The following is a 67,330-nucleotide window of genomic DNA, read 5'->3' as shown; positions in this document are numbered from 1 at the left end:
GTGTCACAGCAAAGACTGCAAGCACTCTACGCGCCCGATGCACAGCTCTTTACAGACTAACCCGAGAACCCAATGAGGCAAGGGCAGGAGTCACCCCATTTTCCAGAGGTGCAAACTGAGGCTGGGTGAGGCTAAGTAACTGCTGGGACATGGCAGGGCCTGCTTCCGAGCCCAGACACCCTGGCCCCCCGTTGTGCTGCCTTCCCTGCCTCCTTCTAGCCCGGGCTGGGGGCTTCTTCCTGGGAAGAAAGAAAACCTCGGTGAGGAACGCCAGCCCCGGTGCCGTCTCTGTACCAGCGCTTTCCACAGGGCCTCGCACTTAACCGCACACAGCTTGTCCTCCTCCCCACTGTGCAGACAGGGAGATCGCAGCTCAGAGTGAGTGAGAGGCCTGTTTGGGGGCACACAGGGAGTGGATGGAGGGGCCAGGGCTCCGTCTAACCCCTGGGAACTTGCTACAAATGCACCCCAGACCTGAGGACCCGAAACTGCCAGGCCAGGGGCCTTCATGCGTTCTGTTCTACGATCAAGCCAGGGGACCGCCAGGAGCTGTTTCCCCGCCAGGGCCTCTGCCCTGGGCGCTGATGGGCACTCACCTCCCGCCTACACCCCTCAGGCCCCCAGAGCTGAGTGAGCAGGGGAGGGGGGAGCCCCGGTGGCCTCTGGAGGGACATCTAGTCTGGACATGGCCCAGCCAGTCCCCGCTTCACCTGACTGAGTCCGAGGGATGATCTCACCTGACAGCCAATCCCCCTCGGCCCGCAGCACGTCCCCGCCTCCCACAGTTGTGAGGAGTAAGGGGGGTAACGGGCGGAGCGCAAAGGGCTCCTCCTAATGGCTCTCCATCACCACTCTTGGTGCTGCTCCGTCGCTCAGGCATGTCCAGCTCTTCGTGAGCCCACGGCCTGCAGCACGCCAGGCCTCCCTGTCCATCACCATCTCCCAAAGCATGCTCAGACTCATGTCCATTGGGTTGATGACGCCATCCCACCACCTCATCCTCTGTTGTCCCCTTCTCCTCCCACCTTCAATCTTTCCCAGCATCAGGGTCTTTCCTAATGACTCAGTTCTCCGCATCAGGTGGCCAATTGGAGCTTCAGCTTCAGCATTAGTCCTTCCAAGGATTACTCAGAACTGATCTCCTTTAGGATTGACTGGTTTGAGCTCCGTGCAGTCCAAGGGACTCTCAAGAGTCTTCTCCAGCACCACAGTTCAAAAGCATCAGTTCTTCGGCGCTCAGCCTTCTTTACGGTCCATCTCACATCCATACAGCTTTCTCAGTTGGAAAAGAATCCGCCTGTGATGCAGGAGACCCCGGTTCGATTCCTGGGTCGGGAAGATCCACTGGAGAAGGGACAGGCTACCCACTCCAGTATTCTTGGGCTTCCCTTGTGTCTCAGCTGGTAAAGAATCTGCCTGCAATGCAGGAGACATGGGTTCAATCCCTGGGTTGGGAAGGTGCCCTGGAGAAGGGAACGGCTACCAGTTCAGTACTATGGCCTGGAGAATTCCGTGGACTGTATAGTCCATGGGGTCGTAAAAGTCGGACACTTCTGAGGGACTTTCACTTTCACACTCTCACATCCGTACATGACTACTGCAAAAACCAAAGCTTTGACTACACAGACCTTTGTCGGTAAAGTAACGTCTCTGCCTTTTAATACACTGTCTAGGTTGGTCATAGCTTTTCATCCAAGGAGCAAGTGTCTTTTAATTTCATGGCTGCAGTCACCATCTGCAGTGATTTTGGAGCTCAAGAGAATAGTCTGTCACTGTTTCCGCTGTTTCCCCATCTATTTGCCATGAAGTGATGGGACTGGGTGCCATGATCTTTGTTTTCTGAATGTTGAGTTTTAAGCCAGCTTTTTCGCTGTCCTCTTTCACCTTCATCAAGAGGTTCCTCAGTTCCTCGTTGCTTTCTGCCATTAGAGTGGTATCATCTATATTACCATTAAAATTGCTATTTTTACGGTGGAGTTAACACTCGCACCCCCACCTTCCGAGGCTGTTAGCAGGGCTCAGGGATAATCTCCCTACAATAGCCTTTAGGACCCAGGGGCGGGCCCCCTGCTGACTCCTCTGAGTCCAGTGGTCTCGGCTCACCGGGCCTGCTGCCTGGTCACCCTCCCAGCAGTTCTTCTGGCCCTTCCCCACCTTCCCACCCAACTAGGGAAGGGCCAGGAGCACGGGGCCCTGGGGCGCGGGGTTAGGGGGCCTCTGCTCTCACTGGAGAGGTACGCCCGGAGCAGCGGATGTCACCCTGGCACTTGGTGGATGGACGCGGGAGGAAACGGTGGTTCTGCAGCTGAAGGACCAGCCGGAGGTGGGAGTGGCGTTGGGAGCGGGGAGACCGGTGTCTGGGCCTGGGCTTGCAGCTCTGCCAGGTCTCCAGGGCCTTGAACCCTGCTCTGCCCCACCAGCAGGCAGGGCTGGGTCCCGGAAAAGAGTCCGGCTCAAGCCTGCTCTCCACCCGCCCGACCTGGGTTTCCCTCAGGACTTGCTCCTGCCGGCAATCAGTGCTTTGTCCCCGGGCGATTAGCGGGGGCGGTCACTCCGGGGCTACTTTTTTTTTTTAAATTTTTTGTCTGCGCACCTTGTGGGCTCTTAGCCCCCCATCAGGGATTGAACTCACATCCCCTGCAGCGGAAGCGGAGTCTTAACCACTGGCCTTCCAGGGACATCCCACTGTAGCCGCTTGGAGAGTCCAGCTCCGAAGAACCAGTAAACTGAGAAGGAGCCGGAAGTGGGCAGTTTCTGCGAGGTCAAGGACTTAAACATCCATCCTGTCTGCCCGCAGTGACTGGTCGCCCCTGGGGCAGGGATGGTGGGGGGAAGTGGGGGGACTCCAGGGCTCCCCTTGGAAGGCAGGAGGGGCTGGGAAGACTCAAGTCCCAGCTTGGGTTCTGTGCTGGGAGCCCTGGGGCAAGGCACTTCCCGCTCTGGTCTCTGGTCTCCGTGTCCGAGTCCCTTGATTCCAGGCTGCTGTGATGTGTGGAGGACCCACCGGACTGGCCGGCCCCAACTGGGCTGTGGCCTGACAGTGTTAAATGGATGTGTGGGGAGAGGTGTGCTGCCTTGCCTGCTCGAGCCCCGCACCCCAGGACAGCAGCCTAGCCCAGGGGTTTGCAGCAAGTCTCACGTGCCCACTCAAAGCAGAGCCCCGCCTCACAGCTCTGTGAGCCCGGGCAGGTTCCCCAGCCTCTCTGTGCCTGGTCTTTTCATGTGTAGAATGAGATAATAATATACCATCTCACAAGGTTTCCGAGATTACATGAGCTTGGCAAAGCACCAAACCGTGCCTTGTATCCAGGAAGAGCCACTCAGGCTCAGCTAGAATATCGCTGGACTTAGAGAACATTTCAATGCTGTACAAACATGTGCATGCATAAAAGGGCACACATTTTAAACTTTCTGTTTATTACACAAAGGGGCTCAGGCCCGCAGGAGAGGCATGTGCGATCCCGAGTCAGGAAGATCCCCCGGAGGAGGAAGTGGCCACCCACTCTTGCCTGAAGAATCCCGTGAGCAGAGGAGCCAGGTGGGCTACAGTCTGTGGGTCCGCAAAGCCAGACTCAGCCGAGGAACTAGGCTCACTCGGGGCTCGGGACAGTCATCGCTAATCCACCAACGCAGCTGGGCTTCCCAGGCGGGCTACAGTCTGTGGGGCCGCAAAGCCAGACTCAGCCGAGGAACTAGGCACACTCGGGGCTCGGGACAGTCATCGCTAATCCACCAACGCAGCTGGGCTTCCCAGGCGGCACTGGTGGAACCCGTCTGCCGTACAGAAGACGTAAGAGACGCAGGTTGGATCCCTGGGTCAGGAAGATCCCCTGGAGGAGGGCATGACAACCCATTCCATACTCGTGCCTGGAAAATCCCACGGACAAAGGAACCTGGTGGGCTACACAGAGTCGGACACAACTGAGCCAGGTAGAACACGCGCACCTGAAGAGCAGTCTGCCCCTGGACCTCTGAAGCAGAAACTGCAGCTGAGCTGGGGTGCCAGTGGGGTGGCCACGTAGGGCAAGACCTGGAGCCTCCAGGATGCAGGCCTGCTGGGTGCTGCCCTCTGTTCCTGGCCGTGGGCGAGCCCTCGGGAGGCTCTAGAGACTAAAACCCAGGACCAGGAGCCCTGCCCAACCCCACCCTCGTCCTGCGAGCAGCGTGAAGGGCTGCGGTGAGGCAGAAGGCAGGGCAGGCGCTAACACCGTCCCTTCTGCAGGCGGAGCACTGTGGCCAGGATGACCGGGTGGCCCCTGCGGCCGTGGCCTCGGTCAGCACCGCGATGCCCGGGCTCTGGACCCCCGCAGCGACCTTTCGCCCCCTGGCCCGCGCGCCCTCCCCTGCCTGCGCGGCCTCTCTCGCTTCCATCCCCACCCCGGCGCGAGTCACCTGTCCTCCAGGCGCGGCGGCTGGAGCCGGACGCCCATCGCCCCCTCTCCTCCCGAGTGGAGCTCCCTGCGCGGGTCGGGGGTGCGGGGTGGCGAGCGAGCACCCCAGGGCTCTGAAATGGGGCGCCAGCCCTTCCTCGGCCAGAGGGCGGGGTGTCGGGGCCCCGGGTCCTGGATCCCGTGCGGCTCCGCCTCGGGTTCCCAGGCGACCCGCGCTCCCCGAGCCTCGGTCGTTCCGGACGGGCCAGGGCGGCGGCGCTGAGCGAGGAAGGAAACGGGGGCCGGGGACCCGGAGACAGACGGGGAGGCAGACTTCGGGCCGCCGCGTCCAAGCCGAGAGCGCGTGTCCCGCGGCGCTGGGCGCGTCCGCCGCCGCCTGTCCCCACCGTCGGAGGGGACCCGCCGCCCGCAACCTGCCTGCCCCGAGTCCGGGCTCGCGGGCGCGAGCAGGGCTCCCGGTGGGAGCCGGCGCTGGAGCCCGCCCACACCCCAGAGCCTGGCGGCCGTCGGCCTGCCGGTCAGGCACCTGTCTCAGGACCCCAACCTGCCGGGTCCACTCTCAGGCTCAGGGCAGCCTCAGTGCAGGTCAAGGAGGGCAGCTCAGGTCTGGGGGCAGGCCCTGGTCCCCCCAACCCATCCCCACTGCAGCCTCACTTGGAGGACAGGTTCACCCAGCCCCCACTTGTCCCCGGGGAGATCTGTCCCCCACTTGTCCTGGTGCGGCTCTCAGCCTGGGTGGACATGTCGCAGGCCTCGAGGGGTGCTGTGATGGGACTGATGACCACGTCGGCAGCTCCTGGGGTCCTCAAGCCGCTGGGAAGGGCGCCGGTGCCTCCAGGGACTGCCAGTATTGGTGTGATTCCCTTATTATTTCATTTAAAAGGCTGAAATCGGATTGTTTACGTTAGAGAGAAACGTCCAGAAACATTGTGCGGTCAGCCGGTCTAATTTAGGGGCTGGGATTCAGTGTTGGCGCTAGACGGTTGGAAATCCCTCCTCAGGGCCCTTCCCTCCAGCTCCGGCCAGGACCTGTTTCTTGCCTCATTGTCAACCCATCCCCAGGGTCCGTCCATTCCTCCCTTGGGTTCACTACCTAGGACCCTCTGCCCAGCAGCCCACTAAGGGCAGAGGGACTCCGTCCTGGCCCTGCCTTTCACAACGGATCAGCACGCGAGGACAAAGTATAGGAACCAGGAAGCGAAAAGTGTTCATCACTCAGTGGTTTCTGACTCTTTGATCCCAGGGACTGTAGCCCGCCAGGCTTTTCCAAGCAAGAATACTGGAGTGGGTAGCCACTGCCCTACCCCCCAGGGGATCTTCCCAACCCGGGTATTGAACTTGGGTCTCCTGCATTGCAGGCAGATTCTTCACTGTCTGAACCACCAGGGAAGCCCTGGACGGCGGTACTCACATTAAATTGACACCAGAATTTCTCTTTGCTCTTGTTTTGTGGCCCTCGCAGGAGTCTGGGGTGGTCTACTCAAGAATCGCCACAAGAGGGCGCCAAGAGCAAGCCTCCCTGGCCCATGGCCAGGCCTCCACCCACTCTGAGTGCCCCCAGACGCGTGGTGCCATCACCTCCACTCAAGCTTTGGAGGGTGTGTGTAGGGGAGGGGGCCGGGAGGAGGACTGCAGCCTCGCCGAGGCCAGGGAGCCTCAGGGATGGTTGGTCCTTACTCTTCTTTTGGTGTGACATTCTCTTACTGCATTGGCAGGAACACCGCGGCCCAGAGCAGGCAGGGCCTCCCCAAGGGCACACAGCAAAGGCTGGGCGCCACCGGGACACACAGCTCCGGCCTCCAGATCTGTCTGTCCCCAGTGGAGAAGGGCCCACGGTGGAGGGCAGCAGAGAGGGGCAGAAGCAGAATCAGAGGCTGGAGGCAAAGACGGGCCCCAAAGATGGACGCTGTGGGCTCAGCTCTGGGCCTCCAGGTCTGTCCTTAGAGGCTCCCTGTCCCCAGTCTGCTGCTCCTCCACCAGGGCTTTGAGCCTCAGCAGCCCTGAGCACCTCCCGAGAGCCCTCTTAGGAGCCTTTTCGGCTAACAACTTGGGTGAAAGGCAGCACCTTGGGTGACAGCTGGCACCCTCGTTAACAAGGAGGGCGAGAAAATCCCGCCCAGGTAGAAAGGAAGTGGCATGGCCTTTTGGGGGATGGGGTGGGGGGGGGCATGCCAGCAGGCACTCTCCTGACACAGGGTGCTAGGGCGTTGGGATGGTGTAGTTGGGGCAGAGCCTGCCCCAGCATTGCTGCATGACCCTAAAACAGCACCCCACCATCCTTGAGGTTCAAGTTCTGCCCAGTGAGGAGGTGGATGTGTGTATGGGGGTCCGGTCTCAGCACGTGGCTGACTGGGGGACCTGCCTGCCTAAAACCCTCCCAGAGCTCCTTGCTATCCTCAGGGCCCAGTCCCTCGGCCGCTCCTCCCAGCATCGCATCGTATCTGCAGCCTCTTTTTGCACCCTCGTCATCAGGTGTCCGGTGCTGCAGCCGCCTTGCCCAGATCAGGCCTCTGCTGATCCTGCCCTGACGCCATCTCCCTGGGCCTCCTCCTTGGAAACTTGTGCAAAGAGCTACAGCCACTCCATGGCCAGAGGGTGGACACACCGAGATTCAGACACACTATACATTTTTACACTGATCATTTTCTGTCTGATCTGGTCCATTTAAAAAAAAAATTTATTTTATTGAAGTATAGTTGACTTACAATGTTGTGTTAATTTCCTCTGTAGAGCAAAGTGACCCAGATATCCAGATGAATATATATATATATATATATATATATAGCATGGTAGGGTATATATATATATAGCTCAGACGGTAAAGCATCTGCCTGCAATGCAGGAGACCCAGGTTCGATCTGTGGGTCAGGAGGCTCCCCTGGGGAAGGAAATGGCATATATATATTTTTGCACCATGGTCTGTCACAGAACATTGATTATAGGTCCCTGTGCTACAGGGTATGGCCTTTTGTTTCTCCATCCCAGATCTAATTTCTTCTGTTACTCCAAGTTCCCATCCCCTCCCTCCCCACCCCCACACACAAGGCTGTTCTCTGTATCTGTGAGTGTGTTTCTGTTTCATACATCTGTTGGTTTGTAGCGTATTTTAGATTCCACAAATAGGTGATATCATGACGTCCCCTTTCCCTGTCTGATTTACTTCACTTACTATATAATCTCTAGGTCTATCCATGTTGCTGCAAATTACATTATTTCATTATTTTTGATGGCTGAGTAGTACTCCACTATATATATTCTTCCCAGGTGGTGCTCATGGCAAAGAAACTGCCTGTCAAGTGCAAGAGATGTAAGAGACACGAGTTTAATCCCTGAGATGGGAAGAGCCCCTGAGGAGGGCTTGGCAACCCACTCTAGTACTCTTCCCTGGAGAAGCCCAGAGGAGCCTGGCGGGCTACTGTCCACAGGGTTGCACAGAGCTGGACGCGACTGAAGCAACTTAGCAGGCGCGCATGTGTGCGTGTGTGTGTGCGCACATGTGTGCGTGTGTGTGTGCGCGTGTGTGTGTGTATTTTCTTTATCTGTTCATCTGTTGATGGACATTCAGGTTGTTTCTATGTCTTGGCTATTGTAACGTTTCCCTTTTTTGAACCATCAGACTGGAAATAGATCCCATCTATATTCTAATCTTGATGATTCCAGAATCCCCCACTAGCACTGAGTAATCAGTGTTTAGTATTTATGTGGAATGTTAACAGTTATTAATAAGTAAATGCTTAGTTTGTGAATGCATGGACAGAAGGCTGGTGAGATGAGTGGGTGGGTGAAGGGTGGGGACGGGCGGTGGGAAAAGAGCAGTGAGACATTTCCTCGCATTTATGTGCGTGGATAACACATGTAATATAAGGATGACAGACGGATGCCTGGCAGAACCATGGATGCCCAAGTCACTCAGGGGATAGATTGCTGGTGGGGGTGGATGACTGGATGGGGAGGTGGACTACAGGGTGGATGGCGGATGCAGACTGTGTGTGGGTGGGAAGCCGGTGCCCAGATAACAGCTGGCTGGGCGCTGGAAGCACGGCAGGCACTGGTGCCGGTGGTCAGAAGCTGGTGGATGGTGGATGCGTCTGTAGTGGTAGTTAAGTAATGAGGCGTGGATAGACTGACAGATGGAGGGCAGGTGAACTTGGACACTAACTTGGGACTGACTGATACTGAAAAAATCTACAGATAGTGCATTATAAGCAATAAGTGGTGAGTGGTGGATGCTTTTCAGTACCTGAGTCGTGGGATTGTGGATGGATGGAGGATAAATAGGCGGTGCTTGTGAAGGATCTAGCCACAGAGAATGGATGGCTAGATGGTATCAATAGATACGTGTGAATGGAATCATGAGTGATGGATGGACCGTGAATGGTGGAGAAGTGAATGCTGGCTGAATGGTGCGTGGACGGCCGGTAAACGCATGGTTGCTGGTCAGCAGATCATGGGTGCGTGCCTTGGACACGTACATGGGAGGCGGAGAGTGGGTAGAGAGATGTCGAGTAGGTGAGAATGAACGGTGGCTGAATGACAGAGACATCTCGCAATACAGATGCGTGAAAGGCGAACGGTGGATGGGAAGACGGTGAGAGATCGCAGATGGATGGTCGGTGGCCAGCAGCGCATTATAAACCGAGGGTTTAATGTACGCAGGGAGGAAGCTTGGTGGATGCCAAACGGATGCTGAATGCATGATGAATGACGATGATCTTGGGTGAGTGGGGGCGAATGAATGGGGGCGCGCAGATAGTCACTGCGTGGTTTGTAGTGCTGGATGGATCTCAGTGCTGTCTCTCTGCTCTGTCCCCAGCATCTAAGATACTGCTTGGTGGATAGAGGGCACTCGATGAATTCTTCTAGGGTGGATGAATACGGAGAGATGGCAGATGATACACGTATGGGCTTTGAGTGAATAATGAGTTACGGCTGGATGGTGTATGGATGGATAGAGGATACTGTGAGAGGGGCAATGAAAGGCTACATGGCGGGTGAACAGGGATGAGAAGTGGGTGGATGGTAGATGCCGGCTCATAGACACATGAACGGGTTAGGGATGGGGCGTGACTGGTGACTGAACTGTGGATGATGAACTGTGACTCAGTGGTCAAGAATCCGCCCGCCAATGCCAGAGTTTGATCCCTGGGTCGGGACAATCCCCTCAAGAAGGAAATGGCAACCCACTCCAGTATTCTTGTCTGGGAAATCCCATGGACAGAGGGGCCTAGCAGACTATAGTTCAAAGGATCGAAAAAAGTCAGACAGGATTAGTGACTAAACAACAACAAACTGTGACTGACTGGCTGGAGGCTAACGGGTGAGTGGTGGATGAATTCAGATAAATGGCCAGTAGCGGTAGATTAGTGACTGAGAACCAGATATGTGGTGAACGAATAATTCATCCATGGATGGATAGACTGTTGTTGAATACTGATGGAAAGCTGTAGGACAGTCGATGCTGGTGGAGAGATGGATAGTGAATTAGCATAGGACTGAAGGGTACTTTCACAGTGTACCGACGCTTGGTAAACGGTGGGTGTGGTGGTGAATGGATGGAGGCATCCTGTTGTTGCTCAGTCACTCAGTCATGTCCGACTCTGCGACCCCACGGTCTGCAGCACGCCTGGCTCCCCTGTCCTTCACCATCTCCTGGAGCTTGCTCAAACTCATGGCCATCGAGTCACTGATGCCATCCAACCAGCTCATCCTCTGTCATCCCCTCCTCCTGCCTTCAACCTTCCCCAGCATCAGGGTCTTTTCACCTGAGTCAGTTCTTCCCATCAGGTGGCCAAAGTATTGGAGTTTCAGCTTTAGCATCAGTCCTTCCAGTGAATATTCAGGACTTATTTCCTTTAGGATTGACTGGTTGGATTTCCTTGCGGTCCAAGGGACTCTCAGGAGTCTTCTCCAAAAAAAAAAAAAAAAAGTCTTCTCCAACACTACAGTTCAAAAGCATCAATTCTTTGGCACTCAGCCTTTTTTATGGTCCAGCTCTTATATCCATATATCAGTTCAGTTCAGTCGCTCAGTCGTGTCCGACTCTCCGCGACCCCATGAATCACAGCACGCCAGGCCTCCCTGTCCATCACCAACTCCCGGAGTACACTCAAACTCATGTCCACAGAGTCGGTGATGCCATCCAGCCATCTCATTCTCCGTCGTCCCCTTCTCCTCCCGCCCCCAACCTTTCCCAGCATCAGAGTCTTTTCCAGTGAGTCAACTCGTCTCATGAGGTGGCCAAAGTATTGGAGTTTCAGCTTTAGCATCAGTCCCTCCAATGAACATCCAGGATTGATCTCCTTTAGAATGGACTGGTTGGATCTCCTTGCAGTATAAGGGACTCTCAAGAGTCTTCTCCAGCACCACAGTTCAAAAGCATTGATTCTTCGGTGATCAGCCCTCTTCACAGTCCAACTCTCACATCCATACATGACCATGGGAAAAACCATTGCCTTGACTAGACGGACCTTGGTCGGCAAAGTAATGTCTCTGCTTTTTAATATACTATCAAGGTTGGTCATAACTTTCCTTCCAAGGAGCAAGCGTCTTTTAATTTCATGGCTGCAATCAGCATCTGCAGTGATTTTGGAGCCCAAAAAAACAAAGTCTGACACTGTTTCCACTGTTTTTCCATCTATTTCCCATGAAGTGATGGGACCAGATGCCATGATCTTTGTTTTCTGAATGTTGAGCTTCAAGCCAACCTTTTCACTCTCCTCTTTCACTTTCATCAAGAGGCTTTTAAGTTCCTCTTCACTTTCTGCCATAAGGGTAGTGTCATCTGCATATCTGAGGTTATTGATATTTCTCCCAGCAATCTTGATTCCAGCTTGTGCTTCTTCCAGCCCAGCGTTCCTCATGATGTACTCTGCATATAAGTTAAATAAGCAAGGTGACAATATACAACCTTGACGCACTCCTTTTCCTATTTGGAACCAGTCTGTTGTTCCATGACCGGTTCTAACTGTTGCTTCCTGACCTGCATACAGGTTTCTCAAGAGGCAGGTCAGGTGGTCTGGGATTCCCATCTCTTTCAGAATGTTCCACAGTTTATTGTGATCCACACAGTCAAAGGCTTTGGCATAGTCAATGAAGCAGAAATAGATGTTTTTCTGAAACTCTCTTGCTTTCTCCATGATCCAGCGGATGTTGGTAATTTGATCTCTGGTGCCTCTGCCTTTTCTAAAACCTGCTTGAACATCTGGGAGTTCACGGTTTACATACTGCTGAAGCCTGGCTTGGAGAATTTTGAGCATGACTTTACTAGCGTGTGAGATGAGTGCAATTGTGCGGTAGTTTGAGCATTCTTTGGCATTGCCTTTCTTTGGGATTGGAATGAAGACTGACCTCTTCCAGTCCTGTGGCCACTGCTGAGTTTTCCAAATCTGCTGGCATATTGAGTGCAGCACTTTCACAGCATCATCTTTCAAGACTTGAAATAGCTCAACTGGAATTCCATCACCACCACTAGCTTTGTTCGTAGTGATGCTTTCTAAGGCCCACTTGACTTCACATTCCAAGATGTCTGGCTCTAGGTCAGTGATCACATTATCGTGACTATCTTGGTCGTGAAGATCTTTTTTGTACAGTTCTTCTGTGTATTCCTGCCACCTCTTCTTAATATCTTCTGCTTCTGTTAGGTCCATACCATTTCTGTCCTTTATCGAGCCCATCTTTGCATGAAAAGTTCCCTTGGAATCTCTAATTTTCTTGAAGAGGTCTCTTGTTTTTCCTATTCTGTTGTTTTCCTCTATTTCTTTGCATTGATCACTGAGGAAGGCTTTCTTATCTCTCCTTGCTATTCTTTGGAACTCTGCATTCAGATGCTTATATCTCTCCTTTTCTCCTTTGCTTTTCGCCTCTCTTCTTTTTACAGCTATTTGTAAGGCCTCCTCAGACAGCCATTTCGCTCTTTTGCATTTCTTTTCCATGGGGATGGTCTTGGTCCCTGTCTCCTGTACAATGTCACGAACCTCCGTCCAGAGTTCATCAGGCACTCTATCAATCAGATCTAGTCCCTTAAATCTATTTCTCACTTCCACTGCATAATCATAAGGGATTTGATTGAGGTCATATCTGAATGGTCTAGTGGTTTTCCCTACTTTCTCAATTTAAGTCTGAACTTCGCAATAAGGAGTTCATGATCTGAGCCACAGTCAGCTCCTGGTCTTGTTTTCGCTAACTGTATACAGCTTCTCCATCTTTGGTTGCAAAGAATATAATCAATCTGATTTCGGTGTTGACCATCTGGTGATGTCCATGTGTAGAGTCTTCTCTTGTGTTGTTGGAAGAGGGTGTTTGCTATGACCAGTGCATTCTCTTGACAAAACTCTATTAGCCTTTGCCCTGCTTCATTCCGTGCTCCAAGGCCAAATTTGCCAGTTACTCCAGGTGTTTCTTGACTTCCTACTTTTGCATTCCAGTCCCCTATAATGAAAAGGACATCTTTTTTGGGTGTTAGTTCTAAAAGGTCTTGTAGGTCTTCATAGAACCGATTAACTTCAGCTTCTTCAGCATTACTGGTTGGGGCATAGGCCTGGATTACTGTAATATTGAATGGTTTGCCTTGGAAACGAACAGAAATCATCCTGTCATTTTTAAGATTGCATCCAAGTACTGCATTTCGGACTCTTTTGTTTACCATGATGGCTACTCCATTTCTTCTAAGGGATTCTTGCCCACAGTAGTAGATATAATGGTCATCCGAGTTAAATTCACCCATTCCAGTCCATTTTAGTTCACTGATTCCTAGAATGTCGACATTCACTCTTGCCATCTCCTGTTTGACCACTTCCAATTTGCCTTGATTCATGGACCTAACATTCCAGGTTCCTATGCAATATTGCTCTTTACAGCACCGGACCTTGTTTCTATCATTGGTCACATCCACAACTGGGTATTGGTTTTGCTTTTGCTCCATCCCTTTATTCCTTCTATAGTTATTTCTCCACTGAGCTCCAGTAGCATACTGGGCACCTACCGACCTGGGGAATTCCTCATTCAGTATCCTATCATTTTGCCCTTTGTTACTGTTCACGGGGTTCTCAAGGCAAGTATACTGAAGTGGTTCGCCATTCCCTTCTCCAGGGGACCACATTCGGCTGTGGTCCATGTGATTAGATCAGCTAGTTTCCTGTGATTATGATTTCAGTTTGTCTGCCCTCTGATGCCCCCTCACAATACCTACCGTCTTATTTGGGTTTCTCTTACCTTGGTCGTGGAAAATCTCTTCACAGCCGCTCCAGCAAAGTGCAGCTGCTGTACCTTACCTTGGACGAGGGGTATCTCCTCAAGGCCCCCCCTCCTGACCTTGAACGCGGAGTAGCTCCTCTCGGCCCTCCTGCGCCCGCGCAGCCACCGCCTGTTGGACGTGGGGTAGCTCCTCTCGGCCGCCGGCCCTGGCCTCAGGCGTGGGGTAGCTCCTCACGGCCGCACCTCTTTGCGTGGCTCGTTGCGCCCGGGCCGGCGTCTCTCGCATATCCATATATAACTACTGGAAAAAACATAGCTTTGACTATATAGACCTTTGTCAGCAAGGTAATGTTTTTTAATATGGTGTCTAGGTTTGTCATAGTTTCTCTTCCAAGGAGCAAGCACCTTTTAATTTCACAGCTGCAGTTACCATCTGCAGTGATTTTGGAGCCCAAGAAAGTAAAGTCTGTCACTGTTTCCATTGTTTCCCCATCTATTTGCCATGAAGTGATGGGACTGGATCCATGATCTTAGTTTTTGGAATGCTGAGTTTTAAACCAGCTTTTTCACTCTTTCACCTTTATCAAGAGACTCTTTAGTTCCTCTTTGTTTTCTGCCATAACAGTGGTGTCATCTGCATATCTGAGGTTATTGATATTTCTCCCTGCAATCTTGATTCCAGCTTGTGCTTCAACCAGCCCAGCATTTCACGTGATGTACACTGCATATAAGTTAAATAAGCAGGGTGACAATATACAGCCTTAATGTACTCCTTACACAATTTTGAACCAGTCTGAACTAAAGTGGACTGGAATGGGCAAATTTAATTCAGATGACCATTATATCTACTACTGTGGGCAAGAATCCCTTAGAAGAAATGGAGTAGCTATCACAGTCAACAAAAGAGTCTGAAATGTGGTACTTGGGTGAAGTCTCAAGAAATAACAGAATGATCTTGTTTCGTTTCCAAGGCAAACCATTCAATACAAGTCTACGCACCAACCACTAATGCCGAAGAAGCTGAAGTTGAATGGTTCTGTGAAGACCTATAAGACCTTCTAGAACTAACAGCAAAAAAAGAGCTGTCCTCTTCATCATAGGGAACTGGAATGCAAAAGTAGGAAGTCAAGAGATACCTGGAGTAACAGGCAAGTTTGGTCTTGGAGTACAACATGAAGCAGGGGAAAGGCTAACAGAGCTTTGCCAAGAGAACGCACTGGTCATAGCAAACACCCTCTTCCAACTGCACAAGAGAAGACTCTACACATGGACATCACCAGATGGTCAGTGCTGAAATCAGATTGATTATATTCTTTGCAGCCAAACATGGAGAAGCTCTATACAGTCAGCAAAAACAAGACCAGGAGCTGACTGTGGCCCAGATCATGAGCTACTTATTGCAAAATTCAGACTTAAATTGAAGAAAGTAGGGAAAACCACTAGTTCGTTCAGGTATGACCTAAATCAAATCTCTTACAGTGAAAGTGACAAATAGATTCAAGGGATTAGATCTGATAGAGTGCCTGAAGAACTTTGGACGGAGGTTCATAACATTATACAGGAGGCAGTGATCAAAACTATTCCCAAGAAAAAGAAATGCAAATAGGCAAAATGGTTGTTTGAGAAGGCCTTGCAAATAGCTGTGAAAAGAAGAGAAGTGAAAGGCAAAGGAGAAACGGAAAGATATACCCATTTGAATGGAGAGTTCCAAAGAATAACAAGGAGAGATAAGAAAGCCTTCCGCAGTGACCAATGCAAAGAAACAGAGGAAACCAATAGAATGGGAAAGACTAGAGATCTCCTCAAGAAAATTAGATACCAAGGGAACATTTTATGCAAAGATGGGTACAATAAAGAACAGAAACGGTATGGACCTAACAGAAGAGGTGGCAACAATACACAGAAGAACTTTACAAAAAAGATCTTCATGACCCAGGTAATCACGATGGTGTGATCACTCACCTAGAGCCAGACATCTTGGAATGTGAAGTTAAGTGGGCCTTAGGAAGCATCACTAAACAAAGCTAGTGGAAGTGATGGAATTCCAGTTGAGCTATTTCAAATCCTAAAAGATGATGCTGTGAAAGTGCTGCACTCAATATGTCAGCAAATGTGGAAAACTCAGCAGTGGCCGCAGGACTGGAAAAGTTCAGTTTTCATTCCAATCCCAAAGAAAGGCAATGCCAAAGAATGCTCAAATTACCGCATGAATGCACTCATCTCACACGCTAGCAAAGTAATGGTCAAAATTCTCCAACCTAGAGTTAAACAGTACATGAACTGAGAACTTCCAGATGTTCAAGCTGGATTTAGAAAAGGCAGAGGAACCAGAGATCAAATTGCCAACATCTGTTGGATCATAGAAAAAGCAAGAGAATTCCAGAAAAGCATCCAGTTCTGTTTCACTGACTATGCTAAGGCCTTTGACTGTGTGGATCACAGCAGACTGTGGATGGACGCATGGTAGATGGGACTTGCATGGCGGAAGTTCGGTGGTGGGTTGTATGGGACAGTCGTTGGTTTATCGGTGGTGGGGGATGCATGGCAGATGGCTGAGTTTGGCTGGTGGCTGGATGATGATTGGATGGCAGAAGAGACATGAATAGATGGGCACAGTAGCTGACGGTGCCTGGGGAAGCGGATGCTGAATGGTGGATTGTGGGTGTGGGCTGGGTGCTGGATAGACGATGCTGCGTGTGAGGTGCGGATGGTGGAAGGCTGCGTGGACCAACAGGTGTGCATCCTGGCCTCAGGTGTCAGGTATACACGCCAGGCTGAATGAGACTGATTGTCCCTTTGGGGGCATGGAATCAGGGATGAAGAGGGGACTGGCGTGGTGACACGCTCCCTCCTCACACACACTGGCCCTCACACGGTGTGGCCCTTGGCCCTTCACTCCCCCTTCCAACTGGAGGCTGTCCTCGCTCTGATGTATCTAGTCGCCCTGAATTCCTGAACCTCAAACTTGAGGCTGTGTGCCTCCAGTGACCAGGATCAGGTTCTGGGGGGCTGCGGTTTTGGCAAGGGGGGAGATGGGGCGGGGGTGCTACCTGGGAGCTGGACCTGGGAGCGCGAGTGTGGACGAGGGGCCCGGCGAGGGAGCGCCTGTGGGCGGAGAGCGCGCGGGAGGAAGGCGGCGAGCCAGCCAGGGCGGGCGGCCCGGCGAGCGGCGAGCAGACTGTGCCGCCCCGCGCGAGCACCCGCCGGCGGTGAGTGTGCGCCAGCCACGGGGCGCGCCCCCTGCCCACCCTCGCCCCCGGTGAGCCCGCGGCGTCTGGGAGAGCAGGAAGGGGCGAGGGGTGGGTTTGAGTCGGCGCTCCCTGCAGAAGGGGAGGTGTGGGGACCGCAGCCAGCCCTGGGCTGCCGGACGCCGGGCTCCGGACTCACGCAGCGTCTCTGCGGGCTGGCCTGCCACACCTGGCCGCCGCTGCAGGTGTGGGTGGCCGGGCCTCCGCTGCGGGGATGCCCCTCGGGCAGGGGCCCCTGGTGCCAGGCTGCGGGGAGGCAGCCCTCCGGCGTCTGCCCGCCGCCCGCCGTCCCCTCTTCGGTGGTCTCTCTGAATCTCGCCCTCTGGTTCTGTCATCCCTGCGTCCTCTCCGTGGCCCGCGCGTTTCTTTCTGCGTCTCCCTCCCGTCTTTCTCGCATCTGTCTGGATCTCTGAGTCCACTTTCCTGGGCCTGGTCCTGGCTGCCCTGGGGTCCAGTTGAGCTTCTGGGATCCTGGGGTGGAGTCCCAGGAAGGGGTGACCCAGAGCCTCGGGCCTGGGGGAGGGCTCTCGCGTGCTCGGGTGGGTATGTTGGCTGCTCACTGCCCGGGAGGCCCGGTGCTGCACGTGGCCCACCCCCACCCCCAGAATCTCTGGGTCCCAGCGGGACCTGAGCTGACCGAGCTGGGTTTTGGTCAAAGGAGCTCATTTTCTGGGCTAGCTGTCCCCTACCTTTTGCTGGGTGTGCACAGCACCCTTCCCCCACGACCAGCAGGGCATCAGGAGCCTTGCAGCCAGCCCGTCAGTGCCCTCCCTCTGCCCGGTGTCCTCCCAGCACTCCTGCCCCTTGTCGGAGGCCTCCTGCGGCCTCCCAGCCGGTGCCCAAGTTAGCTGCCTGCCCGCCAGACCCAGCCCAGCCTGGTGCTGGTGGAGCGTCTGAGTCTGGTGCCCAGCAGTCCTGGCAGGGTCCCTCTTCCCAGAGCTCTTGCTGTGTGGTATCTGGCCGGGCTCCCTGGTGCTTGGGCCTGGCCTGAGGGGACTTGGCCACAGGCAGACAGGGGGTCAGCCTCCCTTCAGCTGTGGGGGTTGAGGGCGGGGCCTTGGGTGTGTGTGTGGGCGTCTGTTCTCTGGGAGGAGTGGACCCTCCTGCTGCAGCCTAGGGCCCCCAACGTGGGGCCTGTCCAGCGCCCCCCTGATGGCGGGCAGCCACAGCGGTGGAGACCCAGCCTGGGTGGTGGGTGCGGGCTGGGGCGGCCTGGGGCTTCCGGGAGTGGACAGGCCCTAACACGCACCCCGCTTCTGCTTCTTGTCTTTGTACAGCCGGACGGCAGCCGCAGCATGAGTGGCCCCCAGCCTGCCGCGCCCGAGCTGGGCCCAGACGAGGAGGCCGGAGACCCAGCAGCAGAGGTATGTGTGCGGCTGGGGCCCTGCCGTCTGCCGCTCTCAAGCCCTGGCCTGAGACAGCACGTGCCTCAGTTCACCCATCCGGGTCGGGGAGGCGGTTGCCCCTCCGCAGGAGTCTGACACGCACAGTCTTTGAAGGCCCAGCTCTCCAGACTCAGAGAGCACCCCAGCCAGTCCTGGGGAGCCCAGGGCCTGTGCCCAGGTCAGTCTGCTCTCTGCTGGGTGAGGCCATGCCGGGGTCTCCTGCTCTCACCTCAGCTTCTCCAGGAGGTGTTGATGGAGCTGACAAGGGAGGTCCTTGCCCAAGAGGCCCAGGCCTGCCGCTCTGAGTCTGGAGTTGGATTTTTCTCCTTGTTGGGGCCAGTGGGCCACTGAGAGGGGCCAGCCCAGAGCTGCATGAGTGCTGGTCTGGGGCCTGGGGCTGCCCTCCTGGTTCGGGGGGGGCAGATGGAGAGGGTGGAAATCAAACTCCACTGGCCCAGATCTTCCCGCACCATCTGGGCAGAGGAGCGACCCTCGGTGGGGCCCTGCAGGGCTTCTGGGAGGAGGGCAAGAAGGAGACTGGCAGGGTGTGTGGCGGGGAGAGGGGTGGTGGGGGTGGGGAGGAGCCCCTGGACAGGCAAGACCAGCAGGGGGCCCAGGAGATTCAGTCCCTGGGCCATGGTGGGGTCGCTGGTCTTGTCCCTCTGATCCCACAGAAGTCCCAACCTAGTGACACACTTCAGGATCTCTGCGGTACTTTGTTCAAAGGCTGTTCAGACAGTGCCCTGAAATACGTGTTCAGATGGTTCCGTTTTTTGGGGGGTAGGGGCGGGGAGGTGCAAAGGCCATTTAGCAAAGTGCTGCCAGCCATGTGCCTGCTCTTCCCCGCCTCGACACGCCTTTGGGGAAGGCAGAGTTCACAAGCAGCTGGGTAAGAGGTTGGGGAATAGCCCGACCAACCGGAGCAAAGGCACAGAGGTGGGTTGGCACAGGAGAGCCAGGGCTGCAGGTCTGTGAGCAGCATGGGGCGCCTCGGGGCCTCTACCTTGGAAGACCCTGAATGGGAGGCGGAGATGCCGAGGGCTCCAGGAGGGCTTGGGGAGGCAGCTCCCGCAGGCTCTTGTGGGCACTGAACAATGAGCCCAGAGAAGTTGCTCTGGTTGCTATGGCAACAGCTTCCCAGCTCCCCTGAGCTGGGAGGAGGCCAAGGGCCCAGAGAGACCCCAGGAAGGGGCCGGGCCGGATGCAGGAGGCTGCCTGCTGGGGAGGCACAGATGCCCTCCCTGAGCTTGCTCACCATGTGACCTTGGCCTTTCCCATCACAGGCCCTTCTGTGAAACAGGCCTGAGGGCTGAGCCCAGGTGGGTTCTGTGTGGCCCGGGTGCTGAGCGCCCCAGCTCCAGGGGTGGGAGGGGGAGGGCAGCAACCCTCTGGGGGATGTGCGCAAGAGCTCACCTGGCCCTGGAGACTGGGCAGGTTAGGGACCCCCGTTCTCCCCGTGGACAATGCAGGACAGGCGTGGCAGGCCGTGGAGAGCTCAGGCCTGCCAGGCCGTGGAGAGCTCAGGCCTGCCATTGCTTTGATCCCCTGCCCACCCCCCTTGCAGGCTATGGTGGGTGCCCGGGAGAAGGACCCTCGGCTGGGCCAGCGACTGCCCTCGATTGTGGTGGAGCCCAGCGAGCTGGGTGCAGTGGAGAGCGGGGAGCTGCGTTGGCCTCCAGAGGGCGCCCATAGGGGGTCCGCCCAGAGTCAGGCTGCTGCTGGTGAGTGAGTGGCAGCCCGTAGGGGTCCCGAGAGAGGTCAGACGCCCGGTCCTACACCCCTCCAGCCGGCCCGCACCCCGCCCATCCACCTACCCCGTGAGCTTCTGCCACCCGGGCACCACCTGGCCTGGCCTTCCCTGCCGCCCTCCCCACCATCTGCACAGGCGTCCCCCTCGTCCAGGTGCGGCCCCGGGCCTGGCTCACAGGTGCGCCCTTGCTCTCACCTCTCAGCACTCAGTCCCGGCCCCTGTCCCCTCGCGCTCACGGTTCATCACCTTTGGGGCAGCTGTGCATTGCCCACTAGAGCCTGGAAGGGGCAAGGGTGTGGGCTCAAGGCGGGGTGGGTGCGGTGCAGAAGCTGCTGGCAGGCTTCTGTCCTGGTGTGGGTGCCCTGGTTAAGGCCAAGGGGCTGCCAGGGCCAGGGAAGTTTCTGGGAGGAGGATGTGTGGGCAGGAGCGGGACCAGCCAGGAGCCAGTCTGACGCGTGGGAGAAGCAGCCGGCCGGGCCCCAGGGAGGGTGCACAAAGGGTGAACCAGGTCTGGGCAGCTTTGTGCCCTGAGCCCCCGAGGGGTCAGTCCGGGGGGATTCGGCCTCAGATGGGGCTGCTCCTCCCTGCCTGCCCTCTTCTCCTCCAACATCGGCTCCCGCACCCCCTGCAGCCCTCATGGTCCGCTGCTGTCGGAGCTTGGGCCCAGAGGAGCTTGACTGCACCTTAACCACCACCTCTCCTGAAAGTCCCCTCAACCTCTGGCGGGTCTGCCCGGGGCCTGCCCCTTGGGTAATCACGGAGACCTCAGCTCTGGGGAGGACCCCAGGTCTCCGCCCAGTCGGCCACCCCCAAACTGGTGGCCGTCCGGGGTGGGCCAAGGTTCTCCTGCTCCCGGAGCTTGGCCTTGCCCTTCCCCCACACCGGGAGCCATGCACGCAGTGACCCCTCCGCCCCCTCACCGGCGGGGAGCTTGTGGCCTGCCCACCCTCACACCTCTCCTGGCAGACCGGTCAGAAATGCACGCCCCACCGACACGGAGGCCTGCATGTTTCCTCAGCCCCCTCACCACGTCCGCCTGGAGCACGGGGGGAGGCTCCAGCTGACACTGACGGCGAGCGTGCCAGCTCCGCGGCCAGGCCCCCTGCGCCCGGCCGGTAGGACAAGGACCTGCCGGATCCTGCCGTTCCCGGGCTCTGACAGCTGAGAGGGGGCCTCCGCCCTGGAGGAGCTGGGCTGACGCTTCGAGAGGCCGGGGCCTGCCCGAGCGCCCAGTGGGCACAGCCAACCACCACCTCTCCTGCCTCACCAGGTCCACCAGCACCGCCCCCCGACTCTCTCCCCGCCGCGGCCCAGGGTTTGGATCACACCCTTCCTGCTTCTCTGGAGGGAAGCACAAATAAAGGCTCTTCCTGGTGGTCAGTGGGCACACTGGGTGGGGATTCCAGGGACTGAGGACAGTTTGAGTCCTGCCAGTGGCCTTCCAGGAGAGGATCTCTGCTCAGAGCCCAGGCTGACCAGACCAGAGTGACCACTGGGTGTCCCACACTGGACGTGGGGATGGTTGGTGTGGCTGTCATGTCTGCTCCTCTGGAGCCCTGCCGAGAACCTCCGCTCTGCTTCAGCCGAGGCTGAGACCAGCGTCCTCCAGGCAGCCTCCCCACCTCTCCTTGGGGCCTCCAGTCCTGGCTGGCCCCTGACAGCAGGACTCCTCTTGTCACCCCTTACCCACTCTGGGTGCAGCCAGAGACAGGAATGGTACATGGGTGGGGTGCACTGTCCCAACTTGAATCTTGCATAGTCCCATTGTACAGATGAGGAAACTGAGGTGTGAAGTGAGGTACCTGAGGCTAGTGCTGGCCTCAACTAGCACAGGACTCCTGAAGTTGGGAAGCCACCCACCCAGTCAGCCAGCCAGTCCATGCGGGAGACTGGGTAGCACCTCTTCCTGAGCCACGTGAGGGTCCTATCCCCCCGAGGGGTCCAGGGACATGGCTTCTTGGCTCTGCTGACTGGTCAGGGTGGACCTGGGGTGCAGGACCTGGGGCGCGGAAACCTGATCACTGCCTGGGTTCACTGTCCAGGTTTGCCACCCTCCCTCCCATCACCCCAACCTGGCCCCCTGCCCTTGGCCAGCCTGACAAAGCTCAGGGCCTGGCAGGGGGAGCCCTGAGTAAATGTTAGCTCAGTAAAACCACAGGCCCAGTGGGTGGTGCAAAGTCGGGGTTAGCATGGAGGAGGCAGAGGGAGACACAGGCCCCTCTGTTCTCTCCCGGAGGCCTTGCTAACCTCCAGGATGAATAAAGCACTTTCCAACCCTCCTGCCTTCTAAAAATAGCCCACCCCCCAAATGCAGGAGAGGTGGGAGGCGGAGGTGCAGAAATTTGCCTGGCAGCCCGCTTTAATTTTAAACCTATGGCCAGTATACGGGCCCAGGCTGGCTCCTCTTGGGGTGGGGGGTTAGGACGGTTGGGCTGTCCTTCAACGTCCCTCCCATCCTCCTTGGCCCTTCCTGTCGCCTCCGCAAGGGGGCAGGGGGCAGACATTTCACAGAAAGCCTTCCCAGGACTTGCGGACACGGGGGATTTGGGTTCAGGGCTCGAGCAAGCCGGGAGTCATTCCCAGGCGGGGGTTTCCGGGTGTGGAATGTGTGTGTGTGGCGGGGGATGGTGCTGAGATTTTATCCTCGCCCCTCCCGGGCAGGGTGTCACAGCGACTTTCTCGAGGTCACGCGGGTGATAAAGAGCCGGGCTGGGGCAGACTTCCCGGTGCGCCTGGGACCTAAGCGCCAGCGTGCCCGCAACGCCACCCTCCAGCTCACCACCGACCAGGGCAGATCTGGGGAAGAGACGCCGCCTCAACTGGGGGTCCCGGGACCCCGTCGTTCCCCGGAGCAGGGGAACGGGAGAGCCAGGCCCAGGGAGGAAGCCCGGTGGGGCGGAGCAGAGTAGCCTTACTCTGTGGGCCTGCCCTGTAGCGACCAGAGCGGGCTGAGTGCACGCGCACGGCGACTGACCCGCGAGAGGGAGTGGTAGGTGCAGGGGGCGGTGCCAGGCGTACGCCCCGCCCACCGGCAACAGTGCCTCCTCCTCCACGGCCCCGCCCACCGGCAGCCCCGCCCCGTCTCCACGGCCCCGCCCACCGGCAACAGTGCCTCCTCCTCCACGGCCCCGCCCACCGGCAGCCCCGCCCCGTCTCCACAGCCCCGCCCACCGGCAGGCCGGGCCAGGGACACCTAAGCAACGCAGCGTCGGGCTCGAGAGAGATCCAGGCTCGGAGACAGACACTGTCCCTTGCGCAGGCCCACAGACAGTGAGGGGCAGAGACCGGAGCCTCGGTGTCCTGTTCCCAGGCCGAGCTCTGTCCTGGGCCCCGCAGCAGTGAAGCTGGAATTGGAGCACTTTGGGCCCCTATAGTCAGCGTGCGGTAGCCTGGCTCCTCCCCAGGAGCCTCTAGGGCACGGGCAGGCCTCTGGTGGTGTGGTCCTTGTCCCTCTCTTTCCTGCTCCGGGCGCCAGGTGCTCTGCCGAGGTGAACCTTCTGGATCCCAACAGGAACCCCGTTTTATGGAGAATTAACCTGAGGCTGGGTGCTTCCCTGGTAATTCAGCTGGTGAATCTGCCTGCAATGCAGGAGACCCCAGTTCGAGTCCTGGGTGGGGAAGATCCCCTGGAGACCGGATAGGCCACCCACTCCAGATTTCTTGGGCTGACCTGGTGGCCCAGTCGGTAAAGAATCCACCTGCCACGCAGGAGACCTGGGTTCGCCCCTGTGTTGGGACGATCCCCTGGAAGAAGGCATGGCAACCGACTCCGGTATTCTTGCCTGGAGAATCCCCATGGACAGAGGAGTCTGGTGGGCTACAGTCCATGGGGTCGGTCGCAAAAGAGTTGGACTTAGCAACTGAACAACGACGACGACCTGCGGCTGACTCAGGATCACCTCTCCGAAGGCGGTGCAGCCCAGCATGAGGCAGCAGGACTTGCTCTCATCGCGGGTCCCCAGCTGTGCGCCCTTTTCCAACTGCCCCCTCCGCCCAGCCTTCTCCTGACCCAGGCCAGAACAGCCCTGTGCCCAAGGCTCCTCTGAGACAAGGCTGGGACTTTTCTGAAGGGATTTTACTGAGAAAGTTGGGGAAAACCACCTGGAAATAGGACACAAGAAATATCCCAGCCTCATGCTGAAAATGGGCACAGGTTTGGGCAGGGGTGGGGTGCAGCTGGGAGCTGGGAGCTCTGGGAGAAACCACCCCCCAATCCTGGGATCTGAAGTGGAAGCGACCCACAACGGGAGGTCCCAGCACCCGGATGAGCCTCGTTGAGCTGGAGAATGGGAGGGGCTGGTGGAGGACCTTCCAGTGCCCACCCCTGGCCCCATGGGAAGACCCAGTCCTCAGAGGCAGAGACCTGGACTTGCCTGCCATTAGCAGGTTCCTGTGCCTTTCTGAGCTGGTGACCCGGTGCAACATGGGTGGGGACCAGCTACGTCACAAAGTCCCAGGGCTCCCACCAAAGAGCCCTGGGTGGTCTCCTCAAGGACCCCTCCTTCTGTCAAGAGTCGTGCGTGGCCCTCTGATCTGTTAGCCTCTGACCATCAGAGAGACACATGGGTCAGGAAGCCAGCAGGCAGGCCGGCCTGAGCTGGGGGACGGCTCACCCAAGTAACCGGTGCCCCACAGGCTTGAGCTGGGGCCCTGACGGCCTCACCTCACAGAGGGGACCCCAGGGCTCTAGGATCTAATGACTCAAGAGGAAACTAGAGCGCTTCCCGGAGGAGGTGCTGGTGGCTCCAGGGACAGCGTGGTCTGTCTGCAGCTGACAGCAAGCTGCCGCAGCATCTCGGGTGCCATCCAGTCTGCTGTGGGCTGGATTTTGTCCTCCAAACTTCCTTCTGTTGAAGTCTTAACTCCCAGGACCTCAGAGTGGGTTTGTATTTGGAGATGGGTCTTTAAAGAACCACGGGGTCGCAGAGAGCTGGACACGACTTAGGGACTGAACAACCACAAGTTAAAACGAACCCATTTTAGTGGGTCCTAGTCCAACATGGCCTTCTGGGAAGGGGCGGTTGGGACACAGACCCGCAGAACGATGACCGTGTGAAGACACGGGGAGGAGCCGGCCGCCCACAGCCCAGGAGAGAGGCCTCGGGAGAAAGCGGCCCTGCCCGCACCTTGATCTGGGACCGTGCGGCCCCAGAACTTCGAGGAAATGAATGTCTGCGTCGGCAGCCTTGGGATGGCCCACAGGCTTGCATCTGCTCTCTCCAGGATGCTATCTGGAGCACCTCTGCTGCTCTGCGCCACAGCCCTGTGGCTCCAGCCCGAGTGAACAGGCCTAGAGATGTCCTCCCTGGATATTCCCTGAGTTTTTTTTCCCTAGGATGCCAGCAGCGGAATCCCCCCAGGAAGGTGTGGGGCCTGCCTCTTCTGGGAAGTCTCAATGACCCTTCCCACTAAATGTCTTTAACTGGAGCCACCGTGGGGAAGTGGGCCGCGTGCTCGTGGCTGATCCGCGCCTTCCCTCGCGGGCTGACCCCTGCCATCCCTCCTCGTCCCTGAGTGCGATCCTGTCTGTCCTCTGGGGCCCTGTCCTTCTCCCAGCTCCTGATGGGAGGCTTACAATGGTCCTTGTGCTGTCGCGGTGTCCCTCCCCGCTCTCTGGTCCCCCATGTCTGCCCTCAGGGCTCTTAGCACCAGGCAGGGCACAGGGGCTCTCAAGATGAGCTTGGCAGGGCACAGGGCTGGTGCTGGCGACTCCGCCCTGGAGGGAAGGGTCTTTCTGGGCTTGGGCGCCGTGGGCTGGGTGCCCACTTCCAGCTGGTTGGCGCCTGCTCCTTCGGGCCTCAGTCTGACCACAGGAGGGACAGGCTGTCCCAGCCGTCCCCAGCAAGGTCAGCTCCCTACAGACCCCAGGGTGCTACCCCCTCAGCCTCTCCTTCACCCTGAGAAATTGTTGTTGTTTAGTCAATAAAGTTGTGTCCAACCCTTTTGCAACCCCAGGGACTATAGCCTGCCGGATTTCCCAGGCAAGAATACTGGAACGGGTTGCCATTTCCTTCTCCAGGGGATCTTTCTGAGCCGGGGATCGAACCCATGTCGCCCGCATTGGCAACTTTACCACTGAGCCACCTGGGAAGGAGAAATGGAATATTTCCTGCTGTATCAGTAAACAAGGGTGTCACGGTTGTCAGCAGTTGCAGCCTTCCAGTGTGAACCTGTGAGCCCTAAGCGGGCACAGAAGGGAGAAAAATACCTGCTGTCTAGCAACCAGCAGACTGCAGCCACCCCCGACGGCGAGTCCTGAGGAAAGGAAGTGCGTGCAGGATGTGAAGATGCAGAGGACCGGCCCTGACAGCTGAGGTGCAACGAAAGGAATGATTCAGTGACAGGCCCTTGCGTCTCCCCACACACAGGAGAGCGCCGAGGTCCGTGACCTGGGATGTCTGGTTTCCTTTAACAATGGTCTGTCAGTGCGAAAGCTTCACTATAACTAGTCCCCCGCTCCCTCGAGCAATTCTCTCAGGGTACTTGCGGTGCTGCCTCCCAGGCCTGAAGTCCTAAAATTTCGCACCGAATGGAACGCAACTCTCAACGTTTAGGCTGTGAATAGTTTTAAGCCGGCAGCCACCGGGGCCCCTGACCTGAGCCTGGGCTGGGCTCCGCACTGCTGCAGGAATCAAAGGTTGGAGTGATTGCCTCTGAGCGGGGCGGGGGCGGGGGAGGATGTCTGAAAGTGAAAGTGGGGCTCACGGTGGAGGGTGGGGCTGGGGGTGGGGCGGGGGCGCCGGCAGGGCCGCAGCTGGAAAGCCCCAGCGTGGGTCAGTCCCTCTGGCTGCTCCAGAGGCCCCATCGCCCGGGTCCCGCTCTGAGGGCCGGGCCCCGCCGGCTTCTCCTGGTGGCCCTGCTCTGCCTGGGGCCCAGCGTCTACTCACCCGGCAGGTAAGTCCACGCAGGTAGGGAAGGAGGGCCTCTGGGGTGTTATGGGCAGTAGGCGGGGATTCGAGGGCTTGAGGACAATTCCGGTTCTGCTAGTGGCCTTCCGGGCTAACGGCTTCAGCTTAGATCCCAGACCAGAATGCCAGCTCAAGTCACAGTGAACACACACACAGATAGGAAGCAGACAGTCAGGGACATGCAGACAGATGTAGACTCACAGACACAGCCACTCACAGACCCTCTGAGGCACACACACCGGGGACCCCACAGTCACAAAAGTGGCTGCTCGCGCATGGGCTGATGCGCCCACAGGAAATTGCTTATGTTTTCCTTGGGCACCTGCTGTGGTGGGACACTGGGTCAGGCTCACTCCCTGCCCTGAGGGGCTCCTGGCCAAGGGTAAGATGCCCCAGACCCTGGAACTGCCCCTCAGTCATGGGAGAAGACATGCACAGGTCAGGAACCAGGCGCAGAGCAGGAGGTCTTGACTGTGGTCTGGGGCTCAGGTGGTCAGGGAAGGCTTCTTGCAGGAGGAGCCACCTGTGCTGAGCCGTGAAGGAGTTGGCAGGTGGAGAAGGTGAGGGTGGGGTCACTGCTGGCAGAGAGAACAGTCTGTACAAAGGTGTGGAGGACACGTGAGTGTATCGGAGTGACCAGAGCCGGTGCGCGAGTGAGTGAGAGAGCGAGGAGAAGAAACCAGAGGGGCAGGGATGGCCTTGAATGCTGAGCTGAGGAAGCGTCTGGCTGCTCCTCGGGTGACGGCAGCGCGGGGTGGGGACAAGGGTTATGTTTTGTTGCTGTAGTAAGGGAAGCCTTTTTGAATTTGCTATTTATTTATTTATTTTTGGCTATGCTGGGTCTTCACTGCTGCACGGGCTTTTCTCTACTTGTGGCCAGTGGGGGCTACGCTCTAGTTGCGGAGGGCAGGCCTCTCTCATTTCAGCGGTTTCTTTTGTTGCGGAGCACGGGTTCTAGGCACACGGGCTTCTGTAGTTGCAGTTCGGGGCTCTGGAGCACAGGCTCAGTAGTTGGGGTGCAAGGGCTTAGTTGCCCCACAGCATGTGGGATCTTGCCGGATCAGGGATCGAACCCATATGTCTTGCACTGGCAGGTAGATTCTTTCCCACTGAGCCACCAGGAGAGCCTCAAGAGGGAAGGCTTTTAAGCCCCTTTTTGTTGTTGCTCAGCCGCTCAGTCGTGTCCGACTCTCCGCGACTCCATGGACCGCAGCACGCCAGGCCTCCCTGTCCATCACCATCTCCCGGAGCGTGCTCAAACTTATGTCCATTGAGTCGGTGATGCCATCCAGCCATCTCATCCTCTGTCGTCCCCTTCTCCTCCTGCCTTCAGTCTTTCCCAGCACCAGGGTCTTTTCTAATGAGTCGACTCTTTGCATCAGGTGGCCAAAGTATTGGAGCTTCAACTGCAGCATCAATCCTTCCCATAATTATTCAGGATTGATTTCCTTTAGGATTGACTAGTTTTGATCTCCTTACAGTCCAAGGGACTCAGAAGTCTTCTCCAACACCACAGTTCAAAAGCATCGATTCTTCGGCACTTAGCCTTTTTTGTGGTCCAACTCTCACATCCATACATGACTACTGGAAAAGTCATAGCTTTGAGTATACAGACATTTGTCAACAAAGTAATGTCTCTGCTTTTCAATATGCTGTCTAGGTTTGTCATAGCTTTTCTTCCAAGGACCAAGGGTTTTTTAATTACATGGCTACAGTCACCATCTGCAGTGATTTTGGAGCCCAAGAAAATAGTCTGTCACTGTTTCCATTGTCTCCCCATCTATTTGCCATGAAGTGATGGAACTGGATGGCACAATCTTCGTTTTTTGAATGCTGAGCTTTAAGCCAGCTTTTTCACTCTCTCTCACCTTCATCAAGAGGCTCTTCGGTTCCCTTCACTTTCCGCCACAAGGGCGGTGTCATCGGCGAAGCTGAGGTTGTTGACGTTTCTCCCGGCAATCTTGACTCCAGTTGTGCTTCCTCCAGCCCAGCGTTTCTCACGATGGACTCTGCTTAGAGGTTAAATAAGCAGGGTGACAATATACTGCTTTGATGTACTCCTTTCCTAATTTTGAATCAGTCCATTGTTCCATGTCCAGTTAAGAACTTTTTAAAAATAGGCTTTTCTGGAGTTTAAGAAAGTTATCTCTAAGCAGGTAATCACATCACCTCCAAATAATGACATTTTTATCAATTCCTTCCCAATATTTATACCTCTTATTCATTTTCTTGCCTTATTGACTTAACTAGTTCTTCTAGGCAAATGTTGAATACTCTGAGAGCACACATGCTTGTCTTCTTCCTTATTTCAGAAGAATCTTACCCGGCAGAGACAGGCTTTAAGGGGGGGTTTATATTTTGGCAAGATCCCCGACCCCTCTAAGGAGATGGATTCCAGGGGGTCTAGGAGGGAGTACAGTTAGGACCTGTGACCAGGTGATGGGGGGATGATGGGTGGGAGGTACCTCTGCCCCAGGTGGCCACTTTGAAGCTTTGAAGGATGGGATGATGGCCCAGGCCCTGGGGAGGCAGAAAGATTGGGACTGCGATGGGATACCAGGAAGGGGCTGCTATAGGAGGGCAGGCCTGGGAAAAGCAGGTGGAAGCTAGGGTGGAGATACCTGGTGGCGAGGGGAGCCCAGACCTGACTTGGTCACAGATAGGGGGTCCTCAGGTGGGAGCTTCCAGTAAGCATGGCTTCCGGGTGGTGTTCCCACTCCTGCTACTGGCCCCGCAGTGGGTACAATGCCCTGACCTGGAGAACACGGGCCTCAGGGTGCAGCCCAGGCTCCTGAAGCTCGGCTAAGGCCAAGGTGCAGGGGCCAGGGCCTCTGAACACTCAGGGCAACAGAACAGAGAGAAAGAGAGCCAGGAAGAGGCCCCATGGGTGGGGAGGCAGGCCCGGGGCAGGGGCCACACAGAGTCAGCAGGGAGTCTGCGGCCCAGAGGACACCAGCCTGATGCCCGAGAGGGCCCGCACAGGCAGGGGTGACCCTCACACTGAAGGCTCACTGCCCCCGCAGGCCGGCTCCAGGGAGACAGGGAGGGGTGGATGGACAGAGGTCCCCAGGCCAGTGAGGAGGCCCCATCACCACAGGGGGCCAGTCTGGGGGCCTGATGAGCAGGCAAGTGGTACAGCACAGCCCAAGGACTGCTCGGAGGTGGAGGCAACTGCACCCCAGCTTCTGAAATCCAGGTCAGCTTTGGGGAGCAGAGGGAGAGGCTGGGAGAAGGAGCTGCCTGAGCGGAAGCTGGGAGGCTGGCTGGGTGCAGGCCCAGGAGGCCCGGGAATGAGGCTGGAGGAAGTTCAGACCATGATGGGGGGCGAGGGGGGTTTCAAATGCCAGGCTGTGGGGCTGAGGGCTGTGGGGAGCCACGGATGGGTTGAAAGCAGGAGAGTGACCTGATTGACTTGTGCCTTGTGAAGGTCAAGAATGACTCGGGAAGCTGTGGAAGCAGGATTCAGGGAACAGGGGGCAGAAGGACCACCAGGGGCGCCTCGATGGGCTTTGGGTCGAGGTGGTCGGGCAGGGTGGCTGGGTTTCAAGTCTTTGCCTCTGTTACCTCCCATGAGACCCAGCTGCCAGCTGCCCCTCTTCCCCCAGAATTTTCCCCTAGGCTTCCTGGGAGAACTTCAAGTCTGATGCCACTCCCGGCATCAGGCATCTGGCAGCCTGCCCACCTTCGGACCCTCTGCCAGGAGAAAGGGTCCCCTGGGCAGCAACGCTGGGCTGCTGGTACTAGAAGACAGGGTTCAGCCTCTGTTCCCAGGTTCCTAGCCAGACCCGGGCTGGTCCTGACTCCTCGTCCCTGAGCTGTGTGGCTTAAGGCAAAACCCTGCCCCTCTCTGAGCCTGTTTCCTTATCTATGAAGTGGGGTGAATGACATCCTGTCACTTTGTTGTCATGGGGATCTGACACGTGCCAGGCATTGGACCAAGCATACAGTAGGTGCTTACTAAGTGTGAGCTCTTGCCAACCAAAGTAGGCTGGCTTGTCCTGCCCCCACACTCCTGGAGACAGAGCCCAGAGTGAAGCAGGCTGGGCCCTGCTGCAATGGCTCCTTCATCACCACTCCTGTCCCTGCTGGGCGCTGGGGGAGGGCCACCGTTGGGGGTGGGGGGGCGTGGGGGACAGACAGCCGCTGGCACGATGCTCCCTGCTGTGTTGGGGCTGATCTGAGGGCATGGTCCCTGAGTCCTGGCATCTGGGAGAACCACGACCTGTGGCCAGGGCGGGGCTGATAAGGACCCCATCAAGCACCTGGGCCGGCCCCTCCCTCGGGGCAGCCTCCTTCCAGCTGCTCAGCTGCCTCTGGGAGAGGAAGGTAGGCCTCGGCAACCTCCTGCATGTCTGTCCCCTGGACGGACATCTTGCTGGCAGGTGCGGGGAGGGGGTGCGGGTAAGGGTCTAGGCCCTGCCCGTCCTAGTGTCAATCACCCCAGGCACACTGAGGCCTGGGGAGAGGCTGCTTCGACCCAATATCACCCAAGGGTCAGGTGCTGGCTCCAGCCTGGCCTTTGTCCCCGTGGTGGGGGGTGGTCTGGGGATGGGGGGGGTGGCTGTTTCTGGTTGGTCAGTGACTTCAGCAGGTCCTGCCCTCCTTTGGGCCCTAGTTCCTCAGGCCGAAGTGACAACTTGCTGGCCCCCACCACCTTCAACTCGTCTTTACACAGTGGGGTGGGTGGGAGGTCCCAGCAGGCCAAGAAGTTTCTCTTCTTTTCTCTCAAAGACAGGAAATCAAACACAGCCAGGCTGGGCAGAAAGGGGTGGGGAGTGAGCAGAGCCTGGGGGAGCCTGGGGGTGGTGAGGGCCCTGCGCCCAGGCCCCCACACCCTGGAGACCCCCTCCCTGTCCTCTAAGGGGGACAGCGGAGAGGAGATTGATGGGTGAGAATGGGAGTTGGGAGCCTCCAGCCCCTGGTTAAATATAGAACCAAGGCCCCTCCCACAGCCTTCCCTGCGGGCTGCAAGGCCTCGATAAGCCCCCGGTGGCCTGGGCCAGCCCCCTCCAGCCTGACCCCACCCCTGTCCAGTGCTGGGACATCCAGGGAAAGGGGTGGACATCCTCCATGGGGGCCATTGAGCTCCGCTTTGAGCAGAAGCAGTGAGCCTGATGGCTGAAAGGGGGTGAGCTGAGGGGTGAGGGGGGCAGTGAAGGGGCTGTGGAGGGGGTGGACACGCTAGGCCTCAGGACCCGAGGTTCAGGAAGCCCTGGACATGGTTGCTGGGCCCGCTCTGGGGACTGTGGGCTGCAGGCTGCAGCCCTCTCCAGCTCTGGTGGGAGGGTCTGGTCTGGCAGACCCAGCGCAGGTGGGTACTCAGGGGTGACCGTCATGGAAAATGGTGTCAGGGGAGGTTTCCTGATAGAGGTAGCTGTCCGTTGTCTGCAGAAGTAGCTGCATCCTGGCACAAAGATGGCTCGGGCCGCGGGAGCTGCCTGGCGACCGTTCCTTTTGACAGCTTTGGGATCACCTCTGGTGGGGGAGGAAGCTTCCCTGACCAGCGCCTGGGCCCCCACATGCCCCCCGGGATCTCAGGGGGTTTCGGTGTCTACTCCTGGTGACTGGGTGCCCCACCACCACCCTGCCCCGGCTTCCTGAGCTTCCCTTTCACCCCCAGCTCTGCTGCCGCCAAGATGCCGTTGCCGCAGACAGAGGCCTCTGGGCCAGAGCCGCACCGCCCCCAGGAGCCCGTGGAGCCGCACACCCCAGCCCAGGGCGCCCGGCGGCCGAGCAGTGAGGATGTGCCCGGTGCCCGGCACGAGAGGCCTGGCCTGGGCACCTTGCGGCGGGCCCTTTCGAGGGTGAGCCAGCGGGCCTCGGTTCGAGCCCCCCAGGGGGAAGCAGGGCTGCTCAGGCTCAGCGGCCGCTTCCTGTTGGGGTCTTTGAGGCGCACTCCAGACAACAGCCCTGCCGGGGACCAGACCGGGGAGACAACAGAGCCGGGGCTGGCCTGCAGCAGGAAGGGGTCCTCCAAGGCCAAGGAAGGTGTTGGCCGGCAGTTGTCCACAGGGGCGGGGCCTGAGGAAGCTGAAGGTGAGGGCTCCCCCCCTGCCCCCCCCAGCTTCACTGAGCAGGGAGGAAACCAAGGCCAAAGGGAGGGGGCAGCGGGGCCCAGGCTTCCTGATGGGTTACCCTCCCGAGTCACCCGAAACCCCTGCCCTGGCGCAACTGCACGGTAAAATTCTTCCAGCGTTTCAACAAGGGCAGCCGAGAAAAGTAAGACTCAGAGAGATTAAGTGACTTGCCTCAGGTCTCACAGCTGGGAAGTGGAAAAATGAGATTTGAACTCAGATCTGCAGGGCCCCAGAACTCCATGGGCTTCCACGGCCTGGCTCCTGGCCAAACCGGACTGGTGGACAAGGCACTGGCCCACTCAGATCACAGGATCACAGAGGGTGCCTGGGAGCTAAGACCACCTGGAGGCGAGATTAGGGGACCACCCAGGAGATGAGCCTGAAGAGGGACAGCAGGTGAAGGTGGAGGGCTCCCCAGGGGGAGGCTGGCCCAGAGCGGGGAACAGAGGGGAACAGAAAGGCTGAAGCTGGATACCGCGGGTAGGAGCCTGGGCATCCAAGGGCATGCCCAGTCTGAGCTCTGGCCCCACCGAACCTGAGTCAGGACCACGCTGGAGGCCACCAGGTCCAGCTCCACGCAGGGAGCAGCCGCCGATGTAAGGGCTGAAGGCAAGGAGAAGCAGGACCATCCCAGCCTGATCTGAACCAGGCTTGGGACCTGGGCTCTACCTCTTCAAAGGCAATTCTGAAGGACATAGGGCAGTCAGGTCCCTTGCTCCTGGAGCAGGCCTTCCGTAGCGCTCTGGGGCCAGGCAGCCCAGCCCGGGGTGTGTAGGGTTGGGGCCGACAGGCCTACCTGGAGCGCCCCCGTCACTGGCCCTCTTCTCGCCCGACCTTGCAAAAGGCATGTCCGTGGCCGACCTCATCTCCGAGCGGCAACTCCTGGCCGCTTTCGAGCAGCTGCGGCACCTGGAGACGGGGCTAGAGGCCGAGAAAGCCTCGTGCACCTTCCAGCAGGACCCCACGGGCTTCGCGCGGCGCGCCATGGACGTGTGCCTGCACTACGACGGGCTGGCCGCGGAGATCGGCGCCATCGTGCACGAGACGCTGGGGCCGGACGGCGTGGACGGGGCCGCGCTCGCGGAGCTGGCCCGCGTGGTGCGCGCGGAAGAGGAGGCCCACCCGGAGCCCCCCGCAGACGGCGACTTTCTGCGCACGCCGCGCCGCTGGCGCCAGCACTGGGAGGACGCGGTGCGGCGGAGCGCGGAGGAGCGCGTGCGGCAGGCGGGCGCCGGGGAGGCCCCGGGGGCGGCCGACGCTGCCCCCGACTTGGCGCGGCTCCTGGCCGAGCTCGGCGCTTTGGTTCGCCGCGACCTGCAGAAGGTGCAGCGGGAGGTGCACCCCGCTTACGCGGCCGCCGGCTTCCCGGCGTGGGAGGCCTACCTGCGTGCCTTCCACGGCGCGGTGGCCGGGCGCCTCCAGGAGCTCGCGCACGACGCCCGCGGCTGCGAGCAGCTCTACGTGCTGCTGGACTGGGCCGCCAACGTCTACAGCAGGTGAGGCCCGGGCCGGAGGCCGCGGGGTGGGGCGAGGGCAAGGAGCGGCTGGCACTGCCCGCCCGCGAGGCCTTCCGGAACCTGCTCTGAAGCGCACAGGGCCTCTCTCCTCCTTCTCCTCCCCGAGAGAGTGCTGGCTGTTAGGCACCCAAGATCCGAGATCCGGGAGCCCTTTGCCATTCTCTCCTCCCCGCCCCAGACCCTGGCGCTCCCCCTCACCGTTCCGAATCTGGAAAGCTCTACGGGTGGGGTTGCTTCCGAGGCGGTGAGCCCAGTGAGTCCCCCCTAGTCCGCGCCGGGCCTTTGAGTGAACTGGCCAAGGGCGCCCCCTCCAGGCTGGACACAACCACGGGCTCACCGCGCTCACCCCCACTCTTGCTTTGGATGGACACCTCGGTTCAGGGCTCTGCAGAACGTTATGGGGTGGGTCCCCCGTCCCCCTGAGCGCTCCCCAGCTCCCCAGGCAGACGGGCAGTTGGAGGGGGCGCCAAGGTGCTGGGCTCCTTAATATTCTGTGTGGCTGCAGACAGGCACTCGCTCCGGTGTGGGCTGGAACCTAGCTGGACCCTGAACTGCAAGGGCCTGGGGGCGTTTAGAGCTCAATCTTGGGTGAACCCCGAGCGACAGGGTGGAGGTCACTCCTGAAGCAAGCTGGTCGAGGTCCATCCGGACTCCCATCTTTATGCTTTCGGGGCACGCTCCGCCGACTGCTTAGCCAGGAAATCCTGAGGTGGGAAGCCGGGCGGAGGGGCGTTTGTCACGGTATCCTGGAGGGAGGGGTGGGGGGCCGGGCGTGTGAACGGAAGCTCAGATTCCGGGCCTCACAGCGATGGCGTTAGGCTTTGAGCCAAGGCAGAGGGCAGTGGGGGCAGCCGCGGCCGCATCAGAGTCCCACCCAGACCTTCAGGCCCCGCTCTGCCTTCCAGTCCTGATTTCCTGGGCTCCCAGGACCAGGCTGTGCCCTCGGAGCCGCTGCCCCCGCTCCTGGCACCGGACGTCTGGGCCAGACTGGAGGACGACTACACCAGCTTCCTGGAGGTGAGACCGGGGCGGGGCGGGGCCGGGCCGGAGGGGGCGGGGTCCAGGTAGAGGGTGGTCAATACCAGCGGGGTAGGGAGGGGCAGTGCCCAGGGTCCGAGCCTCTCTTCGCTCTGCGGCCTCGGGCGTGGGCCTTTGTCCCGGCAGGGGTGCCCTTGTCTCCAAGGACGCGCCCTAGGGCTTGGAGGTAGGGGGGGTCTCTCTCCTGGGAGGGTCTCACCGCGGGCCCTTCTCTGGCCCGCACAGACCAAGATCTCGAGCTGCTTCGATGGCATCCTGCAGCTGGAGCAGAGTCGCTGGGCGGCTGCGGAGGCCCCCGACGTGCTGCAGGGCCTCTACCACACGCCGCTGTCCTTCGACGTCAGCATGGTGCGCCCGGAGGGAAGGACGTGTGTCTGGGCCTCTGGCGGTGGAAACTCTCTTATAAGGCGCAGTCACAACCGCCTCTCCCCGTCGGACGGGAGCCTGAGGCCCCACGTGGGGCGCGGTCAGAGGTCCTCCGGTCTCATGGCCGGGCTGGGAGCGCGCGGCCACAGCTCTTAGCTTAGCGGGGGGGGGGGACCCCATGGGTGCGCGGAGCTGGGAGGGATGACCCTCTGGAAGTTGGGGCCCCTGGAAGTCGGAGCCGAGACTGGGAGGCAGAGCGGGGCAGTGTGGAGACGTCCCCACGCCACGAGGTGGGCGCTGGGGGCATCGGGACCGAGGGCTCAGACGCGCTCGCTCGCAGCTCGTGGCGGAGCACGTGAAGGCGGCCGGCGCCATCTCCGCAGAGCTGGAGGCCACCACGCTGGGGATCTGCGCGCGGGCGCTGGGGCTCTTCCTGCACAGGTGCGGGCGAATCCTGGGCCGGGATGTGGTGGGCGGGGTGGCCAGGGTGTGGACGCTGGTTGTCCCTGGGGAGGACCCACCCATCCCGTTTCCTCGGAATCCGAGATTCCGGACAACTGGGAGGGAGAAGCCTGGAGGGCGGACTCGGGGTCTTAGCAGCCAGGGAGAGTCTCCAAGGCCCCTGCGTACCCCGCCCCCCAGGTTCGAAAAGGCTTTTCTGGAGTCGGGGGCGGTGACCGAGCCTAACCTGTGCGCCAGCATCAATGCCTGCGAGGAGCTCAGGTGGGTTTGTCCCGCGGTGCCCAGCGCGACCGGCAGGGGGCGCGCGAGCCCTGGGAACCGCGACGCAGACGCCGCCCCTGCGGCCCCAAGGCAGTCGTCCCCGGAGGCCTCCTGGAGGGGAACCCTCTGCGTGCTCGTCCCCGCCCCTGTCCCCACCCTGGGGTTCTCCCGTGGCCCCGCAGAGCTGAGGCCCTGGCAGGGACGCCGGGAGCTTCAGGGCTGAGCAGAGGCCAAGGTTCCAGCCACTCTTGCCCAGCTCATCCCTGCCACCCAGGGCTCCACTCTCTCCTCCCTTCATCCCGCTCAGCCTTCTTACTTTTTAGGGATCCTCTCTTTTCCTGGAAGCCCTCCCTGACACTCCCCCTCCCTCCGCCCCCAACCCCCAGGGCCTTGCTGGTGCCAGGGCCTGGGTTCCTCTGCCTCCAGGGGCAGTGGCCCTCCCCTGTGGGCTGCCAGTGCCTTCAGCCCCAGGCCAAGCCGTAGTGTCCCCCAATTGAAGATGCATCACCTACTGCTGATGGTGTGATGTCCCTACGTACAGATGGGAATGCACTGTGGAGGCTCAGAGAGGCATCACCACTGGTCCATGGTCACGCAGGCAGTACATTTTGGATCAGGGACTTGACCCAGGGCTCTGGGAACCCAAAGCACGACCGTGATAAGGCACTGGCTCTCTAATACTCTTTTGCCCTAGACTGTGCCAGGCTGGTCCTGGGCACAGGAGACTCTGGGTAGGGCATCTCTGGTCAAACCCCTGGTAGAAATTTATCCTGCCTTTCTGTGTCTCTGCCTTTCTGGAGAAGGAAATGGCAACCCACTCCAGTACTCTTGCCTGGAAAATCCCATGGATGGAGGAGCCTGGAGAGCTACAGTCCATGGGGTCACAAAGAGTTGGACACGACTGAAAGACTTCACTTTCTGTGTCCCTGGGCTGTGAACTGGGAGAGCCTAGCCCTTTCTCCTCAATGGTGAAATAGGGGCATCGTGATATTTGGAGAGGCAGTTATGAGGCTCAAAGGGCCTCCCTGGAAGCTCAGAGGATAAAGAATCCACCTGCAATGCAGGAGACCTAAGTTCGATCCCTGGGTTGGAAAGAGCCCCTGGAGTAGGAAATGGCAACCCACTGCAGTATTCTGGCCTGGAGTATCCCATGGACAGAGAAGCCTGGTGGGCTACAGTCCATGGGGTCTCACAGAGTCGGACACGACTGGGTGACTATCACGAGCCTCTAGGAGGACCCCCGTGCCAGGAGGGGCTGTGCTGCACTGTGCTGTCACCAGGAGGGATGGAGGTCTGCCTCAGCCCTGCCACAGGGTGGCCCTGCCACGCGGTGGGACCTCGAAAACTCCCCTGGCCCACCCTTCTGTGTTCAGCTCCCGGGCACAGTGCTGCCCCCTCACGTGACCACTCCCAGGGCTTCTCCACTGTGCCACCCCAGGGGGCTGCCCTTCACACTATAGTCTGAGTGAGCAGAGCTGGGGTGGCACCCAGCCTTCAATGCTGTATGCCAGGCTGTGACCCCCTTGCCCACTTTGCCCCCTCCTGGCCCCTCGCCCTCCCCAGGACTCACCTTCTGGCCAAGTTCCCAGAAAGCTTTGGAGAGCTGGAGAAGCCCCTGGGGGCTGCCGCCCGCGCCTTTCAGAAGCGGCTGCTCCAGGGCTTGCAGGGCGATGTGCAGGTGAGGGGGCGGGCACTTCTCTCCCCACTGTCCTTGCCCAGCAGGTGCGCCCTGTGTCCTGGAGCTGGGGGCCCAAGTCACAGCACTCATTCACCGTAGGAGCATGTTGGGGTGGTGTTTCGGGGGGCAGGCAGGGAACCCAGACACGTTCCCAGCTGAGCAAGAACAGTTGGGAAACAATTACCTTCTTCCTTCACTCTCCTTGGGCTTTTCTGGTGGCTCAGATGGTAAAGAATCCACCTATAATTACAGGACACCCAGGTTCGATCCCTGGGTGAGGAAGATCCCCTGGAGAAGGGAATGGCAACCCACTCTAGTATACTTGCCTGGAGAATCCCATGGACGGAGGTACAGTCCATGGGGTCACAAAGAGTCGGACACAACTAAGCGACTAACACTTTCAGTCTCCTTGTCTCAGAGACGCCCCCAGGACTCCCGAGGCAAGGCCTGGGTAGAGGCTCAAACTCCAGCCCTGCCCACGGGGCCTCCCGGCCTGGAGGAAGCAGTCTCAGGGAAAGGTCTAGAGCCACGAGAGGGGCTGTCCCCAAGATACCTTGGAGAAGGGGGTCAGCTCCCCAGACTTGCTTCCTGATGCCAGCTCCTCCTTTGGCCTGAGGCCTCTATCCGTAGCCACGCCCTGGGCGCCCAGGGGAGGGGCTAGTGGATGCTGGGGGTCAGCTCTCGGAAGACTGCCCACCGCTTTGCCCCCAGCCGCTCTTCAGGGTCCTGTGCACCAAGGCCTGGCTGACCCAGGACCTGCTGCAGCCCCTCATGGACAAGGTGGTGGCCTTCTCGGGCCTCCTTGAGCACATGGCCCCACCCCTGGCCCAGGTATCCGGGCGCGGGGGTGGGCGATGGTGGGGGCGTGCCCAGGGCTCCTACCGGTGACCTTGACCCCCACCCCCAGGAGACTCTGCAGGAGGTGCACCGCTACGTTGTCCGCGAGTACCTGACGCAGGCGCTGAGACCCCGCGAGCGGTTGCGGGGTGTGGACCGCCTGAGCGGCTCCCAGAAGATGGGCCTCGAGGCGCAGGCCATCGCCAACACCTTCCAGGGCTTGGTAGGAACACCGCCTGTCTGCCCCGGGGCGCTGGCTTTCTTGGGGGTTCTCCATCCTGCGGACCCTCCAAGAGTGCTCCCCTCATTCTGATTTCAGCTCGCCCCCTGTAAGAGACCCCCTGGTGGGCGGGCTTTGGCGAGCCATTCGCCGCACTCTCCGCGTGCCGGGGCGGGGCCAGGTGGGGAGGACACGTTGTATGTATTTGCGTTGATTTGCATGCTCTTTGTGGAGGGTGTAGGGGAGGGATGAGGGTCGCAGCCCTGTCTGATGGGCGGGGACTGTGTCCGACCTCTCCTCCACCCCACCCCCAGCAGAGCGAGCTCAGGCACGTCCTCCCCACACAGACACCCCTCATCTGGGCCGCTGGTCCCCGACTCCCCGTCTGATGCCAGGCAGGCCTTCCCCGCGGGGCCTGGGCTCACCCCCCTGAGCAGACACGGAAAGCTTCCTCTGCGCCGTGTCTGGGGAGGAAAGAGGAGGCCTGAGCCGGGGCCGCGTCCCCTTCCGCGGGGCGGGAGGCGGTCCCGGTGGGGTCGCGGTGGCGGCTGCAGGAGGGCTAAACGGGGCACTGACCGAGGGGCTGCAGGCGGGGGCGGGAAGGGGGCGGGGATGGCCCACAGCGACCGCGTCTCCGCAGGGCTCCGAGGCCACGTGGCTGGGCCAAGCTATTCCGTGCGTGGCTGACATCCTGGGCGAGACTTACAAAGACGACATCGGGCGGCACCTGGAGACGCTCATCAGAAGCTACCCCGACATCAGGTTCGTACCCCGGAGCTGGTTCTGGGGACGGGAGATGGGGAGGGTCCTCCGGGCGGGGCTCGGACTAGCGCCGGCCTCCGTTCGCAGGTGCCAGCGGCGCGACCTGCGGGTCCCGGACCCTCAGGCTGTGAGGGTCCTGGCGGGATCGCCGCTGCCTTTCCCCAGTGTTCTGTTCTCGCCGTCCTCATTCAGTCTTGTGGTCCCTGGAGTCTGAAGGGAGCCGGAGCCCTTCCTCCAGCGAGTCTTAGGGGAAGGCACAGGCTCCCAGCTCCGGGAGAAAGGCCTTTCTGGAAGCCCGGAGACCTGCCAGGAGGAAGAAGGCTTTGATCCTAGGGTGTGTGTTTGGGGGTTGCTGAGTCATCACGCACGTGGAAATCCCAGCTGAATTTCTCCATGGCCTTGGAGATTCCAGGATGGAGAGGCTACAGAAAACCCCGGGCCTAGCCCCTTCCCGGCCCCCTGCCCCTGCCCCGCCCCACCGGAGAATCCTCTGATCCTAGCTCGCGGCGTCTGTTTGGCCTTGACTCAGAGTAACTGCGCATAGGCGGAAGGTTCCCCTTCTGGCCCCTGGGGGTTTTCCTGCGCAGGCTGGCTGGCCCTCCCTTGCTGCGGGAGACAGTGCTTCCAGCTCCTTGGGGTGCTCGGGGAGGGAGGGGCGGCACACTGCGCTAAGCCTCCCACCCCCAGGTGCCTCTGCTTGCCGCTGGGCCGGGGCGCCCCAGCACGGTTCTCAGGGGAAGAGGCTCTGACTCCCCTGCCTGCCCCCCGCTCCCCGCATTGCGGCCTCGCGGCTCCGTGCTGCCCCCCGCAGTCCACGAGGTTTCCCGAACCTCTGCCTGGGCCTCAGAGGCTGTTCCCATCAGGCTTGCCTCTTCCCATCTCTGCCGGGCTTCGCACCTTTCAAGACCCAGGCAACCCCCCCCAGGAATGCTGGGTGCCCTAACGCTTCCAGTCCGAGCCCCGGGGTCCCCCTCGCCCTCGGGGTGTCACTGGAGCTGTCGAGTCTGCAGCGGGGCCCGCGTGTCTCTGCAGGCGAGACCACGTGCTGGCCATCCTGGCGCTGCGCCGACTGGGCCGCCGTCGGAACCAGCACTTCCTGCGCCACGCCCAGGACTTGCTGACGGCTGCGGCCAAGGCCGGTGGCTCCCGGGCCTCCGCGGGCCGCGTGCTCTTCGAGGAAATCGAGTTATCCACCTCCGTGGACGTGCTGATCACCTGCATCTAGTGCCGCTGGCCTGAGAGGGGGCCGACCCTGGTGGACGGAGGGGCGGCCACCTTCCCTTGGACACCGAACCCCAAGCTGGGGGCCCTGGGAGGCAGCCTCAGCTCTGCCCCAGGCCTGAATCCCCTGGTCGTGGACCGTCCATCCTCCTCCTTCTGATGGCCAGGAGGAGGAGCCCTGAGAGGCATTACAGGCATTTGGAGGAAGGTTTGGCGCAGAAGTTCCCTTCGGTACTGCCCACCAGGAAGACCTCCCTGCCTGACTGTCCTGCACCACCCCAATGTGAAAATGAAGACCAGAGTATTTATTTTTAAACTAAACATGAATTAAAATGGTATCTCTCTAAGGAGGGGCGGGGCCAAGTTGAGTTCAGACAGAAAGTCGGTGTCTCCACGCACCCAGGGGCTGGCCAGAGGTTCCGTGGTGACTCCCTTTTCCCGCCCACTGCACCAACAGGGACACTGAGGCAGGGCTGAACCGGGAAGGCCCCCCGCTGTGGTTACAGAGCAAAACAAACTGACCCTGGTGCCCCGAGGCCCCCAGCCTTACGTGCCAAGTGAGCCTCGCCCCGCAGGGTGGGCACTGCTCTGTCCTGTTCTAAGCAAGCCTGCACCCTGGCAGATAAGGAAAGGCCAAAGCTTGATCTACAGCTTGAGGTATTTGGGTTAGATGTGAGAGGGACTTCCCAGCAGTGAAAGCTGTGTGCTGCCGCAGGGGAAGCGTCAGCCTGGAGTGAGTGTGTGGAGGGGTGAACCCTGCAGGTCCTGGCTCTGGACGTGAGGCTGCAAGGAGCTTACTCCTGCATGACCCCTGCAGACCTCCCTCTTTATCTTTCTCTCACGAACATGTGGCACTGAAATTTGGCTCCAGCCCGCAAGCAAGGCTGCTAGGAAACCCCATTTGCATTGGCAACCTGGGGCTTTCCAGGAAATCGGAGCGCTGAGATGGGAGATTGACAGGGAGGCGCTGAGGGAGGCCGCTCCAGGTGCCTCTGCCCCACCCTCCCCCCTGTTGGGATCCTGGGGGAGGTCAAGAGCAAGTGCCAGGCACAGCCTGGCTGGGAGTGGGACAGGAAGGAGGAAGAGGAGAGGTTGGAGTTCCAGGCCCCAAGAACAGGGGTGGGGTGGGGTGGGGCGGGGCATGTGAGTGCTGACGCTGGCAGGCAGCCCTAGTGTCAGTGGGGAAACTGAGGCCAGCACAGGATGGAGGTCTGAGCTGCTTCACACCAGGCCCCAGCACGGGTGGCCTAAGGTCCTACAGCCGGCAGGGGGAGGGGGCGGACGGGTATCCAAGGGACGCCTCTTTCCCTCAGGAGCGGCAGGGGACTGACAGGCCAGCCTGACCCCACGAGTCAGCCCGGTGCCCGGCAGAGGTCGGGTAGGGGCCGTGCTACAGGAAGCCTTGCCCTGGTTTGGTCCTGGCCAGCTTCTCCACAGGGAGCCCCTGCCACCCCCCACACCTTTGCGTCCCAGGCCCCTCAAAGAGACCACCTCCCGCAGCCCTGACCCCGGCCCTGCCCGACGGGCCTGGCTCTGCCCGAGCCCCTGGGCTGCAGGCAGAGGGTCCCGGGCAGGGTTTCTGACAGGCGTGGGCCTTGTTCTACCACCTGCTTTCCAGTCAGGAGACTGTAGGCAAGTTTCTTCACCTCTCTGCACCTGTTTTTTCCAGCTGCGAAAAGGGGGTGCTATCTGTGCCTCCCCAGCCAGGAGGCGTGAAGCAAGGGCCTGCCATAAAGCCAGGCTTGGGGGCCCTGTAGCCCCATGTTCCCATGGGCCTGGCATGAAAAAGCAGAAAAGACCCTGGGTGCGGGGATGGGGGGCTCCATCAGTGAATCCTGAGGCGTGTGGGGCCCACCAGTGGGGAACACCCCCAGGGGGAGGCGGGGAGAGGCAGGGGCTAAGCAGCCTCTGAGTGGCAGTGGGAAGGATGTAGGCGGAGACCCAGGCACACAGCCAGAGGCAAGGTTTTCCTGGCAGGACCCTCCATGCCCAGGTGGCTCTGTGTGCCACCGGCTATGTTCCTGTGAGCTCAGCAGAGCGTGAGGGGCTGGGGTCAGCTTCCCAAGGCCGAGTTGGGGTGAATAGGAGGCCGGACGGCAGCTCCTATGAGGGGTGCAGCCAGGGAGGCCGGGGACTGCAATGAGGGCTGAGGCCAGGGCACCCCGGCTGGCTCAGGCCCAGGGCCCTGGCCACTGGCCATCCTGCCCCGGGCTGGGGGGTCTGTACTCAGGACCCTGCCCACCACCAGGTCCCAGGAGGCCTCACAAAGAGCTGAGTGTTTCCCTGGCCATCCTATTGTCCTGGCCAAGCACTGGGGGGAGAGGGCTGGCTCTCTGAGCTGCTTCCGGACTTGAGGACCAGGTTGTCTGCCTGATAAGGAAGCGTGTGTGCGTGTGCATGTGTGTGTGTGTGTGTTCACGTGTGTGTGTGTGTTCCTGGAATGTGCCAGCCCCTGTCAGCGCCCGGGGATGGTGGGGGAGGGGGCTTGCCCAGTGCCTGTTCCTCTGTGCAGCAGGACATCCTGCGTGTCCCCAGAGCTCGGGTCCCAGGCCCCACCTCTGCCTGGCCACCCCCTTCCCCCTGCGTGGCCCCCTGCTCTTCCCCCTTGGGCTCAGATTGGCTTTGCCATTGCCCACATTTCCTGGGGCTCCTTTGTGGATGGAGGGTCGTCTCTGGCCCTGAGCCTGTGGCTCCTTGATGAGGCTGGGGGTGAGAGAGTGCGGGGGCTAGCCTGCCCAAGGCAGGAAGCTCAGCTTCAAGGACAGGAAACCCAACCGGCTGACCCAAGACAGCCTGGGCGACAGGAGGGACCTGGGTGTCCCCCCTCACCCCACCTGGGCATGTTCCCTCTGTGGCCCTTCGCCCAGCCTGGGGCCAACCCCGCTCAAGGGTGTTCAGGTTTCAGCTGCTGTCTCCCGCAGCAGGTGACCCGGCCCGGTCCTCTCTGAGGCTGGGTCCCCTCCTCTGTGACACAGGAGATGCTGGGAGGCTGTGCCCGGCAGGAGCGGAGCTCCGGGGTAGGTGGGATCGGCCAGAGACCCTGCAGCTGGGGCGCCAGGAGGGGTAGCAAGCCTGCCACCTCCATGCCCACACAGCCTCTCCCCCCTCCTACCTGCTCTGCTGACCCTGGCCCCTTCCTTCCTGGGCTTCATGGGGCCCCTGGATCGTGGGTGGCCCCCTCGGTGGCCAGGATGCAGTCCTCACAGAGCCCCTATCGCTGCCCCAGGGGGAGCGGGGGCTGCAGGGTCCCCAGGGCCACTCTCTGTCCCCTCTCTCACCTCCTCCTTTTCTACCCCAGAGTCCTTTAGGGACCTCCAGCAGGTCAGAGGGTGCCCCTCCAACCAAGGTCAGTGTCTGCCCACTGTCCATTGGCCCAGGGTGAGGAGCTGGGACAGGGCCGCCCTGGGCTAAATGGTGCTTCTCCCAGTGTGGAGCGCTCTCCCAGGGCAGCCGGCCTGTGCCCCTGTCCTGGGCAGGGCGATCAAAATTAATGTAGATTAGTTGATTGCAGATCAATTGTAAATCAACTGTATTTAAATTTTTTAAAAAAGGATTAGGTGTGGATTCAGACACCTCTGGGCTGGAAGCCCAGCTCTGCACCTTGCTAGCTGTGTGACGTTGGGCAGGTTACTCCACCTCTCTGGGCCCCAGCTCCTGGTGACATCAGGAGCATTACGGGAGAAAGTGCAAATGTGCAGAATGAGGGCTGGCCTGCCTGTCTGCACTCCCTCAGGATGGCAATTATTGCTATTTACAGGCACCCTCTCCTTGAAGCCCTATCTGGCAGCCCCCTAAGTGAGTGTCTGCTCTGTTTCTAGAAAGGACTGAGGCCAAAGGGGTGAAGCAATGTGTCTAAAGCCCCAGATGGGGGACTTCCTGGCGGTCCAGTGGTTAGGACTCTGCGCTTTCACTGCCAGGGGGTCAGGTTCCATCCCTCCTCAGGGGAACTGAGTCCCCACAAGCTGCTTGGTTCAGCCAAAAACAGAAACCACAGATGGAGGTGGTGGGATGCCCCAGGGCCCAAGTGGTCTCCGTGCCTGAGCCCCCACCATCGTGCCTTCCTTCTCCAAAGTGCAATGGGCAGAGCTCCCCGGATGAGGAGGTGTTCCAGCACCCGGACTGGAGGAAGGGGAAGGCCCGGTGGTGATTTGGGGCAGGTTCCCTCTGCCCTCGGCCTTGGCCGGCCCTGCGCAGCACTGGGATTCCCACAACTCCTGCCACATGACCTGCTCTGTCCCTGGTGGGACTGTACGTGGAGCAAGGCTGTTTTCCCGGAAACTGTGCTGTGGAGGAGAAGAGCCTGGGTTGCCGGGTCGGGGCAGCCCCGGGTCTGAAGCAGGTCATCTTGCATCACCACCAAAAACTGCTGTGGAAAGCCAGGGCCTTTTAGGAAAGAGCCCAGGCCACTGGGGCCGGTGTGGAGATTGCCTGGTGCCCTGGAGGCAGTGCTGTCCTTAGCAGGCCACTGGGATTGGGGTCTTTATGCCCAGCGGGCCCTGCTTTCTCCCATGGGGCCCCACCCACCTCTAGCACCTCCAGCCCGTTCTCCTCAGGCCTCATTTTCCCCATCAGCCAAACACGGAAAGGAGTGCAGGGCTGGCTTCCTCCCTGGAGGAAGGGAGGGCTATTAACAAGCAGACAGCTTCGTGGGGGCCTGGGGGGACACTGCCTGTTGGTGGGCACCTGCCCCTATGGGGGCTCTCCTGGGAGGGGCTGGCCTGGGAGGGTGGCTCCTTGTCAGCTGACCTGACCATCCCGTGGTCCTCGGGGTGGTCAGGAGACTCTGGCCGAGGTCAGGTGCAGCTGCCAATGACCCTGAGCAAGTGGCTTCCCCTTTGGGGGAGGCTGGGTGGCGGCAGAGATCCCAGCCTCAAGGCCGCAGCTTTTTGCCTCCACTTGTTGCCTCCAAGGCTCGGTTTCCTCACCTGTCAACAGAGGATCCGACGGCTCTGCCCAGCGCACTTCGGGAGCAAGCGGGGACATCCCCGAGAAACTAAAGGCCCCGGCAAGGGTCCCGGGTCACCTAACCCTGCGAAGTGCGGGGAGAAGCAGCGCTCGAGTGGGGGGGGGGGGGGGGCTGGAGCCGTGGGAAGTGCAAAGTCATCGCCCGGAGGGAAGTGGGCGGGGTTGGGGCGGCCAGACCCAGCGACCCAGGTCCTGGGTGGGTTGGGGCGGCCAGACCCAGCGACCCACAGCCCCGGTGTGTTTCAGCCCCATCCCGCACGCACCGGGCTTTCTTGCACCTGTCGAGCCCTGAGCCAGGATGCGCGCCCTTCTGCCGCCCACTCCCCCTCGCCCTGGGAGCTCCTAGCCTGGCAGACAGTCCTTCCTTGCGTCTGACTTAAATGCATCAAGCTGTATTTCAATTGATCCACATTGTGTGTGTGCGCGTACTCAGCCCTGTCTGACTCTTTGCAACCCAATGGACTGGAGCCCGCCAAGCTCCTCTGTCCATGGGATTCTCCAGGCAAGAATCCTGGAGTGCGTTGCCATGTCCTCCTCCAGAGAATTATCCTGACTCAGGGAGTGAACCCATGTCTCCCGAGTCTCCTGCATTGGCAGGTGGATTCTTTACCACTGAGCCACCTGGGAAGCCCTGATCAACATTAGGGGATAAGTAACAGAGCACACTCACTGGGAAAGACCCTGATGCTGGGAAAGATGGAGGGCAGGAGAAGGGGGTGACAGGAGGAGATGGTTGAATGGCATTATCAACTCAATGGACATGAGTTAGAGCAAATTCCAGGAGATAGCGAAGGACTGGGAAGCCTCGTGTGCTGCAGTCCAGGGGGTCACAAGGCGTGGGACACGACTGAACGACCGACTCACAACAACATGCTTACTGCGGGCTCCCAGCTCCACCACTGACCGCCACGTGACTGGACCTATCTGTGCCTTGATTTCTTCATCTGTGGAAAGGAGATAATTAAGGAGCACCGATTTCATTAGATTGTCTGAGGCAACCAGTTAATGCATGCAAAGCACTTAGGAGAGAGCCTGATGCCTGTGGAGGTCGACAAAAGTCACCTGTCTAATCAAAAGAACCGAAAGCAGGGTCTGGCAGGGCTGGTTGAGTTCCCAGGCTCACAGCAGCATTATTCACAACAGCCAAGAGGTGGCAGCAACCCAGGTGTCTGCGGACAGATGAAAAGATAATGAAACGCTATTCAAGCTTTAAAAGGAAGGACACTCTGACACATGCTGCAACATGGATGACCCTTGAGGATACTATAAAGTTGAGTAAGTCAGTCACAAAAGGCCAAACACTGTCCCTTTGATTCCACTTGTATGAGCTACTTTGAGTGGTCAAGTTTAGAGAGATGGGAAGTAGAATGACGGATGCCAGGCTGGTGGGAGGCTGAGAAAGGGGAGGTCGTGTTTAATGAGGATGGAGTTTCAGTTTTGCAAAGTGAAAAATATCCTGGAGGTGGATGGTGGTGATGGTTGCATAACAGCATATAACTTACTGCCACTGCACTGTGGACTTACAATGGTCCAAATGGGGCATTTGGTTACGTGAATTTTACTACAATAAAAAAAAGTCACCTGTCATTTCCAAGCAGACGGAAGGCATGTGGTGTCCAGGGCCTCCCAAGTCCTGGGTAGGATGCAAGGAGCTGACCACAGCTCTGGGCCAGGTGTGGGCGCACTTGCCGTCTGGGGTGGACTTGGGGGTCTGCTGCCAGCCCACCCCTGCCTGCCCTCCTGCCAGGCGAAACCAGCCTGAGGCCCAACCCCCTGGGGAGGAGGGTAATGGGACAGCTGACCAGGGATACTCCCAACTCGCATCTGATGCTCATTTCCTGCTGAGGGTGGAATTCTTGGCTGGCCTTTGGCTTCTTGTAGAAGTGTCTGGTCTCCTGAGGAGTGTTTCCTCATCTGTCAAGAGAGGGTAGGAATAGCTCCTGCCCCCTGGGTCCCACTGACGGTCACACCCCTTGGCTCTCCACACAGCCCTATTGTTAGAGGGTTGCCCTTGAGCCCGGGGCTTCACGGACATGACCCCTGACCCTCATGCCGGAACTCAGGGAAAGGGGAAGTGACTGGGGCAGCCACAGGAGGGCGAGGCAGCTTCTCTCAAGCCCCAGTTGCAGCCTGGAGCTCGGGTGAGGCCCCGGAGAGAGAGCGCGGGCATCATAGCAGCTGGGGGTGCCTAGCCTGCCCGGGCGTGTTCTTCCTGCCCCTGCCCATCAGGGTCTGGGGCTCTGAGGGGGTGGTGGGTCTGTTAGCCTGACGCTGTCCCCTCCTCCATGACCCAGAGCACTTTGGATTCTCCAGTGATTTCCCAATCTGGGGTTAGAAGAGGAGGCTGGCAGGGAGGACTGCAGATTGCACAATGAGGCCACGGCAGACAGCCACGGAGGCAGTGGGCCAGGACCCCTTGGACCATGTCCTCATCACCCTCTCTGGCTGGATAAACTTGCTGTGGCGGGGGGGGGCGGTCCTTTAGTCTCCCCTCTATGCACTAGAAGCAGCTGGAATGACCCCCTAGTCAGGAGGCACTGTGACCGTTGGTTCAGATCTGAAAAATGTCACCTCTGAGGCCATGAGGAGAGAAGGGGGTGGAGTCTGTCTTACCGCAGCCTCCTAAAGCCCCCTCTTCCCACAACAACCCCCGCAATCCCCTCCTACCTGGCCCAGAGACAGGATCGATGTTCAAGCCCCAAACTGGCCCCCAGCCACCTTTCCCAAGGAGGAAGAGGAAGTTCCCAGTTCCAAGGGACACCCCCACCCCCCCTGCCTTGCCCACTTGGCCATGCCTCCCAGGCTGCAGAGCTCTGTGCCCAGTTTCCAGGGGGAGCAAGGAACCAGAGGGGAGGGGGAGGGGGCACACAAAAAGGAGGGAGGAGCAGAAGCTCTATTAAGGAGCAAAAAGGAAGCCGGTGCCCAGACGGGAAATTCCTGAGCTGCACGGTCCTTTCCAGAGGGCAGGAATTTCTAGGATGTGAAACGGGGAAGAGGTCCTCTTCCCCAGCTCCCCTCCAGCCCCTTGACTGACCCAGAGAAACAGGCTTCAGATGGGAAACTGAGGCCCAGAGAACAATGTGACCTGCTCAAGGCCATGCCGAGTGAGGAGAAAGCCCGGCTGAGTGAGACTCAAGCCTGAGCTGTTGGGATCCCCACCTGGTGCCTTTAGGAGCCTGGCCTGACCCAGCTTGGGTCCCAGAAAGGGAAAGCGCTTCAGTGGGAGTCCTGCAGGCCTGGGTGTGGGTTCGGACCCCCATTTACTGCCTGTGTGACCTCGCGCAAGTCACTCACTTTTGTGAGCCATTTCCCCTTTTTAAGGAAGGCTGGGCGATGAGGGTGTATGCCAGGCACCAGCGTGGGTGCTCTGTCAAAGGCTGACCAGCACCCGGTCCCTTAGGGAGCCTCCTCCATGGGGGACATCTCCCCAGGGATGTGTGTAGCCACAGTGACCCCCCAAGGGGGGAAAGCACTCTCTCCGGAAGGGGTGATCCCCCAAGCGGTCAGCCTCAGAGTTAGGTGGGACAGTCCCCAGCACCCCGCGGGAGGAAGGGGACTCCCCGCAGTTGGGGGTAAAGCTGGGTTGCTAGGAGGTGCTCTGAGCTGCCCGAGGTACTGGCTCTGTGATACGCGAAAGTGGTCCTGCGTGCAGGGCCCCTTCCAGCCAGCCAATCAGAAGCTGTCGTCGGACAATGGGTCAGCACCGAACCCATCCTGTCCGGGTGCGGGGGGGCGGGTCTGGGGCCCCACTCAGGCCTGGCGACCCCCCCAGCCCCGACACCCCGCCCAGGCTGGTGGGAGGGAGTGAGCCCTTCCCGGACACCCCAGCTTGGCAGGCTTCGCCTCGCTCAGGGGGTGCGCGCGCCGCACCGGACGCGGGGACCCGGGCAGCACCCCCGCCCCGCCCCCCCTCACACTCTCTCAGGGTTTGGCCTCCGCCCGCGGGTTTTCCGCGGGGGCAGCGGGCGGGGCGGGCCGGCCCGACGGGGGCGGAGCCTGCGTCTATTTCAGGCGGCGCCCGGCTCTGCGGCGACAGGCTTGGCCCGGACACAGTAAGTGACCTGCGCTCGCGGTGCGTCCGGTGCGTCCGTCCCCAAACTCGCCCCGCGGCTGCCCACCCGCCCCGACGAGACCCGCGTCTCCGGCCCGATCCCGGTAGGGAGCGGCTGGCGCGATGGAGGGAACCCCGCGCGGAGAACCCCAGGTGTTCCGCAGCCCCCCTTCTAGGGAAACTGAAGCCCTACGGCTGAGCTGCTGCGTCAGGGTGCAGAGGATCGGGTTAGATGCTCCCAGTGGAGGGCTCTGTCCTGGGAAAGCCGGGAGGAGGGGGCTGTGCGAAGGGGCCCTAGTGTCCCTTCCTTTGCAGTAGGAGGGGCTGGGGCGGGGCCCCGAGGGGGGATGGGGGGCGGCAGGCTGTGTGACCGAGGCAGAGTCACTTCACCTGCCTGAGCTTGAATGTCCTCATGCGCAGGGACCAGGGAGGCTGGCGTGGACCTCAGCCCTGACCTGGGGGAGGAGAGTGAGAGTGTGTGTGCCCGCAGAGAAACTGGGGGAGCTGGGAGGACCAGGGAGGTGCTCCAGGCTGTGGCCACATGGTCTGACTTGGAGCATGCCCCTTCCTGCCCGAGTGTGCCCAGCCACCGGCCTCAGCTTAAAGGAATGCCTCTCCTGCTCTCTTATGCTGTGTCCAGCCACCAGGGTTAGCCTGACAGACACTGGGACACAAGACCGGGACCCTTACTGAGGCCTGACCAGGTGCCAGCATGTGGCTGTGTGCTTCCCTCACATCCTTCTTTCAGCAGCACTGTGAGGGGGGTTCTCCCCATTGCACAGATGGGAAGACTGAGGTCTATGAAGGCAGGGTGGTGTCTGGTCTACACCCTAGCAGATGGTACAACCAAGACCACAATGGTTTCTCTTTCTGCTGCACCAGCTGCCTCAGAGTGAAGGCCTGGGTGGGGGTCAAGGGGGCTGCTGCGGACCTTGGAGGGGGAGGAGATTTTGTGCCCCAGAGGTGAGGAGGAGCCGGTGATGCCGTGCGGGGACCTGCAGGAACCACGTCTGGAGGCTGGCGGGAGCCTAGCATGCGTGGGGACGGACAAGGAGGGGGCAGTGAGGGCAGAAGTAAGGCCGGTGGGTCCACAGCCACTCAGGAGGGCCCTCCCCCTCCCCCAGCAGCGGGGGCAGGGGGACAGAGGTGGGGCCTGGGCCCAGGGTGAGGCTGAGCGGCCCTTGTCAACCAGCCAGACCAGCTCCTGTGGGTGCCTGGCATGAAAGCCAGATGGATTGGGAGGGATGATGGGGGAAGGGATGGGCAGGGCAGAAGTGCCCAGTGGCCTTGCAGCTGGGGACCCTGGCTTTGGGGCTCCCCGGAGGACCCTCAGCTTGGTTCTGGAGGGGACTCGCAGTCCAAATGGCACCGGGAGGCAGCTGAGACCCAGCAGTGTAGGACTCTGCCCCCGGCATCTGGTGAGGCTGTGGGAGGGGAGAAAGTGAGGCTTCCTGGCCACTGAGTGGCTCTGGTCAAGCTCGGGGCTTTGGGAGGAGTTCCTGGGAGGATGGGCGAAGGTGGCTGGGCTGGTGGGAAGGCAGCAGGGGATGTGGAAAGTCTGACGGGCCTAATCCCATCCCCCCCACCTCCTGCCGCCTCAGTTTCCCTTTCTGCAGGGGTAGATCACCCTGTCTGCCTTGCAGGGCTGCTGCAGGGGCGAGCTGAAGTTGTGTTGTATGAGTCACGACTTGGTGTATTTACTCGCGGGTGGTGGGGCAGGCACTGTGGTTATGGGTCACCCCAGTTTCCAAGGAGGCCCGTTCCCCTCTGCTCCCCTTTCCCAGCCCTGACCCGTTGCCTCCTTTTGGGTCAGCCGCGTTCCCCTCCACCGGTCCTGGCCTGTCTTCCCCCATGGTCAAAGCGCTGGGGAGGGTGCTGCCTCTCTGGATGGTGGGGGTGCTCAGTGCCTGGTGAGCTGAGTTCCAAGCTGTTGACCATGGGGGCATTTTAAGCCTCTCTGAGCTAGTTATGTGAGATGAGGAAAATAACACCCCTCCTGGAAGGCAGTGTGGAAGTGATGGGATGGGCACTCAGGAAGGACCCAGGAAATGGAAGCTTCTGTGGTGGTGACCTCACCCCACTTGGGGAGCAGGCAGGGTGCGGTGGAGCTGAGAAGCTCGTGTTTCCCGTCTGAGCTGCTGTGTGACCTCAGACAGGCCTGCACCTCCTTGGGCTGCTTGTCCCTCCGACCTGGGAAAAGGCTTGAGGAAGTACTGTGGGTTCTGAGACCTGAGCCCACCAAGGTCATAACAGAGGTCTGGCCCTGCCTGCCTCGTGGTCCCAACAGGAACAGCTCTGTTTCTGCTCACCGCATTCCTCTGGGACCCCAAGCCACACAAGTCAAGAGAGGAACCAAGCAGAACGGAGGACGGGGCTGGGCCGGGTTCCTGCCTCAGCCCAGCCTCTAGCGCCCTGTGACCCTGGACCTCGGATCTGTGCAATGGGCCAGCAGCCTGAGCTCTGCCCCCTCCCCCAGGGTCCCCGGCGAGCCTGTGGTCCCCTTCCCTGCCCAGAGGATGGGCTGACAAGGAAGGATTTGCCAAAATGAAGTCCCCTTCTGTCTGGAGAGTCTGGGAGGGCCTGCTGGTGCTGAGGAACTGGCGTCCAGGGGGAAAGTTGAGTTGTTGGTGCCTATCTGGGCCAGTAGACAGCAGAGCCCTGGTGGTCATACGGGTGAAAACAGATCAACTTGGCTGTGTGCTTGGGCTGGGGAGCCAGGGGCCAGTCCCCCGCGACCACTGACCCTCTAATTCCCTTCGCTTGTCAACCTGCAGGCCTGAGTCGGGGTGATGCTGAAGATGCTGACCTTCTTCCAAGGACTCCCAGGCCAGCAGCCTGTGTCCGGGGCCCCTGACTTCCCCAGAAGCCCCCAGAAGTTGCCCTCTACCTCAGAGGCAGAGTCGGAAGCCTCCATGTCAGAGGCCTCCTCCGAGGACCTGGTGCCACCCCTGGAGGCCGAGGTGGCCCCGGACAGGGACGAAGAGGCCGGCAAGAAGAAGAAAAAGTCAAAAGGCTTGGCCACCATGTTCAGCGTCTTCACCAAAGGGAGGAAGAAGAAGGGTCAGCCCAGCTTAGCAGAGACTGAGGGCGAGTCTGAGTCCATTCTGCGGCCGCCTGCCCAGCTGCCCACAGGTAGGCGGGAGCCGCCTCCCCAGGCGGGCAGGGTCTGGGCAGGACGGGGCTCATTGGAGTGGATGCCCCGCTCAGCCAGGACAGAGCTGGCAGGGCTCTTGGGCGTCGAAGGGCCTCCCCTCCCTGCTTTCACCTGCTGCCCCCGATCTCAGGATCTGAGCCCGGTGTCCCCTGCTCGGGCTGGGATACCCCGCATGTTTTGGGCGTTCTCGGCCCCTGGAAGGTGACCAGGGCAGGGGGCAGGTCTCAGAACCCCAGGCCGCTAACGCCGCGTTCTGGCCGCAGTGGAGGAGCTCAAGGCCGACCTGGAGCGCGGGCGGCTGGAGGCAGCGGGGCCGCTGCTGGCGCTGGAGCTGGAGCTGCAGGAGGCCGCGGCGGCGGGCCGCGCGAGCCAGGAGGAGCTGGTGCGGCGCCAGAGCAAGGTGGAGGCGCTGTACGCGCTGCTGCGCGACCAGGTGCTCGGGCCGCTGCGCAGGCCGCTGGAAGCGGCGCCCGAGCGGCTGCGCCAGGCGCTGGCCGTGCTGGCCGAGCAGGAGCGCCAGGACCGCGCGGCGGCGGCGGCGGGGCCCCCGGGCTGCCCGGGGCTGGCGGCCACGCGGCCCCGGAGCTGGCTGCAGCTGTGGCGGGACGGCGTGGCGCAGGCGGCGGCGGAGCGCCTGAGCCGGCGGCCGCCCGCGGACGCCGAGGGCCGCACGGAGGCCGAGCGCGCCTTCCTGCACATGGGCCGCACCATGAAGGAGGACCTGGAGGCCGTGGTGGAGCGCCTCAAGCCGCTCTTCCCCGCCGACTTCCACGTGGTGGCCGCCTACGCCCAGAGCTACCACGAGCACTTCGCGGCCCAGCTGGCGGCCCTGACGCAGTTCGAGCTGTGCCCGCGGGACACCTACATGCTGCTGTTCTGGGTGCAGAACCTCTACCCCAAGTGAGCTCGGGTGCAGGTTGCTGGGCGGGGGGTCCCCGGGCGGGCAGGGCCTGGGTGTCACCAACTGCAGGGAGTCCACTGGGAGAACTGCCCAGGCGGGCCTCGAATCAAAGGGGCAGGGCCTCTGCTGGGCCTGCTTTGCCCCGGGAATCCTTAGTCTCCCCAGCCTCAGCTGAATCCCACAGTTGGGGAAACTGAGGAACAGAGAATGGGGGCAAGGACCTATCTTTCATTCCTGAGTTTCCAGTCTGGGTTAGGGGATGAAGCTGCCTGTGATCCAGAGTCGGGAAGGGCTGTGGCCAGGAGCAGGGGCCCTGACCTGGCCTGGGTCAGCCCAGGAAGCCAGCTCGGAGGAGGAGGTGCAGGATTCCACCTGCCGCAGGAGGGAGCGTCCCTGCTCTGGGGCCGCTGATAGTCTAACAGAAATAAGGGAGTCAGGCGTCGGGGGGCGGGGTGGTGTTCCCAGCAAAGGGAGCTGCCTTGCAGGGCCCAAGGCTGGGCTGGGAGGCCTTCTGGGAGCAGTGTGGGTCAATACCCAGCAGGCCAAGGGAGCACTCCCAGGCAGGATGGGGGGCACTGGGCCTGTTGGGGAAATCCCTGTTGTGCAGGGTCTGCCCCAGTGGCAGAGCTGAGTTCTGGCCATCGAGGCCTGGAGCTGTCAGTTTGGGAGGCACCTGGTGCTGCCGTGGAGAATCCCTGGTACCAACTGGATTCAGATCTGGGCATCCCCTGATACACCCAAACCCCATTCATCCCTGAGCATGTTGCTGCCGGTATCTTGGCTTTCTCTGCCCACCGAAGCTGGATAAGAAAATCCGGAGACAGAGGCAAGAACACAGCAGGCTCCTGCTTCCCGAACTGTGTCCCCGCCTCCATGAGGAACCTAGGGGATCATATAGCTGGAGACTCTCAGTCAAGTCTGGGTGGGGAGAGTGTGGATTGGCTCAGGGGTTCTGGTAGGGGCTGGCCCCGGCCTGTAGCATAAAGCCTGCAGGAAGGTGGAGGTGTAGACCGTGTGAGCGATGTCTGAGGCTCTCAGGGATGTCAGTGGTCTTGGTTGGTGCTGGTGGGTCAGCCTCCAGCAGGGGCCCAGGGAAGGACCAGGTGAGGGTGGTGGGTGAGGAGTCAAGGAGGGCAGGGAAGCTGGCCCAGGGCAGGGGGTGCCAGAGAGTCCTGCCAGCCGAGCCGGTTCCTTCTTGTTGGTCCTGACTTACCAGGACTCACCAGGAAGTGCCGGGCCTGTCCCCTCTGCCCCTCCACCTTCCTGTCCCGCTGACCTCAGGGGCTTTAACCTGGGGCCCCCTGGGGTCAGTGCTGCTGCTGCTGCTGCTAAGTCGCTTCAGTCGTGTCCGACTCTGTGCGACCCCATAGACGGCAGCCCACCACGCTCCCGTCCCTGGGATTCTCCAGGCAAGAACACTGGGCTGGGTTGCCACTTCCTTCTCCAATGCGTGGGTCAGTGCAGCGGGACGCTAAGCCCTGAGAAGGGGAGACCAGGGTGGCTCTGTGGAGGCCCGTGTGGCCAGAAGTCTGGGGAGAAAGAGGGACGCAACGCATCCAGGCTGGGTGTGGGCCGGGGTGGGGAGTGGCGGGACGGGTGGCAGAAAGGGCTATTCTTGAGCCTCCGGGCAGACAAAGGCCCTGAGGAAGTGCCAGGGCTGGGCAGTCCCCAGGGGGCTCTGGGACCCAATGGAAGTGCCACAAGGATGGGTGGATATGCCTCCGTCCAGGGTGAGGTCGGGGAGGGGCAGACAGCCCTTCCTGCTGGGACTGGCCCTCCTCTAGGGGCAGCAGAGCCAGTCTGGTGGGGGAGGCCGGGCAGGGCTGGTGGGATGCAGGGTGGGAGAGCAGTGGGGGATGCTGGGAAGGAGACAGAAGGTGAGAAGGGGAGGGGGAACCCTTGAAGCAGGGAGATCAGACCGGAAATGTGGTTCTGCCCGCCGCAGGGGGCAGAAGGGACTGTTGGAGGCAAGGCAGGGAGCCCGGGAGGAGGGTCCTTCCGTGTGCCAGGTGGGAGATGGGGGCTGGGCTGTGGGGTGCCTCTGGCGGGGTGGCTCGAGGCTGATGAGTTTTGGGAGCATAACCTGGAGTAAGAGTGGACACGGGTGAGAGAGTGAATGGAGGCAGGGTGGTTCCGGGGTTTGGGCCTGGATCGAACTGACATGGAGAGGCAGGGGTTGTGAGCACTGGAGGGAAGGCGACTGAGCTGTGTGCAGGGCTCTGGCCGGGGCGGGGGGACGGCACTGGTTTCCTCACACCAGCCCCTCTGCCCACAGCGACATCCTCAACAGCCCCAGGCTGGCGCCCGAGCTGCAGGGAGTCAGACTGGGAACCCTCTTGCCCCCGACCCAGATCCGGCTGCTGGAGGCCTCGTTCCTCTCCAATGAGGTGGTGAGTCCAGGGCCAGTGCCGGCCAGGGCTGAGGGGGGCCGGGAAGGAAGCAGCGGTGGGACGGGGCAGATAGGATGCCCACGTGGGCTTCGTGCTTCCCTGAGCGGGCCCCTCCTGCCCCCCAGGCCAGCGTGAGGGAGCTGACAGCCCGAGCTCTGGAGCTGGAGTCGCAGCACTGGGCCCAGGATGTGGCCCCGCAGAGGCTGGACAGCCGCGGCCACAGTGAGCTGGCCATCGACATCATCCAGGTGCCGCCCGCTGCCCCGCTTGCACCGGCCTCCTCCCTGTGGGCAGGCGCGCCCGCCGCTGAGCACAGACCCCCTTGCCCCATGTCTTACCCACGCCCACCCCTGCCCCAGCTCTGGACCAGGTGGGCTTCTGCTCAGTTTCACCCCCCACCCCTGCAGATCATCTCCCAGGCCCAGGCCAAAGCCGAGAGCATCACCCTGGACCTGGGCACGCAGATAAAGCCCTTGCTGTTGGTAGAGCTGGCCACGTTCCTTAGGAGGTGGGTGATGGGCATGCACACCCGGAGCGGGGCTGGGGGCTGAGGGGTCCCTGCCGCCCCCTCTCTCAGAGCCCCAGCCCCTCCCTTGGGCCCCAGGTGGAGATCGTAGCTAGACCAGCACCCCCTCCCGGCCCCTAGGGTGTCTGTTATTATGAGCAGGAGTTCTTGTCCCCCTGCACCACCCACCTGGGCGCTGAGCCTCAGGTCATCTGACCACCCCCCGCCCCTCCCCCCACTGCTCAGCAAAGCCCCCGGAAGAGCAGCCTCCAACTGCAAAGATGCTCCCCCGAGGGACTGAGGGAGGCCCTGGCCCCCCCCTTGAAGTGATACTCCGGTCTGCGCCCCCAGAGTTCTTTTGGCTGCCCCCCTCCCCTGCTCTGTCTGCAGCTCTAGAGGGGCCCTGCAGCTCTAGGGGGAAGGTGTGGGTGCTGCAGAGCCAGGCTGGCGCCCTCTCCTGGAGCTCTGCAGGGGCCCTGGCCCCGCTAGGCTGAGCGTGTGAAGTCAGTTACCGGATGCCTACTGCGTCCCGCCCTGTGCTGTGGGGGCCCACGTGTGAAGCCGGGAGGCTGGTTGGGCAGGCCGCCGGAGGCTGCTCCTGTCCCAGCGTTTGACTGCTCCTACGTGTGCTCTTTCCCTTTCACCAGCTACCAGCGCGCTTTTGATGAATTTCTGGAGAGATGCAGACAGCTGCGAAATTACAGGGCCAATGTCATCGCTAACATCAACAACTGCCTCTCTTTCCGGTAAGGGCGCTGGGCAGTGGGGGGAGTCACTGCGGCTGCCTGCCCATGTTGATTGGGGGAGCTGGGAAGCCGGTGGGGGTGGGGAGGGATGGGGGTGTGTGGGGGGGTGCAGAGGGGTGGGGGAGGTGCCTGGGATGGGGAGGGAGGAGAGAGGAGGAGCAGCCTAAGCAGAGAATTCAAATGAGCAGGGTGGAAAGGAAATGCCCAGGGCTTGGGAACAGCAAACATTGATCCCGTGCTGGTGGGTCAGGAGCTCACGCAAAGGATTTCGTTTATCCTGTTAGCAACTTTGTTAAGTAGATACAGTGGACTGTGTCCATTGAACCCATGAGCACCCTGAGCTGTGGAGAGGCAGAGCACTTGTCCTCAGTTAGAACAGGATGTGGTTAGGCGTGTGTTAGGTGGGTAGGCTGGGTCCTGCCTAGGGAGCCTGGATGGAGTGCCTTGGTCTTGACCCCGCCGAGGGCTGGGGAGCCAGGGAGGGTTCTAGAGCGATGGTTTAGGGAGATTCGCCTGGGGCTCACTGGCTCTCTAGGTTTAAGGCTGCAGGCTGGGTGGGGCTGGCGTGACCTCCCTGCCTCCTGTGCTTTCAGGACGTCCGTGGAGCAGAAGTGGCAGGCGCCACCAGACCTCCGGAGCTCCCTGCTGAGCCCCCTGAATGAGCTCAAGAGCCGCGGCTTTGATACCCTGCTCCAGAGCCTGTTTGGGGACCTAAAGGTAGTCCAGCCTCCTGCCCCATGGCACATGCTGAGTCTAGTGCTGGAGGGGCTGGGGGAGGGCCTAGGATGGTGGGGTGTGGGGGGGTGGCAGAAAGGAAGACTCAGCATGAGGAAGGCGTGGCACGGGGCAGCTGCAGGGAGGCTGGTGGCCCCGTGATGGGGCCATGGCCCGCCCTTGACATCACCCCTGCTCAGCCTGGGGCTTGGCCTCATGGGCCGCTTAGGACCCCGGGGTGCCTGAGGTGCCTCAGCACCCCTCCCTGGTTTGGACTCCACCTAGTCCTCAAGTTTGCCTGTACCTTTCCCTTGATGCCCCCAAGCCCTCCTGCCTGCACCCTGCCTCCCAGCTGGGACGCTCAGACCCTTGGCAGCTCCTGCCACATCTGCGGGGTCCAGGGAACCCCCGAAACCCTTAGTGCCTGTACCACAGGAGGAGGCGGGGGTCCTAGGGGAGGAAGAGGGGGCACTCCCTGCCTGCCCCCGGGGGGAGTCCCCCTTGTCCCTAGTGCCCTGTGGCTGCGGGTGACCAGGCGGTGACCCTGGATGACTCGGCAGGCAGGGTCGTCATAGGCCCAGTCAAGCACAGGACTTTGTTTATGCAGGAATTTATTTAAGGAGGGAGGCGGTAGAGAAAGCCTCAGGGCAGGCAGATGGCAGTCCCAGCTGGTCGGCCTTGGAGAAGGGGACACAGATGCAGACCCGGCCTCCGCTTCCTGCTGGAGCGCCAGGGGAATCCTTAATATAACCCTACCCCTGTCGCGGCCCCATGTGTGTCTGTGCGTGCGTGTCTACTGGGCTGGCCCTTCCTCTGCCGGGTGTGGCCACATAGCCTGACCCTCTCTTGCAGCCGCTGTTCAAGAAGTTCACACAGACCCGCTGGGCCGCCCCCCAGCAGACCCTGGAGGAAATCGTCTCCGCTGTGGCAGAGAGGATGCCCGAGTTCTCAGAGCTGCTGGACTGCTTCCGGGAGGTGAGGGGATGCTGGGCTGCCAGTGGGGGGACACGCAGGCAGACGTGTGGGCGCGCACACCCGGATGTGCTTTTTGGCTCTGGCATCTGCCCCTCCCTGGACCCTGGCCTTCAGGGAGGTGGTGGGTTCCCATGGCCCTGCCCGCTCGCCCACCCAGGAGCTCCTGGAGGTTGTCCACCTGCACCTGGTGAAGGAGTACATCACCCGCCTCTGCAAGCGGCGCCTGGTCCTCAAGACGGCGGAGCAGCAGCAGCAGCTGGCCGGGCATGTCCAGGCAAACGCCCAGCTCATCCAGCAGTTCTGCACCCAGAACGTAAGCCCCCACCTCTGCCCCAACCTCCCATGGTGGTGGGCTGCCCTCCTGCTCCAAGCTCTTCACGGGCTAGGACAGCCCCTCTGGGCCTCTCCAAACCTGATCAGGTCCGACCTGAGCCTCTCTGGGCCCCTGGGTGCACTTCCGGGCAGGACCAGCCTCTCTCAACAAAACCCGTGCCTGCAGGGCTCCCCGGCCACCTGGCTGCACCACGCCCTCCCCACGCTCGCAGAGATCATTCGCCTGCAAGACCCCAGTGCCATCAAGATCGAGGTGGCCACCTACGCCACCTTGTACCCTGACTTCAGGTGAGAACCAGGGCCTCCGAGCACCCGGGGAAGGCAGCGTGGCCCCGTGGTTCCCCGCTGCAGTCGGAGCCTGGGGGGGCGGCCAGAGTGAGTCCCTGCAGGGTGCCCAGATCTTTACAACGGCTGTTCACTCAGTCCTTGCCGCCACGTGGTGGGACTGACACTCTTCATCCCCGTCGTCCAGGTGAGACCCGGGGAGTATGAGGGATGTGTCCAGGGTGACGTGTCTGGTCAGTTGTAGAGCCGAGACGACAAAGCCAGACATCCGGCTCCACACCGCATGCTCTGAGCCTTTCCTTCAGAGGGGGATCCAAGACCAGAGGGACCAGGGACCTGCTGGAGGCCATGGCATGTCCGTAGTGAAGCTAGGGTCCACCAGTCAGCCTGGGGGTCCTCAGAGGCTTGACCTGTGCCCTGGGGCCTCTGTTCTAGAATGGAGGCTCAGTCCCTGATTGCCTGAGGATCCGGTGAGCCAGGGCAGTGGTCCCTGTGGGTTGAGGCCTCTGGTGTGGTCAGCCTGTCCCAGTGTAGCCTGGTGCAGCCGCTGGCTGGTCTACTTCACCTATTCAGCCACCCATCCACTTACACACTCACCCGTCCATCTACCAACTGATACAGGCACCTGCTTACCCATCTGGACGCCCATCTAGCTATCCATCCATCTGATCATGCCCTCATCTACCCATCTGTCCGTCCTTAGATCTATCCATCCATCTACCCATCTAGTTATCCACCTGCCCACCTACCCATCTATCCATTCATGTATCCTTGTATCCACCCATCCCGCAAACAGTTGTCAAGTGGTTTCCTGATCGGTACCAGGCTCTGTTTAGGCACCAGGATGCAAGGAGTTACAAGACAGACCAGGCCTTCTGACAGACAGATAGTCAGATGAGGGTTAGCAACGATGAGGTCATCCGGCGGAGGACTACTATTTGCAAGTTTTAAGAAATGTTTAACTGAGGTTGTGAATGGTGGGAGGTGCTGACTTTAGAGCTGGAAAATCCTCTCTGGGGAGGTGACTTTTTAAAAAATTTTATTGTTTACTTTGGGCGAGGCTGGGTCTTGGTTGCTGCGTGAGCTTTTCTCTAGTTGCAGCGAGTGGGGACTGCTCTTGAATGCAGTGCACGGGCTTCTCATGGTAGTAACTTCTCTTACTGCAGAGCGCGGGCTTTAGGGCTTGAGGGCTCTTGAGCATAGGCTCAATAGCTGTGGTCCATGGGCTTAGTTGCTTGGTGGTATTTGGGATCTTCCCAGATCAGGGGTCTCCTGCACTGGCCGGCGGCTTCTTGATGGGGAGGTGACATGTTAGCTAAGTGCTAAGGGGTGAGAAGGAGCTGGTTACAAGGGCCTAGGGACGAGCATTCTGGGAGGAACAGCCAGTGCAAAGCCCAGACCGGGCAGGAGCTTTGGCACCCTCTGGAGCCCCTGCGGCCAGTGCTGCCTGAGCACAGTGGGTTAGGCAGAGCGGGGCACCCTCGTAGGTAAGGGGGTTGGCTGCCGGGCCCTGTGGCTCCAGCCAGGAGTCTGGGGAGCTGGGAAGGGGTTTGAGCAGGGGTGTTGGTGAGCAGGCTGGACTGACGGGACCCTCTCTTTGCCAGCAAGGGCCATCTGAGTGCCATCCTGGCCATCAAGGGGAACCTGTCCAGCAGTGACGCCAAGAGCATCCGGAGCATTCTGGACATCAACACGGGGGTGCACGAGCCCTCCAAGGCCCTATTTTCGCTTATAAAGGTTGGTTAGCTTTTCCTGCAGCCTGACCTCCTTAGGAGCGCCTGGCAAGCATGGGACACCACCACTCCGTTTGGGGGCTGTCAGACCAGCACCAGCGTCACAGCCCCACACAGCCCCTCCAGGGGTCCTGCCTTCTGCTGTTGCTTCTGCCCAGGCCTGGCCAAGGTGTGGGCCCCTGGGCCGCTGGAACTGGACAAGCCATGGTGTGTTGACCCCTCCTGTGGGGTCAGGAGCCATCGGGGGAAGCTCTGTGGATGACAGTGGAGCTTGCATGCCCTGAAGGAGGAGTCAGGAGGGTGTGTGGCTCGGGACCCAGCTCTGGGATAACCGCCTGGGATAACCGGGGTCCTGCCACACCTGCCTGAGGACCGCCTTGCTCAGGCTGGGTCTCCGGCCTCCCCAGCTCCTGACCAGGGCCTGGGCCTCGCCCCTCCTGTCTCCTCTGGTCCAGGGCTACGTCAAGCCGGCCTCAGCCTGTGAGTGGAACAGAAGGAAGAACTGGAGGAGAAAAAAGGGACAGATGAGCTCTCATCTGGGATGGGGTGGGGGGACTGGAAAAGGGCCTGTGGGATGAGAGGGCAAGTGGGGGCAAAGCCAGTGTCCGAGCCCCTGACCCCCTCTCTGCTTCCCCTCGGGTGTCCCCTGAGGATGGGCCTGGGAGGTCCAGGACCTGCTGGGTTTTCTCGGGCTCTGCCTCCCCCGACAAGGGGCAGACCCGGGGATGCCTCTGTAGGTCCTCCCCGGAAGTCAGGCTGAGGTCAGGGCAGGGCCATCTTGACCTCTGACCCTTTGGCTCTGGGTCAGTTCCCTGTTGCCAGTCTAACAAACTTCCATAGCTTGGGAGCCTAAAACAAGAACTTGCCTTTCAGTTCTGGGGGTCAGCAGTCTGACGTGGGTCTGGTGGGCTGAGCCAGGCGGTTCCTCTGGAAGCTCTGGCGGGGAAGTTCTTTGCTTTTCCCAGTTTTTAGAGGCCAGCCTCCCATACTTCTTGGCTTGTGGCCCCCTTCCATTTCCAAAACCAGCAGCGGCCAGTCAAATACTTTCTGCGTCTCAGCGCTCCCCTCCCACCTCCCTCTTCCGGTTTAAGGCTCCTGGTGGTGACCTTTAACCCACCAGACAGTGACCTTAACCTACCCAGGCACTCCAGGATCCTCTTCTGATGTTAACGTCAGCGGATTATTAATTCCATCTGACAACCTAATTCCTCTTCCAGGGAAACTAACACAGTCACAGGCCCAGGGATTAGGATGTGACCATCTTTATGGGGTGGACATTACTTTGCCCACCACAGCCTTCATCCATCCCCTGCCCTGTGGAGTGCCTTACCCCACCCAGGAAAGCATAGGTTCAGTCACCCTCCTTGGCCTGGGGCAGTTGAGAGGCAGGCGGACCGCCCCGCCTGTGCCTGCAGGAACGCCCCTCTGTGACCGGGTTTGCAGCCGGCTTTCTTGGACTTGTCCCCCTCTTTCCAGGTACTGTGGCCAGAAATTGGCCCGTGTAAATGGTTCACGAAGGCCTTTGTACATTTGTAGAAGTTTGCACGTTTGACGTTATTATTTTTTGATAGTATGCTTTTGTATGTTTTTTTAAGAACAAACTCTTGGTTTTTATAGCTTAATATAAAACCGATTTCAAAAGTGGCTGTGGAGTGATTTTTCTTGGGAGAGGCTTTCTCAGCCTCTTGGGGTCTGGCAGACTCTGTCCCCCAGCGCTTCCTGCCCGCCTCTCACCTGTGAGCGTGACCTTTGGGAGGGTCTGCTGTGGGCCAAGGCCCCTCACTTCACCCTTCAGTTTCCTCACCTGGAGATGGCGATCACGAACCTGTCTGACTCCCCCACAGTCCTTTACAGAGAGAGGGATGGCAACATTTCAGCTCCGTGCATCAGGCCTGGTGGGAACTGGCTCTCGTATTCCTGGAACTGACCTTGAAGGGCCCAGCTGTGATTACAGCTGGCCCCAGCTCTCCTCCACACCCCCATCCTGGCCCAGGATTTGGAGAAGGGCAGAGTCCCTGGGAGGCAAAGGGGAACCTTGGTGAACTCATTACACAGAGCTGGAGGCTGGTGGGGGCGCCGGAGCGGGATGACTAAGCCGAGGGTGGGCGGAGTCTGGGGTCCAGCTGGAAAGGCCTGGACGTCAGCAGCTGGAGCCGGGAGGAAGGCCCTTTGGGATGAGATGCGGGTGGGATGGACCCACTGATTGTGGGGAGCACCCAGGGGAGGGGGAGGGACAGGCCACCCCAGGCTGAGCTCCGAGTGTGGGCCCTGGGCAGGTTGGAGCCTCGGGGAAGGGGGTTGGCTGGTGAGTTTCCCCCTTCATGAGTTCCCCCTGCGGAGCACAGGAGGAAGGGGCAGGAGGGAGGGGGAGCTCATGGAAGCTGAGGACCAGATGGAAAGTTTCTGATCCAGGCAGCTATTCATGGACCAAAGAGAATGGATTTGGACCCAAAAATGCAGAGGGTGCTGAGATGCACCCCTCAGCCTCCCTGCAGCAGGGTGGGCCAGGGTCCATGGAGAATAGAGGCAGTCAGAGGCGGGGCCCTGGGGTCGGGGAGCGGGCTGGGTGGGCTCCATGCTGGCACTGTGGGGGGAGCCATCCATGCTCTCACTGTAGGAGGGGGAGAGACGCTAAGGTCCCGTGAGGTCACCAGCTTGGGCCTCTCCACCAAGGGCTCTGCATCAGTAACTTTCTGGTCACAGAAGGAAAATTCCTTTAAGGGAAGGATTCGCCCCAGAGGCGAGGAGTGGGTCGCTGGGCAGAGGGGACAGAGGGCAGGTCGTGGGTGAGGGCCCACGGCCCTGGTGCCCATCCAGGCTCCTGTGAACTGGGAGGGAGGCCACAGTCGGGACAGGACCCTCCAACCCCACCCCGTCCCAGCAGGGGGGCAGTGGGAAGGGTTGGCCTGGGCTCTCCCTGAAGGGCTCACATCCCTGGGAGGCCCGGAAGGAACAGGGAGCAAGTTAATAAACAGTCCAGGTTCGAGTGCGGGCAGATGGCCCGGGGTGATGCAGCGGTTTTGGGGTCGGGGGGGCAGTCCCGCCGGGGCGGTACTCACTAGTGGGCGGGGACCCTGGGGGTGGGGCACGCGAGTGCACAGAACGGGGAGGGCAGTGCCGGAAGGGGGACAGCCTAGGACCTGGGAAGGGCTCAGGTGTTAGGGAAAGAGCTCAAGGCAGGGTTGGCCGGGAGTGGGGAGTCAAGCAAGACCCCCGAAGTGGCAGGCTGGCGCCGAGGGGACCTTGGTTGGGGCTGGGCGTTGGGGTTCACTCACTCCACTCACTGTAAAGGGGGGAGCACTAGAAACTTTGAAGAGGCAGTTTGCTGCGATCTGTGACTCGGAAAGAACTCTCTGGCTGCTGTGGGGTGGGGGGGGGGCGCCACAGGGAGGCCAGGGAGCGAGCCCTCGAGGAGTGCCAGGGTGCCCAGGGAGAGGCCTGGTCGGAGGGCTGAGATGGGGAGGTGAGGCTGGCCCAGGGCAGGGAGGCAGGGGAAGCCTCATTCCCATCCCAATGGGGTCAGCGGGGCCTCCTCGCAGCCAGGGGAGTCCTGGGGGGAAGCCTGGGGTTTCTGGTTTGAAAGATGCGCAGGAAGGCAGGGTGGCTCATTAGGCTGCCCAAATCTCATGGGACTTCCCTGGTGGTCCAGTGGTTAAGACTCAGAGCTTCCACTGCGGGGTCATGGGTTTGGTCCCTGGTTGGGGTACTAGGATCCCGCGCGCCACATGGCATGGTCAAAATTTAAAAATATTTAAAATGAATACACTGTCCAAACCCCAAGTGTGTGTGGGACAACAGTGTCTGGTGAGGCTGACAGTCACCAGGAGCCACCCCTACAACTACTCTGGGAGTGTGATTTCACTGCCCCCATGGAGCACTCAGCAAGATCAGTAAAACCCCCAGAGATTCCTGGGAACCATTCTGCTTCTAGGAATGAATCTTATCAACTCTCTAACATCCATGGGAAACGACAGGCACCAGGACAGTCACTTCCATTGTAGTAGCCAAACACTGGGAACTCCCTGAGTGTCCATCAGTAGACACAAGGGAAATTATTGCCATGGTCCTGACAATGGATTGGCCGTGAAAGAGAATGAGGACGTTGTCTTGGTTCTGATTTGAAAATTGTCTCAACATACAATGTTGGGAAAAATAACCAAAAACACACAGTGTAGAAGAGTCGATGGTGTGCAGCCATGGTATAAACAAAAGTAGAAAAAAATAGACAAGAGTTGGACTGTGTAGAAAGCTGATCGCCGAAGAATTGATGCTTTTGAACTGTGGTGTTGGAGAAGACTCTTGAGAGTCTCTTGTACTGCAAGGAGATCCAACCAGTCCATTCTAAAGGAGATCAATCCTGAGTGTTCATTGGAAGGACTGATGCTAAAGCTGAAACTGCAATACTTTGGCCACCTCATGCGATGAGTTGACTTACTGGAAAAGACTCTGATGCTGGGAAAGGTTGGGGGCGGGAGGAGAAGGGGACGACAGAAAATGAGATGGCTGGATGGCATCACCGACTCTGTGGACATGAGTTTGAGTGAACTCCGGGAGTTGGTGACGGACAGGGAGGCCTGGCGTGCTGTGATTCATGGGGTCGCGGAGAGTCGGACATGACTGAGCGGCTGAACTGAACTGAACTGAAGCTCCAACACTTTGGCCACCTGATGCAAAGAGCCAACTCATTGGAAAAGACCCTGATGCTGGAAAAGATTGAGGGCAGGAGAAGGGGACGACAGAGGATGAGACATTTGGATGGCATCACCGACTCCATGGACATGCGTTTGACCACACTCTGGGAGACAGTGAAGGACAGGGAAGCCTGGCGTGCTGCAGTCAAATGCGACTTAGTGACTGAACAACAACCTGTGTGCATTAAGGCAGCCTGGAAGAACATACCAGGAACCAAGCGTGCTTGCTGGTGAGTGTGTTTGCACGTGGGTGGTGGGGAGGGGATGGGGAGGGAGGCAGAGATTGGGGAGGAGATATTTCACTGTGTGTCCAGCTTCAATTGTTTCAATTATTGAGCCATGTGAATGTCTCATTGAGATGCTGGAGTTTCCGGGAGGAGAGGAGACTTGTGAGTCTTGAGTGTGAGGTGGTCCAGCGATGCTGAGACCATGGAAGTGGTTTCATCAGCGGCCTGAGATTTTCTCCCACCAAGCTCAGTGCTCAGGGGCTGGCCTGAGTCACAGAGTGGGCTTCGAAGGAGAACTCGGTGTGGGTCGGCGTCCCTGCGGGAGACCTGGGTTTGGTTCCTGGGTG

The 67,330-nt window shown here is 60.0% G+C and overlaps 3 protein-coding genes across 6 annotated transcripts; all 3 read left to right on the top strand.

Annotated features, from left to right (window-relative positions):
* Window positions 1-16,745: 16,745 nt before the first annotated feature.
* On the top strand, window positions 16,746-21,403 carry LBHD2 (LBH domain containing 2). The gene is made up of 4 exons (XM_055417648.2): window positions 16,746-16,842; window positions 18,109-18,195; window positions 19,781-19,937; window positions 20,985-21,403. Exons 2-4 carry the CDS (start codon window positions 18,127-18,129, stop codon window positions 21,083-21,085), a joined length of 327 nt encoding a protein of 108 aa, XP_055273623.2. The 5' UTR covers window positions 16,746-16,842; window positions 18,109-18,126; the 3' UTR covers window positions 21,086-21,403.
* Window positions 21,404-31,902: 10,499 nt separating this feature from the next.
* EXOC3L4 (exocyst complex component 3 like 4) lies at window positions 31,903-41,714 on the top strand. Of its 2 annotated transcripts, none has more exons than XM_055418597.2 (12): window positions 31,903-32,002; window positions 32,495-32,910; window positions 33,796-34,447; window positions 35,374-35,485; window positions 35,732-35,854; window positions 36,213-36,313; window positions 36,515-36,595; window positions 38,159-38,273; window positions 38,985-39,104; window positions 39,181-39,333; window positions 39,971-40,092; window positions 41,125-41,714. In XM_055418597.2, exons 1-12 carry the CDS (start codon window positions 31,989-31,991, stop codon window positions 41,315-41,317), a joined length of 2,202 nt encoding a protein of 733 aa, XP_055274572.2. In that variant the 5' UTR covers window positions 31,903-31,988; the 3' UTR covers window positions 41,318-41,714. The 2 variants fall into 2 exon arrangements, with proteins under 2 accessions (XP_055274572.2, XP_088685961.1); XM_088829835.1 differs by lacking the exon at window positions 41,125-41,714 and adding an exon at window positions 40,180-40,317.
* An 8,516-nt stretch (window positions 41,715-50,230) lies between these two features.
* On the top strand, window positions 50,231-63,709 carry TNFAIP2 (TNF alpha induced protein 2). Of its 3 annotated transcripts, none has more exons than XM_088829833.1 (12): window positions 50,231-50,330; window positions 53,104-53,461; window positions 53,747-54,383; window positions 56,660-56,774; window positions 56,900-57,022; window positions 57,182-57,282; window positions 57,927-58,025; window positions 58,619-58,742; window positions 59,592-59,714; window positions 59,872-60,027; window positions 60,214-60,335; window positions 61,937-63,709. In XM_088829833.1, exons 2-12 carry the CDS (start codon window positions 53,119-53,121, stop codon window positions 62,076-62,078), a joined length of 2,085 nt encoding a protein of 694 aa, XP_088685959.1. In that variant the 5' UTR covers window positions 50,231-50,330; window positions 53,104-53,118; the 3' UTR covers window positions 62,079-63,709. The 3 variants fall into 3 exon arrangements, with proteins under 3 accessions (XP_088685959.1, XP_088685958.1, XP_055274573.2); XM_088829832.1 differs by having other exon boundaries at window positions 50,321-50,433; XM_055418598.2 differs by lacking the exon at window positions 50,231-50,330 and adding an exon at window positions 50,374-50,482.
* The last annotated feature ends 3,621 nt before the right edge of the window (window positions 63,710-67,330 follow it).

Source organism: Moschus berezovskii, chromosome 21, assembly GCF_049115385.1.
Source record: "Moschus berezovskii isolate FMDL1 chromosome 21, NW_MosBer_1.0, whole genome shotgun sequence".
Classification (NCBI taxonomy): domain Eukaryota; kingdom Metazoa; phylum Chordata; class Mammalia; order Artiodactyla; family Moschidae; genus Moschus; species Moschus berezovskii.
This window is presented reverse-complemented; position numbering and strand designations above follow the sequence as displayed.

Excerpts from the sequence above, each read along its gene's own strand:
- LBHD2 (XM_055417648.2), top strand. The coding sequence starts at position 18,127 with ATGAGTGGCCCCCAGCCTGCCGCGCCCGAGCTGGGCCCAGACGAGGAG. Across the intron at positions 18,196-19,780 it reads CCGGAGACCCAGCAGCAGAG|GCTATGGTGGGTGCCCGGGA; the intron begins GTATGTGTGCGG and ends CCCCCCTTGCAG. Across the intron at positions 19,938-20,984 it reads CCAGAGTCAGGCTGCTGCTG|CCCCCTCACCACGTCCGCCT; the intron begins GTGAGTGAGTGG and ends ATGTTTCCTCAG.
- EXOC3L4 (XM_055418597.2), top strand. Across the intron at positions 35,855-36,212 it reads TGTCCTTCGACGTCAGCATG|CTCGTGGCGGAGCACGTGAA; the intron begins GTGCGCCCGGAG and ends GCTCGCTCGCAG. Across the intron at positions 40,093-41,124 it reads AGAAGCTACCCCGACATCAG|GCGAGACCACGTGCTGGCCA; the intron begins GTTCGTACCCCG and ends GTGTCTCTGCAG.
- TNFAIP2 (XM_088829833.1), top strand. The coding sequence starts at position 53,119 with ATGCTGAAGATGCTGACCTTCTTCCAAGGACTCCCAGGCCAGCAGCCT. Across the intron at positions 53,462-53,746 it reads GCCTGCCCAGCTGCCCACAG|TGGAGGAGCTCAAGGCCGAC; the intron begins GTAGGCGGGAGC and ends TTCTGGCCGCAG. Across the intron at positions 54,384-56,659 it reads GTGCAGAACCTCTACCCCAA|CGACATCCTCAACAGCCCCA; the intron begins GTGAGCTCGGGT and ends CTCTGCCCACAG.